The sequence below is a fragment of the Lonchura striata genome, chromosome 1 (assembly GCF_046129695.1).
Source record: "Lonchura striata isolate bLonStr1 chromosome 1, bLonStr1.mat, whole genome shotgun sequence".
Taxonomy (NCBI): Eukaryota; Metazoa; Chordata; class Aves; order Passeriformes; family Estrildidae; genus Lonchura; species Lonchura striata.
Genome location: NC_134603.1, coordinates 2246187 through 2316369, shown reverse-complemented (window position 1 = coordinate 2316369; position 70183 = coordinate 2246187). Strand labels below are relative to the sequence as shown.

At 50.1% G+C, this 70183-nt stretch overlaps 1 protein-coding gene across 2 annotated transcripts; it reads left to right on the top strand.

The window, feature by feature from the left end:
* The first annotated feature begins 13193 nt into the window (after positions 1 to 13193).
* Positions 13194 to 37514, top strand: RHPN1 (rhophilin Rho GTPase binding protein 1). Of its 2 annotated transcripts, none has more exons than XM_031504124.2 (15): positions 13194 to 13916; positions 21435 to 21553; positions 25622 to 25750; positions 27921 to 27996; positions 28266 to 28343; positions 29136 to 29260; positions 29648 to 29814; positions 30279 to 30466; positions 30585 to 30741; positions 32572 to 32691; positions 34489 to 34683; positions 34897 to 34973; positions 35694 to 35840; positions 36736 to 36894; positions 36986 to 37514. In XM_031504124.2, the coding sequence occupies exons 1-15, from the start codon at positions 13827 to 13829 to the stop codon at positions 37181 to 37183; spliced, it is 2025 nt and encodes a 674-aa protein (XP_031359984.2). In that variant the 5' UTR covers positions 13194 to 13826; the 3' UTR covers positions 37184 to 37514. The 2 variants fall into 2 exon arrangements, with proteins under 2 accessions (XP_031359984.2, XP_077637919.1); XM_077781793.1 differs by having other exon boundaries at positions 13197 to 13916; positions 21438 to 21553.
* The last annotated feature ends 32669 nt before the right edge of the window (positions 37515 to 70183 follow it).

The window sequence follows — 70183 nt, the reverse complement described above, 5'->3', positions numbered from 1 at the left end:
TCCTGCTCGAACCACTGGTTTTTGGGATTTTTAGACGGATGGGAATTGAGCCCTGGAGCAGCCCCTTGACAACCCCCAAACACCAGTTCCTCCGTGGGCTCTTCCTACTTGGGGTTGTTACCTGTCCACTCTTTTCCACCCAGGAACTGTGACATTTTTTAGGAAAAAAAAAAGTCAACATCAAAGATCCTAAAGTCCAAAGCCACAGCTCAGATCCACAACACCTCAAAGGTCCCAGAGACCGTCCAAACCCTGTCAAGGCTCCTCCCCATGGAGCCAAAATCCCTGAGAGCCCCATGGATACCCCAGCAGTGCTGCCAGGCACCTCCTGGTCCCAAAGTGGCCTTTTTTTTCCTACGGCACAAAAAAGCACGGGAAGCCCCAGGGAAGTGAGGAGCACCAAGGGAATGTGATTGCTTTCCATCTCCACCATCCCTCAGCTGACCCTCAATGTCCTTATTTCCCTTTGGTCCACCAGAAATGAGTTCAGGGATGAACTGAGAGCAGGGAATGGCAGGAAACCCAGTGGGAATGCCAGGAAAACACGGAGGCAGCAAAGGCCTGGATCTGTCCTGCCAGTGACACCCTGAGTTGCTCTAAGGTGATGTGAGGTGACCCTGGGGACATCAGGAGCTTGGAGCAGCCCAGGCAAATCCTTGGATGTGTCAGTCACTGAGGTCATGGATCAGTAAAATCCCCTTTTTCCAGCTCGTGGGAAAGCACGGATGAGCTGACAAAAGCTCAAAACCAAAATGCAGCTTAATGAGAAAAATCAGCAAAAATCAGAAAAACCAAAAACCCCCATAATTCCAACCAGGTGTAAGATCCTCCAGCTTGATCCCATGGCTTTTCCAATGGGATACTCGTCTTCCCTAAGGAAAGGGCACCACCCCAAGACCTAGGTGCCATCCCAGCTGTACCATCGTAATAAAACTGCACGTCCTTGGGCAGGGGCTCGTAGGGGGGCACAAAGTAGGGCCCTCGGTGCTCCAGCTGCATCCATTTGACTCCATCTTCCTTCTTCTCCTCTTCCCACCTGGAACGAGACACACAGGAGTCCATGAGAATATCCCAAAACCTGGCATCTCCTCCCAAGGTCACACGGGGAGAATGCTCAGAGCAGTGACAGCTGGCACAAACTCCAGGTGAAATCCCGTCTTCTCTGCTGCTGCCTCAGTTTCCCTGTTCTTTAAAACAAGGAAAAACTGGAATGGAATCCATGAAATTCAGATGCGGTGACATGGAGGAATTCGAAACTCTGAGGGGAGTGAAGAGATCCTAAAAGCCATGTCATTCCAACCCCTTTCCATGGGCAGAGACACCTTCCACTAATCCAGGTTGCTCCAAAGCCCATCCAATCCAAGGAATATTTCCAGGGATGGAGCAGCCAGGGCTTCTCTGGGAAACCTATGCCTCATAAATATTTATAACTTTGATTTTAACACAAATAAGACCTTAAGGAATCTTTCCCCCTGCCAGAGCAAATGGGATTTTAAAGCCACTACAAGTTTTAACTGCGAGGATTTAAAAAACAGCAACAAAAAAAACCCAATAAAAATAAATTTAAAAATTATAAAAATAGTCATTTCAAAAAATCCAACCAGAAAAGCAGGAGCAGGACTCTAAAAAGAGGGATAAAACCACAGGTTAGGGTCAGAGGAAGAGCGCTGGTGACAGCAGGGGACAGGCAGGGATCTGTCCCCCATAGCCAGGCTGGCACTGTCCCTTTAATCCCAGCATCTCCAGGAAAAGAAAAGCCAAGGATTTCCAGGATTTCCAAGGATTTTCTTCACAGAGAAAGCAAAACTCCTGTTTCTCACTCAGCATGGCCCAGGAAGTTAATTGTGATTTTTTTTTTTTTTCTTCCCCATGGGAAGCAGAGTGGAATAAATCCATGGTATCCAAAAGTGCAAATAGTCGAGAAAAACCAACAAACTCCAGGAATTTGGGCTGAAAGCATCAGAGAAAGGCTTCCCAAAATTCTGGGATCCCAAATCCCTTCAGAACATCACCCATGCTCACCTTGCACAGCCCCCCCGAGCCCATCCAGAGGCCAGGGAGGGTGACACTTGGGAATTTCCTCATGGGAAATGTAGCTGTGGATAATTTTTTGGGATTGAATTCCCACGTACCAGCCTCCGTGCTGGGATCCAGCCATTCCAAACAAGGCATCGATTAGGAAAAAATAATCTATAAAATCCCACTTTTCACATCACCCTGGATCCTTCAAGTGCCACCTCAAAGCTCCAGGTATCCATGGATATCCGTGTCTGGGATAACGGCTCCTCCCAGATCAGGGTTTGCCATAGGTTCCCAAAAAGCATCCCAAAAATCCTCCTGCTCTGTCCCAGATCTTGGGGAGATCTGGGAGAGAGTGACACCAAGTGGTTAAAGTCTCACTTCCAAAAAATAATCCAGCATCCAGCGGCCACATTCCACATCCTTTCCTACAAAATACCTGCCTGGATCATCCCAAATCTGCTGGAGAAGGAAGTGGGGAAGGAATTCAACCCCTCTACAGCTCCCTGATAAAGGTTGTTTTATTATTATTATTATTATTATTATTATTATTATTATTATTTATTTAATATTTATTCCTATTTAAAATTATTATTTAATAATAACTATTATTATTATTATAATTCCCTTCCAATAATTATGAGCTTCTCCATTCCCAGGACAGGAAAATCATTGGAGGAGAAAAAAATATTGCAAATAAATTTTTAAATAAAAATGAAAATAATGACAATACAAATCCTGCTGTGCATTCAGGATCTCATTCCCTGATCCCTCACCCATTTCCAAGAGTGGCAAGTTCAAGGCTCAGGGCAATATAGGAAAATAGCCAAAAAATAGGGATTTTCACTGTTTTGTCCCACAAAATAAAATAAATCCCAGTCCCAGGGTTAGGCCTGCCAAAGGCACACCGGAATTTACCATTTCCATTTGTTTTCCACTTCTTTTTCTTCTTCCTTCTGTTTTTTAGTCTTTTTATTGTTCTTTTCTTCCTCTTTTGTTTCTTCTCCTCCTTCCTTCTGTTTTTTAGTCTTTTTATTGTTCTTTTCTTCCTCTTTTGTTTCTTCTCCTCCTTCCTTCTGTTTTTTAGTCTTTTTATTGTTCTTTTCTTCCTCTTTTGTTTCTTCTCCTCCTTCCTTCTGTTTTTTAGTCTTTTTATTGTTCTCTTCTTCCTCTTTTGTTTCTTCTCCTCCTTCCTTAGATTTCCTTTTCCCGGTTTTCCCTGGGGTTTCCTCCTCTTCACTCATTGTCTCTTTTGTTTCCCCCTTTGGCATTTTCTTCCTGTTTTTCCTCTTTTTCCCTGGAATATCTCCCTTCCCTTTATCCTTGTCCACCTTCACCTCCTGCCCCATCCCTGCACTCCCAGTCTCTCCCAATCCTTCCTCCCCTTTCTCAACCACCTCTTCCTCCTTCTCTATTCCTTTTCCATCTCCACTTCCTTTTCCCACTTTCTCCTCCTCTTCACCTCCCACCCTTTTCTCTCCCTCCTCGTCTTTCTCCCTCTCTTGCTCCTCTTCCAGCAATTTTTCCTTCTTCATTTTCCTCTTCCCCACCTTTTCCACCCTCTTCACTTTCCCCATCCTGTGCTTCTTTGCTTTCCCCTTCTCCTGCTTTTTCTTCCCATCATCCCATCCCTGGCTGCTGTTGCTTCTCTGTCTTTTGGCTCTTCCCTGTTCCCCTTCCCAATTCCTGCCTTCATCCCCCTCTTCCTCCTCAATGCCATCCAACAAATCCTCAAATTTATCCTTCCTCCCTCTTTTTCTCTTCAATCCCATTTTCTGCTTATTTTCCTCCCATTTCTTCCCTCCTTTTCTCTTCAATCTCTTTCTGTGCTTGCTTTCCTCCTGTTTTTTCCCTCTTTTTCTCTTCAATCCATTTTTCTGCTTGTTTTCCTCTTGTTTCTTCCCTCTTTTTCTTTTTGGGGCTTGGGAATCCTCTTCCTGCTGTGGGATAGGGGGATCCAGCTCCTTCTCCTCACTCTCCCTCACATCTGGGAGCCCCACATCCCTCTCCAAGGGATCTCCAGAGGGGGATGCAACCCCACCAGCAACACCTTCGCTTGGGACCTGTGGGAAGCAGGAATATGGGAAGAGATTTTGGGAAAGCAGAGAGGTCATCCCAAATCCCAAGCAAATGGTGGAGAGGCAGCATTAGGTCCAGGGGGTGACATTCCCCCCGGTTTTCCTACCCCAATTCCATTCTGGATCTCCAAGAGCTGCTCTCCCACTGCAGGTCCCGTTCTCTGGGATTTCTCCTGAGACCTACAACGTCATCACAGCCTATTCTTACCACCAGCATTCCCCTCTTCCATCCCAAATTAGGGAATTGCTCCCTCATTTCCCTCCAATCGTGGCGGCACCACAGATGGAGATGTCCCAAGGCAGCGGGGAATGACCTCAAACTGGATTTTGTGGGATGAGGAAGCCCAAAGGAGCAGAACCACAAGGTCACGAGACAGAACAGGGGAGGTCCCAAGGAAATATTCCCAGAGAAAGCTCAGGAGAAAAGGTCTGGCAGCACAAAGGAAGGCATCAGGCCAATCATGGAAAAGGAGACAGATGGGACACAATTCCTGGGACTGTGGGGATGATTCCAGTGGGGAATGGGCATGGAAGGAGCCTCATCAACAAAACAGGACAAGGAGTGTCCGGATCCATGATCTCCACCATCCATACGGATGAGGAATCCAGGTGTGTTCCCCTGCTCAGCAGAGAGCTCAGGTGAATCTTTGGGAATTCTGTGGGATTTGCAATCATTATAAAGCACCAACCTGCCCCTATAATTTCTCCCGAGGCTTCTTCGAGCCAGGCAGGGAGTTCTTCAAGGTGTTCATATTCCAGAAAAATCCAGAAAAATAAGAATGAGGAAACAGCAGCACAGCCTAAACCAAGCTTATGTCTCCTAGGCTGAGCCTAAAACTCCAAAGGGTGGATTTAGGTGGGGTATTAAGAGAAAATTCCTCACTGAAAGGGTGGTCAAGCACTGGAAGAGGCTGTCCAGGTGGGATCACCTTCCCTGGAAGTGTTCCAAAACCCTATGGATGGTGTGCTCTGGGACGTGGTTTAGTGGTGACCTTGGATAATTTTTCCAACCATAAGAATTCCATGAGTTCAATGTTGAGGTGATGGTGTCCCTTTCCCACAGGGAAACCTGGGGCTTTTCCTTCTGCGTCATTGTCACCTCCCAGCCAAATCCTCTGGTCCATCCTAGCTAAGCCTGGAGTTAAGCTCAAGCCACAAATCAGATCCGTTCCCTGCTTTTCTCAGCTCCTGGATCCTGCAGCAGGAAACCCTTTGGAAGTACATCCAGCTTCCCTGATCCTTCCCAAAAAAATGAGTTGTAAATCCAGTTTCCACCTCCCAAACAGGATAATGATTGCTCTTCCTGGACTTCCAAATAGAGAAGAGCCAAAATTCCTGCTTTTAGCCAAAATACGGCAAAATTTCTGCAACAGAAAGCGTGAATTTTGGCCCCTTTCCATAAATAAATCTAGGCAGATAATTAATTACAGGCTGTGGGACATCAAAGCAAGGAAAATCTTTGAGCTGGCTTGGGATGAAAACAAGTTCCAAAAAAAAAAAATAAAACCAGGAGCTGGATGCTTTTTCCTCACTGTTACACAATCCCACTAAACTCCTTAGGGAAAATTATCCTGCAAAACACGCTCAGTCCCTCCAATCCCATTGTCAGGAGCAGAAGGCAAAATCCCAGCACCTTTTGGGATCAGCTCCTTCCTCCAAAGGTTTTATTAGAGGCCTCTCACTGGGAATTTTTAAGAGGCAGAGAGGATTAACCAGCTTCAGGAATTCTGGTTCCTATCTCTGCCAGGATCTAGAGGGAAAAAACAGCCTTTTCCCAGGATTTGGGAGGCTGGTTGTTCCCACCAGGACTTTCCCAAATTTATGTAGGAATGTGCACCTGAGCAATCATACCCTGCTGACTGGGGAGGGTGGATGGGGCTGGAACTTCCCTCTCCACCCTCAAATCCCAGGATTGAGCCTCAAATTCCACTTGGGATCAGTTTTGGAAAGCTTTAAAGTCATCAGAAACACCAGGATGTGGAGAAGATGCTCCAGGAAGGCACCAGCGATCCAGGAGGGAAAATCAGGATTGTGCAGCTCCACAGGGAGGAGAAGAAAAAGGACAAAATTCCAGTTCTCTGGATGAAAAACAATCCAAAAAATGACTCGACTCACCTGGAAGAACCTTCCAGCCCCACTGCTGGCCCTTGAGGGGAGGTTGCTTTGGTCTCCTCCTAGAAAATATCAAGGATTTGGGAAAGGTTCCCTGGCACAGGTACCCCAAACCAGCACTTTTCCCTCCCTCAGCCCCCTTGGCTGGAATCCAGCCAACCAGGAACTCAAAATACCAGGTTTTTCCCAAGTTTTGAGGTTTTACGGGGTTAGGAAATCCCTGGTTTCCTTCCAACAGCACAATAAAGGAATTTTTATGGATAAATATAGGAAAACTCCCAGCCCTCCTCTACCACCTGCTCATTGGAAGCACTGCTGGGAGAGGAACCCAGGGAACAGAAGGTATGGGAGGGCTCCAAAATAAAGATGGATCAAATTCCAGGTGCTTGGAAGATGAAATCACCCTTGCAGCAGATGGCAAGAGGGAAGGAGAAGTGGGGAGCAAAGCCACAGGGTGGGAAATACAATAGGGATGAGTAGAAAGCAAGGAAAAGGAAAAAATACAGAAATCAGGGATAGGAGCTAAAAGAAAATAAGCTCAGAGGGGACGCAAAACAGATCCTCAAAATCTGACTCTTGGAGGACAGAAAGGACAGATTTTTTTTTCCTAAAGAAAGGGGAAAAAATCAAAATATATGGGAAATGGGGATAAGAAGCTAAAAGACACAAAGAGATGCTTAAAATCTGACCCATGGATGCCACCAGAAACTCTGGAGAAAGGTAAAAAACATGAAAATATAGGGAAAATGAGGACCTGAAAGAAAATGAGCTCTGAGGGGTCATAGAGCCCTCAAATGTGACCATGGAGGCCATGTGAAACCCTGGAAAATGGAAAAAAAAAAAAAATCAAACTATAGGGAAAACAGGGGACCTGATAGAAACCAAGCTTGGAGAGGACACAGAGCCCTAAATTCTGTCCCTTGGAGGCCATCAGAATTCCCATCCCACTGTTTTTAGACTTGTTTTCCAAGCTGGAACCATCTTCTCCTGCTCCTGACCACACAAGGCATCCCAAAACTCATCCAGGGCTTGCCAAGCACCAAGATTCTCACTCTAAATCCCGACTTCCCCAAGTTTCTCTTCCCAAGGCTTTCAAGGGAAGCCAAAACCACGCAGGGATCTCTCCTGAAAGCTGCTGGGAGAACTCATTAAGGGGAAAATAAAACCCTGAGTTAATTACAGGTTGGTTTTGTCCACATAAACTTTCATTCCCTGGGAACACGCCTGCTCTTGGATTCACAATCCTTCAGAAACCCTGTTGGGAAATTCAGGAAGAGTCACGACCTTCCAAAGTCATTCCTGCCTGCAAGTGCCTGATGGTTGTACTGGGAACGCCAGGACCACAGGCACCCTTGGGGGGTTTCAAAGCTGCTCCTTGAATTTGATCCAGCCAGGAGACTTTGGGGACATTTGGGATCCTGTTTGTGAGAGGGATGCAAAGAGGGGAAAAAGGAAAAGCAACTCGGCTGGATTTGCACACCAAGAGGACAAATTAACACAGGAAAAGCAAAATACAGCAGGGATTTGCTGGGATTTGTGCTCTCCAGCACCGGGAGAGGATCATGGAATGGTTTGGGTTGGAAAGGATCTTAAGGAATCTCATTTCACCCTCACCTTCCACTATCCCAGGTTGCTCCAAGCCCCATCCAACCTGGCCTTGGACACTTCCAGGGGGGCATGAACAAGGAAGTGAAAACCAAATTGCTGAGGAAGGGATTCCCAATCCCAACCTTCTGCTTAGGAAGTGAGAGTCACCTGTATCCTGGTGCTCCCCACTGATGCCACCAAATTGTGATGTACTCAACCCCAAAACCAGGAAACTTACTCCTTAATTTAATTCCAGATGCTCAAAAGCTCCTTCCAGGGGCTTGCGCCAAACTACAAGCCAGAACCCTCCCAATTCCCTTGGGAAGAAGCCACGGGAATGCTCCCCAGTCCTTCAGCAGAGCCACCATCACGTACCGACCCGGGCGCAGCTCCCTCCTCGGCTTGGATCCCATTCCAGAGGCTGGAGTCAAGGCCTTTCCCATCTGCAGCCTCCTGCTTCAGGGAGCTTCTTGGCCAGAAACGGGACAGAGAAAGGAGACACATATTTTAGGATCATGGTTTGGGTTGGGAGGGATCGTGTTGTTGCTCCAAGCTGCTTCCATGGGAAGGAGCACCTTCTGCCATTCCAGGTTTTTCCATGCTCCATCTAACCTGGCTTCGGACACTTCCAGGGATGGGGCAGGCATGGCTTCTTTGGGAAACACCTGCCAGGGGCTCACCACCCTCCCAGGGAAGAATTCCTTCCTGATATCCAATCTAAACCTTCCATCCTTCAGCTTCAGGTGATTCCCCTTTTCCCATCACCCCATTCCCTTTGTTTTTCCCCTATTATTTTTCCTATCAAACTCATTTTGATAACCAAAGCAACACGAGGAAAGCAGAGCTGAGTATGGCATTCCCATACACTGGGAATAACCCAGATGGAAAAGCCCAGCCCTGCAGATCCCATCTCCATCCCAATCCAAGGGCTGACCTGCTGATGACATTCTCCTGCAGTGGCTTTTCCTTGACTTTTGATGGTTTCTTCTTCTTCTTCCCTTTTACCGTGGAAGGCTTCGCAGCCAGACGGAGCAGGATAAAGGAAAAGGAAGTTCATGCCGTGGGTTTGATTCCCACCGAATTTTTGGGATAATTACAAGGGTCTCCCCAAAGCACAGAGGGGGGTGTGGTACCTTCACTGTGTATTCCAGCTCCTTCACCAGGAGCGCTTCTGGCCTGTCCTTTCCCTTTTCCAAGTCATTCTTTCGCTTCCTGGGATGAGGAAGAATTGATCCCACTGAGACCAGCCCCTTGGTGGTAGCCATAAACCATGGCATGATGTCATGCTTCCTAACCCTGATGCCCAGCAGCACTAAAGATTGCTTCCCAAAGGAATTCTGAAGGAATTTCTCTTTTTGAGCGTGAAATTCCCAGGAAAAACAGGGTGGCAGCAAAGCTGGAGCCCCCCCCAAAATCCCCTGCCACGCTCCATGGTACCCACCTGCTGCTGCTCTTCACTTCACTGGTTTTTGACACCCCCATGGCTCCGTCATCCACAATTTCCCGGGAGTGCCAAGGCAGAGAATCCAAGGATGGTCACTGGAATGAGATGGAAACAGCACAGGGTTGGTGCCACCCCAGTTTTCCTCTCCGAGGAAACCCCAACAGCTCAGTCCCAAAGTTTGGAGCCCACAGGGTCAAGCTCAGCTTTAATGAGGACCCATGTTGAAAAAATTTAAGCTCAGTCCCTGAACTTCTGTTGGAGGTGGCAAAATAAAAGGCAACAACATGAAAAAAGAGGAAATCCCCTAAAACAGTTCAGGAATTTTCACACCTTCCACCACCACAATTAATAATAATTAAGCACAGTAGAGGAATGGGGTAAACTGAGATGTTGAGTCTCCACCAGCACCTCTCCCCTCTCCTCTTCTCATGGAGCAGCCAGACTCTCCAAGTCCCTGTTTTCCCTAGAAACTCAAGAGGATGCAAGGAATATTCCTGGTTCCCGTCCATGAAAAACCCCCACACTGAGGGGGAAAAAAAAAAAAAAAAAAAAAAATCAGGATTTCTCAAGGAGGTAAGCAAAAACCAGTCTGAAACATCCTGAAAGTTTTTCTGGGAGTAGAAAACACTTGGAAAAACTCCATATTTTACCAGGCTTTGCTGCACCAAGAGCACTTGGAGCTGTAGTGGGGATGAAGCTCAGTTGGTACAGGAGAACATTCCCAATCCCAGCCAGCCTGGAGAAGACCTCACTCCTCACCCAGCTGCTTCCCTAAGGGAAGTCCCCCCTCTCCCAGGAAGCTCCTTTAAAGTCTCCCTCCAATCAGCTTGATTGGAGCCTCCCAGCCCAAGATGCACCCTGGGAAATGAAGTTTTAGCCCAAAAGCTGAATTTTGGGAATATCCCTCAACCAGCAACTCCTCAGCATGTAGCCTTGGGAAGCAGTGAAATATCTTGGACCACTCAGGTGGAGAACAGGGCCAAAAATACGGATTTAAAAATAATCAGGAAAAACTTGCTTGGCAGGAGATGCTTCCTCTTCAATTACATCCTTAAATTAATCCCCAAATCCATCTTTTCCCAGCTGCCTCTCATCCATCAGAGCTCCATGGTTGGATGTAGAGGGGTCTGGGCACAAAGCCCCTAACCCTCATCCTGAAACCCATCCCAATCCTCTCCAGCCCTTTTCACGGGATGAGTCCTTTGCTTCCAACCTGCCCCTGATGTCATCAAGAACCTCATCCCAGCTGAGCCTCCCTAATGTGCTCATCCATCCCAAAACAGGTGTAGGCAGCACACCTGGGAATGGGATGGGCAATAGGGATAACAGGCAAAAGCTTTCCCCAATTTAGGGGAGAAAAGAAGGATCCAGGGAGAGCTCAGAGCCCCTTCCAGTGCCTGAAGGGGCTCCAGGGGAGCTGGAGAGGGAATTTGGATAAGGGATGCAGGGACAGGACACAGGGAATGGCTTTAAACTGGAACAGGGCCAGATTAGATGGGATATTGGGAAGGAATTCTTGGCTATGAGGGTGGTGAGGGGCTGGAATGGAATTCCCAGAGCAGCTGTGGCTGCCCCATCCCTGGAAATGTCCAAGGCCTTGGATCAACCTGTTCTACTGGAAGGTGTCCCTGCTGTCTGTACTGGATGACCTTGCAAGCCCATTCCAACCCAAACCATCCCATAACTCCAGGAAAACTCCGAGGTTTTGGGTCAGCAAAGGGCGCTACTCCACGCGGAATCCCCAGCCAGGATGAGGAGCGGGGACCCCACATTCCCTTGGGAAGGTCCCGCCCGGTTGGCGGCCTGGAGCGGAAACCCCCGGAGGAAGGGCTGGATCTGGGAAAGCCTCTTTGATCCCTGTTGCGCCATCCCGGGAAAAACACATCCAAGCCACCTTTCTGGCTGGATGAGTAGAGGCTGTCCAGGGGTGGGAGCCAGCCCGGGGGAAGGGAGCAGGGAAGGACAACTTCAAGCCGGGGCTTGTTCGCCCTTGTCCGCCTCCTTCCAAGGACAGCTTGGGATTGAATGTCTCCCGTTTTTCCCTGGATTCCATAAGATTTACTCAGCTTTCTCCTAAGTTTTCTGTGTCCACAACAGGAAAAGATGGGTTTTTCAGGGATGTGAGCTGGGAAAAAAACCTGTCCTAGCCTGGAGCAGCTCCAGTTTGCTCCCCGATCCCACCCAAGCAGAACCTGGGATAAATCCCTTTAAAATTAAGCTGAGTTTTTGCGTATTTTTATGGATTTTTCCCTTCGCAGATGCTCTTTGCAATGGGGGGAATTGGAATGTCAGCTCTGCTTGGGAAAAGTGGAGCACAATTGGGTTTGGCTCATCCTTAGGAAAAACCAGAGTGGAATGGGATCCCTGCACTGTTTGGTGACACCACAGCAGCTATATCCATGAAATATTCCAGATTAATCAGTAATTCCACTTTTCTATTACAGCTGTTCCTTTTGGATTGGAAAATCCTGGAGAAGCCCTTGCCTGGGATCGCACAGCCCTTGAAGCTCTGATGAGAAAAAATAACTGGGAAAGGTGGAACGGGCTTAATAAATACAGTTATAAAACAAATCCACACCCTATGAAACATTTAGTGTATCCTGGGCTAACATTTTCCACCCAAGAAGCAGCTGGATCAGCATGGACTTCCCCGTGTCCCACTGATATTAATTGGATTTATCACTCACTAATTTCATTGTGGCCCACTTAAAGACTCAGGGACCTTCTTGTGGTCAGTGACAAAGGTTCGGAGCAGGAATACGGGGTAGGATTTGCCTGCAAAAAGGAATAAAATGGGTTTGAGCTTACTTCTTCATTATTTTTTCATTATATTTTGTATTCAACTATGGTTTATAGAGGACCAGCCACCAACAGGGCAAGGGCACAGCAGCCCAGATGTTGAGGCGAGGAGGAGGGGAGCCGTGGGGGAGGAGGGTGCAGGGGTTGCAGGGGCAGAATGAGGGAGGGACAGCCCAGATGTGGCCAGGGGGGCGAGCGAGTAGCCCAGATGTAGCTGGGATGGGGGCGGGGGCTCCTTGCGGTAGGCGGGGATCGCCCAGATGTGGCCGGGGTAGGAACCTACGAGCGCCCAGATGTGAGGCAGGGAGCGGGGACAGGCCCAGATGCGGCTGGAACGGGGGGCGGGGTCGCCTGGCCGGAGCCAGGGGTCGCCCAAATGTGGCCGGGATGGCGAAGGCGCCCCTTGTTTTAGCCGGGATCATCCAGATGTTTCCGGAGCCCCCCCCCCTCCAGATGCGGAGCCGGGAGGGGCGGCCCGCGCGTGTGGGCGGGGCTTATAGCCACGCCCCCCGTGACGTCACGCGCGTTCTAATTCCCACCGTTGCCACGGGCAACGGCCCCTCCGCTCCTCCCCCCCGCCACCTCTCCCAACGCCGCGCGTCTATTGGGCGGCGCCGCCGCCCATCAACGCTGTGCCGCGTTCTCATTGGTCGTTAGGCGGTTAAGCCCCGCCTCCCCGCCCTGCTTATGCCCCGCGCTCGGCGGAGCCGCCGCGATCGCGGCGGGGCCCGAGGGGGCACCGGGGGTGAGCGGGGCACGGCCGGAGGGTCCCGGGGCACCCCGGGCTGGGGAAGGGCGGTGGAGTTGTAGCTCCGAGGGGTTTGGCCCGGGAGCGAGGTTTTTGGGGGGTCCCCCGTTGGCTGGAGCATCTTTGGGAGGGGGATTTTGGGAGGGTCCCCCTTGGCTGGAGCATCTTTGGGAGGGGGATTTTGGGGGCGCTTACGCTGCGAGGGGAGGGGGGGTTTGAGCTCTCGCCCCATTTGGGGTCGCTGTACAAGAGGGGTTTTGTGGGCGTTTAAACTTCCCCACCCGTTTAGGATAGCTCTAAAAAGGAGTTTGGGGGCGTTCCATCCCCATTTGGGGTAGCCCTGTAAAGGGTTTTTCAGAGGGTTTGGTGTGTTTAGGGTAGTTCTAAAAAGGGGTTTGGGGGATGTTTAAACTTCCCCCACCCATTTAGGATAGCTCTAAAAGGGAGTTTGGGGGGTTCCCTCCCTCCCCCATTTGGGGTGGCCCTATAAAGGGGTTTTCAGAGGGTCTGGCTCCCTCCCCACTCCGGGTCTCTCCATTTAAACCTTCCCCATCCCTGGGAAGTTATTCCCAAGAGTGGAATAACTCTTATAGGGGGAGTTTGTAGGGGTTTAAACACCCCCCCCCCTCCCCAATTTCGGGCAGCTCTGCCAGGGGAGTTTGTGGGGGTTAAACTCCCTCTTTCCCTTATCCAGAGCAGCTCTTCCCAGCGGGTTTTGGGGGGGTTTATACATCCCCCATTTAGGGTCTGGTGGGATTTAACATCCCCCGACCTGGGGTAGCTTCACAAAGGGGGTTTGCGTCCCCTCTTTATTTCGGCTAGGAGGGAAGCTCACATCTGGCCAGATGTTGAGTGCAGGGGGCTTTGCAACAGAACAGAGCAGGGGTTAGGAGGGGTTTAAACCCCCACTTAGGACAGACCCGGGATCTGGACCCCGCTGGGTCGCCGAGCCCCCAAAACCCCGCTGTGAGCTCAAGCAGGAGCCCCCCCAGCTCCAGCCCCCCACCATTCCCAGCCTGTGGATGTTGCATCCCTGGAGATGATGCCCCCCGAGGAGGAGAGCCCGGATGGGGACAGGGACGGTGGCCTTGTCCTCCTGCACGGCCCGAAGAGCGGCAGCGCACGGAAGGTGAGGATGGCGTGGGCTGTCCCCGTATCCCTGTCCCCGTATCCCTGTCCCATCCCTAGGGATGGCTGTCCCCATGGATGGGGGCACAGGAACAGCCAGCCCTGCTAGGGGTGGAAATGTTGTTGCTGCCCCATAAACAGCCCTAAAAAACTCCTTCCCAGCTCCTCATCCTTAAAACCCCACTCCTGAATCCCATCTTTTCTGCTGGCTCCCTCCCAGCCTCCTCATCCCTAAAACCTCGCTGCTGAATCCCATCTTTTCTGCTGGCTCCATCCCCAAGCTTCCCAGCGCCTGCTTTTTGCCTCATTCCTCGAGATTTTGGTTTTTTTTTTCCCTCCTCCTTGCCCATGGGAAGCTGATCCAGCCAGGTGCTCCCAGGGAAAGTTGGGATGTGCGGGAGAGATGGGGCTGATTGCTCTTCTGGTGTTGTTTAATTACCAAAATTGGGATGGAGTCAGTGGGAATTGCCCTCAGGCTGCCACCAGCCCCTGATTTATTGGGGTCAGAGAGATTTTAGGGAGCAAGAAAACATGGAAAACATTTATTTTTGGGTCTATTTAAACATTTTTCCCAAGTTAGTCTCACCCCCTGAGATCCAACAGGACAAACCAGCAGTGAGTTCGCTCCATAAGCTGAGCTTTTCTTGCAAGAAGTCCCAAAAGTTAAAACACCCCTAAAAAAAAAAAAATTCCAAATAACCAAGAATCCAAACTTAGCCAAACTCTGGAAGGGATTTTTATTTTTATTTCCCCCTGGATCAATCTGATCTGGAGTCACTTGAGCCTGGGCTGCAGCTCAAGAGGTTGCAACCTTAAACCAGGTTGGGGTTTAAGTCAGGGCCTTGCCTGAAGAGCAGGTGCTGCTTGTGAGGGAAGATTAACAGGAGGGATTTGGGACTTTTTTCCCCAATTTATTCTCTTTGGGTCTGGAATACAAAGGAAAATATTGCCAAGCTTTGGAGGGAGAACTGGGCAAGGCATCAGCAGCCTCTGTCATCAAATTATTATTTTTTAATTAAAGCAGCAGAACACCTGATCAGCTCTATGACTTTATTTTTGTTATTTAAAAGAAATTATCAATACAACCTTTTCCTGCTGTTTCTTATCACCCTGACAACATCAGGAGCATGGGTCCATATTTTCTGCCTTGCAGGGGATCCTGAATGCTGCTGAAAAAGTGATTTTTTTTTTTAATAGTTTGTTTTTTTTTTTTGCCAAGTTTTCTGTCCCAGGAGTGAAGACTTAATCCACCTGTTTCCTGCTGGCACCGTGCCCTGACTCTGTGCCTCCCCCACCTCCTCAGAGCACTTTCACCCTCCTAAAATTCAATTTTTAACTGCAGTTTGTGCTGTTTAAAAACCCCCAGTCCCCCAGATTTTTATTCCCACCCCTGGGTTTATTTTTTCCTTCCTCTTGCTGACTGCATGAACCACCAGTGAGGCCACTTGGGAAATTTAAAACCTTAATCCTCCCCTCATTTGTTCAAAGGCTCTGTGATGTAACCATATTCTCAATAAAAGGTTTTAGAGGTTTTAGCTGATCCTGTCTCCCACAGAAACCCAGCTTGGAGCCAGGGTGCTCCATGAGATTAATTCCATGACCAGGAATTTCCTATCTAAATAGATGTTCAGGGAGTGAAAACCCACTTGTTGTCACTTCCTGCTTGTCTTATAACAGCTCTTATTAATTTCTTAAATGCTTCTAGCTGGGAAAAAAAAAAAAAAAAAAAGGAAGGAAATGCTGGATAATCCTGGGGAAAAAAAGGAGAATTTCCAAGCTTGTTTTTGTGTGTGGAGTGCTTCCCTGGCTTTTGTTTTCCTCTCTGTCCCACAGGATAATGTGGCTAAAGCAGGGTCACTTGGCCACTTCTCCTGTGCTGGCCTGGCTCAAAAATTTGTGGATTCCAAAGAGGAATAAAAATTCCAGCTGACAGCTCTGGCTCTGTGAAAATGCTCTAAAGACAGTTGTGGTTCTGGAATTTAAACAGGTGCTCAGAGTTATCCTATTCCAGCCTGGAACCATCTGTGCACTTGAGAACTTCCCGTTTGGAGGAAAAACTCTGTGTTAGGAAATGCTGCTGCTGAGAGGGCATGGAAATAAATCCCTGATTTATTTATTTTTTTGGAGTGGGATGTAGATGTTTAGAGGGAGAAAATTATGGGGTTGAGGTTGGAGCCACAAACCATGGGACCAATGGATGGGGTTGGGATCATGGATCGTGGTCCAGCATTGGGCTCCAACAGCAGAAGGAGCTGGAGCTGCTGGAGCAGGTCCAGAGGAAACCATGGAGATTCTCCAAGGTTTGGAGCCAGCCTGGGAGAGCTGGGAAAGTCCACCCTGGAGAAGGGAAGGCTCCAGGGAGAGCTCAGAGCCCCTTCCAGTGCCTGAAGGGGCTCCAGGAGAGCTGGAGAGAGACTGGGGACAAGGGATGGAGGGACAGGACACAGGGAATGGCTTTAAACTGGAATAGGGTCAGATTAGGTGGGATTTTGGGAAGGAATTCTTCCTTGTGAGGGTGGTGAGGGGCTGGAATGGAATTCCCAGAGAAGCTTTGGCTGCCCCGTGCCTGGAGGTGTCCAAGGCCAGGTTGGAAGGGGCTTGGAGCAACCTGGGATAGAGGAAGGTGTCCCTGCCCATGGCAGGGGGTGGAGTTCCATGATTGTGAAGGTCTCTTCCAACCCAAACCATTCCATGATTCTGTCATTCCCTCAATGTCCCTTTTCCTGGCACGAAAGGGTCCCTGTGTGTTTGCCCACGGCAGCGATCCAGACTGGCTGGAGTCCTGCTTTCCTTCATTCCCCGTCCTTGGGAACGGGAAGGTGTGGAGCTGGATGTGGAGCTGAGCTCAGCACCAGCTGATGACTCCTCTTCCCACATTATGGATGTCTCGAGTCTCCACTCAAATTAAACTTCCTCAGTTTCTCTCTGGGCATTCCCCAGCTTCCCTAACTGGGAGGAATCCTGGTGGTGACTCCTTTGTGGCCAAAACTGGGCTTGGGCTTGGTCCAGTCTTGGGCAGCTGTGGAGCAGCTTCTGGGATCCAGCCAGGTTCTCCCAGTATCTCCAGGAGCTTTTCCTGCAATTCCTGCTGGGCTGTAACTCCCAGTTACCAACCCCTTCCTCATTTCTGTGGAGAGATCCGTGCCTGGGTTTTACCAACCCATTCCTGATCTGTGCCAGTTCTTCAGGAACTGGATCTTCACCTCCTTTCTCTCTTCCTTGAAACTTTAACAGCACTTCCAAAGATCCCATTTTCCCCTTCCCACATTTCACTTAATATCCTTCAGTTTCGCTTCTCCTCTGTTGCTTCCAGCTACAAAGGAGCAGCAACAATCCCTTTATCATGGAATTACCCTTTGCAATTACTGGCTTCCACATCTTCCTCCAGGTGATTCAGTTTGTAGAAAACTGTGGAGGCTTCGGCCTTGCCTTTGTCACTGAGGTCACAAATCTCTCTCAGGGTGTGGCTGCCACCCAGGAGTCACCCAGGGCTTCATCTCCTGGGGGTGGGAAGTTCAAAGTCCACCCTGAGTAAACATTCCCTAAGGACTCTTTAATTGCCACCCTGGATGGGTCCTCTCGAGCTGGGAGAGGTGGCTGGAAGTGACAAAGGCCCTTGAGTCATTCCAAACATTCCCTGTAAAGATAAGGCTGGAGAATCCTTGCTCCCCCTCAATGGGAGCTTGATTTCCTCTGGAAAGGGTCTTAGGGAATATTTTTTCCCTCTCCGGGAGAGCCTGGATGAGGATTTTTGGTTCCATTGTCACTTCCATGTGAGGGTGGAACGCAGAGGGATTTCCCCTGTTTTTTTCTGGGCCTGAAGAGCCTTATTCCAATAAAATGATTAGATAGGGGCTGGAATGGACTCCTTGGGATCACAGAGTCCAGTTCCTGACCCCTGTCCTCCTTTGTCACTGGTGATAAATGTCAGGGCTGGCCACACCTCACTCATTTTCATGGATTTCTGTTCCATCATTCCCTGCATGCAAGCAAGAGCTGCTGTTCCATGGCTCCTCCACAGTTTATGGAAGAGTTCTGTGCTTGTTCTTCCTTTAAAACCTTTAAACCAGGAAGGAAAAGTCTGATCATCTCGGGAGCCACTTCTTAAACACCCAAATTCCCTTTTCCAGGTGTCCCCAGGTGCACCCCAAAGCCTGGATGAAAGAGCCTCTCTTTCTTCTGACCTTACAGGGGTGACCTCGAGAGCTTGAGCAAAGAATTTAGTGAGGAAAATCCCTTTTGGAGCCCAACAGTGGGATTTTGGTGGGATTTTTTTTTTTCCCCTTTATGTAAGTCATGTTTAAATCCCTGGAAACTCATTCAGTGGTTTTTAGTTTTCAGTTGGAACTCTGACAGGAAAAGCTTTGGGATCCTTTAAACTGTTGGAAGGTGGAATGCTCTTCCCTTGACTCCTTATTTTCCTTATTTATATTTGGATTTAAAGATGGCCTTTTATCCTTTCCAGATTTCCTCCTTGCTCCAAGATTTGTGGAATTACAGCATGACCGGAGCTCCTGCAGATGGGGCTTGGTTGTTCCTCATGGAATGATGTTTCTGTTGATCCATGCAAGCCAGGGATGATTTTTTGGGATCAAGGCAGAGCCTCTTGAGGGAAGATGCACAGAATTCTCATATTCCCAAGCTCTGCCAGCCTCATAAATATTGAGGAAAAACAAAATGTGTGGAGATCACGAGAAATCCTTGAATTCCTGACTAAACCTCACAAGGCTTTGGGTTTATATCCGGGGCTTCTGGTTTTCCAGCACTTTTTTGCTGCTGGCTTAGAAGCCTGGATAGGGATTGAGAACTCATCCCATTAAATCTGAAGGAGAAGCCAGGGAAAAAACCCTCATCTCCACGAACAGCTTTAGTGCTTCCCAGCAGGAGAGGTCGAATCAATTTGCTAAATCCTTTCATGGCTCCTGCAGGGAAGAGGTTTTAACCCTCTTGGAATATCTTGTGGAGCCATCCCAGCATTTTCTGCATCCTGTTCCTTTCTTTCCTTCATTCCCAGTGTTTTCCCTCCAGACAACAATCTTCATTTTGGGTTTGGATAATCCTTCTACTTGTGCCTTTTCCATCATCCCACCTGCACTTCCCAGGCCTTTTCCCAGGTGTTTTTTTGTTTCTTTTCCCCAAAAAAATTCCCTTAAAATCTTCTGGCTGCTTCCAAACAAATTTTTGCCAGAGGTGAAAAGGACTGCAGGGTGCTGGAATTTGCAGGAAGAGATGGAGTCAGGGAAGAGAAACTTCCCACCTGTTGAGCTTTGTGTGGATTTCTGTGGCTCTGGAGGCACAGAGAAGGAACCCGGAACTGCCTCATTTGCATATATTTGGGTATGAGTGCATATGTTTTGGATCTGTCAAGCTCTCAAGAGATCGCATATTGAAATTTGAAATTAAACCTTGACATTTTAATGAGCACCTTCTCTTTATATCTTGGCATGATTTCCTGATCCTTTCTCCTTTTTCCTCTGATTCCTAGATTTTTTCCTCCTTAGGGAGCCAACAGGATGGGTGGATTCCCCCCAGGACAGATCCACAAGTGACAATTCTGGATCAAACTTTCCTCTATTTGCTCCTGAGTGTTTCAGACACGATATTTATGCAGCTATGGGGGTGTTTTCCTCAAATCCCACTGCTTTTCCAGAATAATTGGGATCTTTTGCTTCCAGCTTGTTCCTTTCATCAAATTCATGGATCACTGTAAAGCCTTAATCCCACAGATTTATGGACCAGCTGGAGTTGCTCTGATTCCTCGCTCTCCAAGGGACCAATTAGGAGCTCCACTCTTTCCCTTAAATGAAAATCCTGCTGTTAATCCCAGACCTTTTTCCAAAGGAAGCAGCACTCGGTGGACTTCAAATATGAGGAATTAATTTTAAAGAAACTGAAGTCCATGGAAATGCAAAATTTTCCGTTTCCTTCTTGCCGTGTTCCACCTGAGAGGTGATCAAGCATTCCTTGGAATTGTGGAATGTTTTTTGTTGGAAGGGGCATTAAAAATCTTCTCATTCCAGGGGCACGGACACCTCTCACTATCCCAGGTTGCTCCAAGCCCCATCCAGCCTGGCCTGGAACACTTCCAGGGGCATCCACAACTTCTCTGGGAATCCTGTGCCAAGGCAGGGGTTGGAATGAGATGAGATCTCTTCCAACCCAAACCATTCCATGATTTTGGGATCTTCCCATGATTTGCAGACTCACAACTTTCCTCGCTCTTAAACTTCCCAGCTTTGTGCCTTCCCAGGGAATTTTTTTATCCAGGGTTCTTCCAGAGGCTCATTCCATGCCTCTGAATCTTCAGTGGGAATCATCCTCGCTTGGGCAGAGCTTTTAGAGCCCTGGATTTGGGGACATTCCTTGTGGCAGCCCCATTCCCTGAGGCATCCCATAAAAACCCTGTGAGCCAGAGGGAAATTAGGAGGCTGCTATTTCCTGAAGTCGGGAATTCAGCGCGTTTTCCCCGTCTGCAGAAATTCCGAGGCGGAGCCGTGGAAAGAATGGAATCAATTTAACGCCGTGCGCCCCTCATTCCTGCATCCCCGTGAACTCCTGACTCCCTGGGCTCCACACCTGGAAATGGCCTTGGGATCACATTCCTTCCCGAGCTTTGGGGTCGTTTTCAGCGCATCTCCAGCCCCCCTGGATCTTGGCTCATGTCCAGAGCCTGAGAAGGGGATATGGAATTCCAGTTCAGAGCTGTCAGGAAGAGCTCAGGGAAAGAAATCCCTGTTGGCGACATGTGGGATTGGGGAATAAATCGGTTATTCCAAGGGCAGGGGAAGGTCTGAGGGGTGAGAAATTCAATGTGACCCGGCCATGTGTGCTCACATCCCAGAAATTCCCAGTGTCCTGGGCTCATCCCACAGTGTGGGCAGCAGGAAAAGGGGAATTCTGCCCCTCTGCCCTGCTCAGGTGAGATCCCACCTGGAATTCTGCATCCAGCTCTGGGCTCCAACATCAGGAGGATGTGGAGCTGCTGGAGCAATTCCAGAGGAGGCCACGGAGACGCTCCAAGGGCTGGAGCCCCTCTGCTCTGGAACCAGGCTGAGGGAGATGGGAATGTCCAGCCTGGAGAAGAAAAGGATCCAAGGAGATCTCAGAGTCCCTTCCAGTGCCTGAAGGTGCTCCAGGAGAGCTGGAGAGGGATTTGGGATGAGGGATGGAGGGACAGGACACAGGGAATGGCTTTTAAATGGAACAGAGTGAGATTAGATGGATATTGAGAAGAAATTCTTCCTTGTGAGGGGGGTGAGGCCATGGAATGGAATTCCCAGAGAAGCTGTGGCTGCCTCATCCCTGCAAGTGTCCAAGGTAAGGTTGGAACAACCTGGGATAGAGGAAGGTGTCCCTGCCATGGCAAGGGGTGGAATTCCATGATCTTTAAACTCCCTTCCAACCTAAACTGTTCCCTGACTCTCTGGGCTCTGAAAGTGCACAATTTACAGAATTGATGGAATTTTTTGGAATGCCAAAACGTTTGGATTTGGGATGAGAACCTGCCCTTCTCTCTCAGCAGGGCTGTGACCCCTTTGCTCAGACCCAGCGCAGCAAACTCCAGCACCGCCGGGCCCGGATCAACCAGCAGATCAACAAGGAAATGAGGATGAGAGCGGGAGCAGAAAACCTCTTCCGGTGAGTCCTGATCCCCTGAGCTTCCCCCTGGCTCTGGAATTTTGGTTGGAGGCAGGAATAGATTCTTCAAGATTCAGCTGGTGGAAGATTGTTAAAAGTCAGAGCCGATGGGACAACGGGAATGAATTTGTGGCTGAGGTTGGGCTTGGAATGCAGAGCTCCGGTCTGAAATCCAGCACGTGGATCCAAGGGATGTGGAGCTCCTGGAGAGAGTCCAGGTGTTCCAAGGGTTGGAGCACCTCTGCTCTGGAGGCAGGATGGGAGCTGGGAATGTCCAGCCTGGAGAAGGCTCCAGGGAAACCTCGGAGCGCCTTCCAGTGCCTGAAGGGGCTCCAGGAGAGCTGGAGAGGGATTTTGGACAAAGGATGGAGGGACGGGACACAGGGGATGGCTTCCCACAGCCAGAGGGCAGGGATCGATGGGATTTTGGGAAGGAATTCTTGGCTGTGAGGATGGTGAGGGGCTGGAATAGCATTCCCAGAGAAGCTGTGGCTGCCCCATCCCTGGAATTGTCCAGGTCAGATTGGACAGGGATTGGAGCAACCTGGGATAGGGAAAAGTCCCTGCCCAAGGCAAGGGGTGCTCTGGAGGTTTCTGAAGATCCACCCCAAAGCATTCCATGAAATCCAGCTTTGGGATCATAAATAGGTCATTAAATCCCACCAGGATAGAGTCCAACCACTCCTCCAGCACTGCCAAGGCCACCACTTGTCCCCAGGTGCCACATCCTTGGGGATTTTATCCCAAAGAAAACTTTCTTTGGTATCTTTTGTGTTTATTTAATTTTTCCTTAATATTTGGAGCACGTTCCAGACTGGGCAGGTTGTTAATGTAAAAAATTTCACAAATCTGCCTTAAAATCCTTTTTTTTTTTTGGGAATATTTTACTAACTTGATTGTTCTTATCCAAATAAAATAAAATATAATAAAATTAACTTTCCACTTTGGAACTGGAATGATTTAACATGAATGGAGTGTTCCTGTTGCACCCGGAAGAAAGGGGATAATGGTTGATCCATTAAAAAAATGGTGTTTTCCTGGGGGGATGAGATCCCACTGCTCCATCCACGCTGCTGCGCTTCATTTAATTAAGGGAAAAAAAGCCACAGAATCCCAACTTCTATCTCTGCTGTGTTGTATTTAAAATAAATAAATAAATAAATAAATAGAACACCAAAACAACAGAGGGAAATATGCTGGCTCAGCGGAAATCAGCCTGGTTTCGGTTGGAATTGGAGCTGTGGGAAGTGGGAGTGAGGAAAAACGGGATGCAAAACACATCTTAATTATCAGGGAAATGCACCGAGGGGGCTCTTTTTCTGCTGGCTCAGCGCTCTGGGTGTCCTTTGGAGCAGCCACTTTCCCTCCCTCCCTGCCTCCCACAAATCCAGCTGAGCAATAAAGTTGATTTCTCGGCATTCCGGTGCTCCAAGCTTATGAAACTGCGGAAATCTAGCAGGGGGAGAGAGAAAGAGGAATGCTCAAGCTTGAAATTAAAGGATGATGAGGAGGGGGGATTATGTTGCAAGTCTAAAGGTTATTGCTTCAAAATTAAAGATTTGTGGTGCATGGATAAAATTCCTTTGGATCTTTAGCCTGGTGCTGATGGAAAAAACTGTGGATTGTCCAGCCTGGAGCAGTTTGGAGCTGAATTTGCTGGAATTTTGCCTTTAAATGGTAAAAATATTGCTGTTCAGCCTTTCCGTGTGTTTTCCTGGAAAAGTTGGCAGGAATGGGGTGTTGGAAAAAAAAATCCATGTGGTGTTTGCTCAGTGGATTTGTATGCTGGGTAAATAAATGGCAAGAGCCAGAGGAAACCTTTTCCTTCCTGTTCAAACACTGGGATGGAGTGGAGGAACGGGGGAGATAAAAATGTCCAGGTTTTTGGAAGGAAAGAAAAATAAATCACAAAATAAATCCCAGAATTTCCCTTTGTCCTGGGCTCATCCCACAGTGCGGACAGCAGGGAAAGGAAAATTCTGCCCCTCTGCCCTGCTCAGGTGAAAACCAGCCTGGAATTCTGCACCCAGCTCTGGGTTCCAACTGCAGGAGGACCTGGAGCTGCTGGAGCAGATCCAGAGGAAACCACGGAGATGCTCCAAGGGCTGGAGCCCCTCTGCTCTGGAGCCAGGCTGGGAGAGCTGGGAATGTCCAACCAGGAGAAGAAAAGGATCCAGAGTGATCTCAGAGCCCCTTCCAGTGCCTGAGGGGGCTCCAGGAGAGCTGGAGAGGGATTTGGGACAAGGTTTGGAGTGACAGGACACAGGGAATGGCTTTAAAATGGAACAGAGTGAGATTAGATGGATATTGGGAAGGAATTCTTCCTTGTGAGCGTGGTGAGGCCCTGGAATGGAATTCCCAGAGAAGCTGTGGCTGTCCCATCCCTGCAAGTGTCCAAGGCTAGGTTGGAGCAACCTGGGATAGTGGAAGGTGTTCCTGCCCATAGCAGAGGAGCGGAATTCCATGATTTTTAAGGTCCCCTGCAGCACAACCCATTCCAGGATTATTTGCTGCATGTGGCACTTGCAAGTACACCAGGAAATCCTTTTTCCTATTAACAGATTCCTGGCAGAATCATGGAACAGATCCTCCTGGAAACTGTGCTAAAATACCTGGAAAATAATCAGGCAACAACAGAGAAATGATTGGCAGCTGGGAACAAGGAGGGAAAACTTAATCCATATGGGATGAAAATTGGACTGACCATGTCCTGGAGGTGTTGGGATGTATGGGGGATAAATAGGAATTAAGTCTTGGTTTATAGGGGTTAAATACTGGTTTATATGGAAACATAGGGTGAGGGTGCCTGGGGAATTGTAGGAATGCTGAAGGATTTTCAATGGAAGCAGCCATGGGGATCTTTGGATGTGTTGTGGTTTGGTTTGGTTTGTTTCTAATCAAAAAATTCCTTGCTCTTGGAAAAATCCCAGCAAAGGGGAGGCAGGAGGAGATTGAACCACCAGATTTTCGAAGGAAAACCCTGGAGCTCCTTCTGCTGCCCTGAGCCAGGGCAGGACTCAGAGGGATTCAATCCATACAAAATCCATGTCAAAGGCAATACTTTGGAAAAGCGAGAGGGAAGCAGTTTCCTGGTGGAGCAGAGCTCGTCCGTGTGTTGTTTTCCCTGGATCCCAGCGTGGTTCAGCAGCCAGAGCCCTTTTCAGCTCTGGGTTATCTCTCCCTGCTTTCCTTTGGAGGAGATAAGCAGGGAATAATCAGCCTGGGAGCTCGTCCTGCTGGGAGCAGCTGGAATCAATCCCTGGTGTTTACAGCTCCTGCCGGGAGCAGGGAAGGGAGGGCAGGAGCTCGCAAATCCTTTCTTTTCCACAAGGATTCTTTGCACCTAAAAATGAGTTTTTCACCCTCAAATCCCACTGTTTATTTGGGATGGGGGAGCAGCTGGACTGGTCACAAGCTGAAGCTGCGCTGCAGCTGAAGTGGGAATGGGCAAGGGGAAGGTGGCTCTGGAGCAGGAATTCCTGGATGCAGCAGTGCAATGAGTTTTGCCTGGGCTTCTACCTGGATGTTTGGACTTCCCTAGTCCTGAAATTCTGGGAGAGCTGGAAATGTCCAGCCTGGAGAAGAGAAAACTCCACAGACACCTCAAAGCTCCTTCCAGTGCCTAAAGAGCTTGAGGAGAGCTGGAGAGGGATTTTGGACAAAGGATGGAGGGAACAGGACACAGGGAATGGCTTCCCACTGCCAGAGGGCAGGGATGGATGGGATACTGAGAAGAAATTCTTCCCTGGGAGGGTGGTGAAGCCCTGGAATGGAATTCCCAGAGAAATTGTGCCTGCCTGATCCCTAGAAGTGTCCAAGGCCAGGTTGGATGAGGCTTGGAACAACTTGGGATTCCAACCATGGAAGGTGTCCCGTGGCAGGAGGCAGAATGAGATGATCCTCAGAGGTCCCATCCAAACCTTTCCAGCATCACCTGGAGAGGCACAATCCTGTGGGAAGGCCGGGCTTGGCATGGATTGCGCTGCTGGGGTGGAAAAAATAAATTAATGGATAAAAAGAGGGAAATTTGATCCATGGTTTGTTGTGGCCGCAATGGTTTTTTTGCAGGGCCACCAGCAACCACAAGGTGAAGGAGACGGTGGCTCTGGAGCTGAGCTACGTCAACTCCAACCTTCAGCTCCTGAAGGAAGAGCTGGAAGAGCTCAACAGCAGCGTGGACGTGTACCAGAACGACAGGTGGGTCCGGGAAGAGCAGCCTGTTCCCTTGGGATTTCACTTTTCCCGCTGTTAATGGGATTTTTCTGGCAGTGAGGCTGCTCTCGCCGTGTCCGCCCCGCTCCGTCCCATGGCTGAGGGTTGGGGTGACTTTCAGAGGTTCCCTTCCAACCCAAACCTTTCCATGGTCAGGGACAACGAGGTGATGGCTGGAGGATTTGGGCATGGGCCACAATTCCTGGAGAATTTTCATCGTGGGAATGTCGGTGGTTCCCTTCTAGAGCTGCAAGGAGAAAAAAAATCAGCTTTTCCTGGGGGATACCGGGATGTTTTGGGAGAGATGCAGCATCCCTTGGACACTGATGTCCCAGAGCAGGAGGAATAGGGAAGAAACAACCTTCTTTCCCTGTATTGACCCTCTTTCCTGACAATCCAGATCTTTTCCCAGCAGGATATTTTGGTGATGGGAATCCCCGTGCCTGGAATTGTCCAAGGAATGACTGGATGTGGCACTCAGTGCTCTGGGCTGGGTGGGATCGGTCACAGGTTGGACTCTTGGAGGTCTTTTCCAGCTGAAACAATTCTGGGATGCCGGGATTTATTTTCCTCCTTTTCCCTTCCTGAGGTGGACCGTGTTGGATGGCGACACCATCCACACAATCCAGGTGTTGTGTGGATGATGTGGCTGACAGATGGGGCGGGATGGGATCCAGAGGGACTTGGATAATCTCCAGGTGAACCTCATTAGGTTCAACAAAGCCAAGTGCAATATCCAGCACCTGGGACGGGGCAATTCCAAGCACAAATCCAGGCTGGGGGTGGTGGAGGGATGGAAGCAGCCCTGATGAGAAGGGTTTGGGAGTGTTGGCAGATGAAAAGTTGGAAATTCCTCATCCACGTGTGCTCACATCCCAGAAATCCCCCCTGTCCCAGGTTCATCCCACAGAATGGGCAGCAGGAAAATGGGAATTCTGCCCCTCTGCCCTGCTCAGGTGAAACCCCACCTGGAATTCTGCATCCAGCTCTGGGACCCAACATCAGAAGGATGTGGAGCTGCTGGAGCAGTTCCAGATGAGGCCATGGAGATGCTCCAAGGGCTGGAGCCTCTCTGCCCTGGAGCCAGGCTGGGAGAGCTGGGAATGTCCAGCCTGGAGAAGGGAAGGATCCATGGAGATCTCAAAGCCCCTTCCAGTGCCTGAAGGGACACCAGGAGAGCTGGAGAGGGATTTAGGACAAGGGATGGAGGGACAGGACACAGGGAATGGCTTCCCACTTCCAGAGGTCAGGGATAGATGGGATCTTGGGAAGGAATTCTTTGCTGTGAGGGTGGTGAGGCCCTGGAATGGAATTCCCAGAGAAGCTGTGGCTGCCCCATCCCTGGAAGTGTCCAAGGCCAGGCTGGATGGGGCTTGCAGGAATCTGGTCCTGTGGAAGGTGTCCCTGCCCATGGCAGGGGGTGAGAATGGATGATCCTGAAAGCGCCTTCCAACCCAAACCATTCCACAATCCCACATTTCTCTGTCCATCCACGTGCTTTTCCAAGCACATTCCCAGACAGGGATGCTCACTTTTCCCAATTTGCCACTTGCTTGCCCTGGTTTAGAAAGAAATCGGGAGAAACAACAACAAGCCCAAACCCTGCCCAGGCCAAACAAAAACCCCTTTGTTTATTCCAGACGTTGGATTCCAGCGGAATTCTCGTTAGGGAATGAGCAGTAATGGCTTTCTGCACTAATTATAGCTCCTGGAGCGGTTTGTTCCAAGGAAAACGTGGGTGCAAATTCCCTGCCTTGCTCTCCTGGTTTTCATAACCTCCTTTGCCTGTTTTCCTCCCCAATTAATGATTGATTAATGAGTTACCAGCAATTTGAGGGGATAATGAGAGGTGGCTGCTGTGTTGGTGAGGGCTTGATCCTGCCTTGCCCACCCAACACCCAAGATTCCTCTGGAAAGCAGGAGCTGGAAGAAGAAGAAGATGATTTGGAGTTTGTTTTTTTTTTTTTTTGCACTTCTCTTCTTATGCTGCCATTCCCAAATCCTTTTTTTTGGGAAGAGCATTTTTCCATGTGGAGTCTCTCAAAAGGAGCAGCACCAGCCCAGGGCAAGGAGCTGCTTCCTTTTAATCTCCAGCCCCCAGGATCCATCCAAAATTTTCAGTCCGACCACCAAACAGGTTCTTGTCTTCTTCCAGTGAATCCATCAGCGTTCCCATGATCCCTCTGGGACTCAAGGAGACCAAGGAGCTGGATTTGCTGGTCCCACTCAAGGTGAGCTTTGGTGTTTCATTGATTGATGATGAAGCAGCAGAAATTAATTTTCCCATTTGGAAAAGCAGCCAAAAAAAAAAAATTAATGGAAAGGAACTGGAGTTAAAACATGGGAAAGTGGGAGATGAAGGTCTGGAGATGCTGGAGAGCAGGAAAGGGAGGAGATTATTACTTAGTGGAGGTTTTCTTGTAAATTTATGGTAAAATTGTAAGAAATCTCCTCCCTTTAAATAAAAAAAATAATGATTTTCGTCTGTTTCCCAATCCAGGATTTCATCAGTGAACACTATGGAGAGGAGGGTGTCCTGTTTGACAAGGAAATCAAGGAATTAATGGAGCTGCGGCAGGTTGGTGTCCCTTGGCTTCCAACGTTTGGCTTGTCCAGGGTCACTCCTTGGAGATGCCACATTTCCTTTGAGGGGGGTCCCCTCTTCCTTTCTCCAAATTCCATATTTATCCTTGTATTTCAGGGTGCAGCATTCCCATGCTGGAGCACCTTGGACTTGGTTTACAAGTTCCAAAACATTGCAGATTATTCAGGAATTGTTCATTTTTTTCCTGTCCTCGATGCCCTGCTGACCTACAAATGAGCAGCAACAAAATTTATAGTCCAGTCAATATTTATGACTATTAATTCACCCCTGGCAAGGCTGAACAACTTCTCTCTCTCCAGGTAGTCCTTGGAGAAGAGGAAATTTAAAGCACTCTGGGAAAGGAGGGGAAAAATTCCTGTTTGTTCCCTAGGATTTATAAAATCAGAATTTCCATGAGTTTTTTCCAGCGCAGCTCCCAGGCTGCTGCTTCCACATTTGGGTGTCCCAGCACCCAGACTTTCCCCATGGATGAACCTCAGAATCATGGAATGGCTCTTAAAAATCTTCCAGTTCCATCCCCTTCCATGGGCAGGGGCATCTTCCACTATCCCAGGTTGCTCCAAGCCCCACCCAACCTGGCCTTGGACACTCCCAGGGATGGGACAGCCACAGCTTCTCTGGGAATTCCATTCCAGCCCCTCACCGCCTTCACAGGGAAGAATTCCTTCCCAAAATCCCATCTATCCCTGCCTTCTGGCAGTGGGAAGCCATTCCCTGTGTCCTGTCCCTCTTTTCCCATCCGTGTTTCCTCTCCCATTCCCGCAGGCCATGCGCACCCCGAGCCGCAACGAGGCCGGACTGGAGCTCCTGATGGAATATTACAACCAGCTCTACTTCCTTGACAGCCGGTTCTTCCCTCCCACCAAAACCCTGGGCGTCTTCTTCCACTGGTGGGTGCAGCTTTCCCTGTCCCTACTGGGTGGGCAGTCAGGATCCAAATTTCCACCATGGAGTCTCTGCCAGGGCTGGTGGACACCAGGATCTGGATTTGCTGGTGCTTTGGGTGGGTTAATTTGCGGAGGGAGAGGGGAACACAATTCCCGTGGGATGTACCACGATGGGAATGGCGCCCGCAAGCCCACCTGAGCACTGAAAACCCTCCAGGCTCCTCCTGCATCCGTGGGGATCATGGAGTGGTTTAGGTTGGAAAGGACCTTCAAGGTCATCCAGTTCCAAGCGCCCTTTCCACAAGCGAGGACATTTTGTGTGGACATGCCAGGGACGCTTTGGGGACCATGACCAGGGGATGGGCAGCTGTTGGCTCCTCCCTTCTCCAGGTACGACTCCCTGACGGGGGTCCCATCCCACCAGAGGGCTCTGGCCTTCGAGAAGGGAAGCGTCCTCTTCAACCTCGGAGCGCTGCACACGCAGATCGGAGCGCGGCAGGACCGCGCCTCCCTGCCCGGCCTCAACCAGGCCATCGATGCCTTCCAGAAGGCAGCTGGTAAGTGGATTCCCCTCTTCCTCCTCTTCCCAGGAAGCTTTTCCCAAAGCTGGGAATGATCCACAGGAGCGCAGGAAGGGGTGGGAGCGGTCGTAGGAAGAGGTGTTCCCAAGGGATCACAAACCAGGTTGGTTGTGTGGGTCGGGATGAGGAGTTGGGATGGTCCAACAGCCAAAAAGGATGTCCCCCAAAAAGGATGACATCCAAAAGGATGTCCCAGCTGTGGAGAGGCTGATCCGTCTCCCCAGAGGAAAAAACAGAGCCTGGAACTGGGATCACCCAGGGCTTTGGAGAAGAAATTGAGCACAAAGATGGTTTAGATGGCAAGGGTTGGACCTCAGATCTTCTTACCCACCACTGATGGTGAGAAGTTTGATGTTCATGGAGGGAAACCTGCCTGATCCCAAAGTTTGATTCTCTTACTCACAAGCCTGGTAACTTCCAGGAGCTTCTGTCTCCTCCAGGTGCCTTTAACTACTTGAAGGAAAACTTCTCCAACGCTCCCAGCCTGGACATGAGCGCGGCCTCCCTGACCATGCTGGTGAGGCTGATGGTGGCCCAGGTCCAGGAATGTGTCTTTGAGAAGATGACCTTGCTGCGTGCCCAGAACGACTTCCTGGCCCGCCTGCAGCTGGCTCAGGAGGCAGCGAGGGTGAGGATTTTGGGAAGGAGAAGATTTGGTGGGATTTCGTGGCCGGCAGAACCTTCCAGGAGAGCACAACCCGAGGGACATCCTGCCATCCAATCTCTTCTCCCTTCCCTCTTCCCAGGTGGAAGATGTTTATTGCCTGGTGCACCAGACCATGAGCCAGCCCCACGTCAAGGATTACGTTCCCTTCTCCTGGACCACCATGGTCCACGTCAAGTCAGAGCATTTCAAAGCCCTCTCCCATTATTTCGCTGCCATCGCCCTCTGCGACTGCCCCGGTGAGTGTCCGGCCTGGAGGGAGCTTCCAGCTCATCCAAGTACTAATTCCACTTCATTCCTGGGTTTTGGGGAGGGATTCCAAAAATATTAAAAAAAAAGAGGCTATGGATACAACACCCGAAGTTTCTGGAATGCTCTGAGCTGTGGATCTTCTTTATGAACTCAGCAATTCATCCCCCAAGGCAGATTTTCCCATATTTCTGGTTTCCACAGGGAAGAATCCTAAGAAGGAGAGGAAAATGCTGCTGGAGGGATGTCACCTGTGGAAAAAAGGGAAAGCACCGTTGGGTCACCTTGTTTTAGACCAGCCAAGGGCTTCAAAAATCAAAAATAAATCCAAAAGTACCTTGGATTTAACTTCCAGCCTCATGGATGGACGTCCTGGGAATTTCAGGGTGGTGGCAGCAAGGCACACTTGGTCCCATGGAGTCACTTGGAGCGTGACTTCAAGATGTGAGCCTTGATCTCCATCTGTGCCACCACCGACAATTCTGGGAGCAATTTTGGGATGGAGCAGAGGATCCGGGGTGGGCAGCAGATGCTCCTGGTGACCTTTGGTGTCACCCACCTCTGGTGGGTGGCTGAGAAGCTTTTTGAGGGCCGGCTGCCAAAACCAGTGCTGGGACCAGTGGCTGCCAGACTGTCCTCACACCCGCCCCTGCTCCAGAGCCTGCCCAAAATCTTCCTTGTGCCATGTGGGCGTTGCAGAAAAACTGGATTAAGCAAGGAGATGGGAGAGAGGGGGATAATGTGGAGCTGGAATGGCTTAAAGATTTGAACAGGAGAGGATGATGATGGAGATGGGATTCCATGGAGTACCAAGGGGCAGGGCAAACCTTCCCCCTAAAATTTCTGGTGTCCTCAGGCACTGTGGGAAGCAGAAATCTCCAGGAGATGCCTAATTTAGGAATTTTTTTTGCCTGCTGTTGGGATCTCACGTTCCTGCTCCCACCTCTCCCTTGTCGAAACAACAAATCTTTTGCTTCCATAACCAGCTGGGAATAAATTCCTTACGCTGCAGTTTGTTCCCTCAGGGATGCTGACCTGGCAGGAGCTGGCACAGGGAGAGCCAGCCCTGGAGCTGCCAGTTCCCAACCCTCTGGATCCCTGTGCCCACCAGGTTTTGGGATCCTCTGCTTGGGAGCAACAAAACTCCCTGGAATATTCTGGGTTGGAATGTTCTGGTCTCCAGGGAGATCTTAAAGCCCCTTTTAGTGCTTCAAGGAGCTCCAGGAGAGCTGGAGAGGGATTTTGGATGAGGGATGGAGTGCCAGGACATAGGGAATGACTTCCCACTGCCAGAGGGCAGGGATAGATTCGATATTGAGAAGGAATTCCTCCCTGTGAGGGTGGTGAGGCCCTGGAATTCCCAGAGAAGCTGTGGCTGCCCCATCCCTGGAATTATCCTGGGCCAGGATGGATGGGGCTTGCAGACAAGTGGAAGTGTCCTTCCTCGTGGAAAGGGCTTGGAATTGGATGGTCCAACCCAAACCATTCCATGATTCCCTGATTTTGTTGTCTCTTTTGTCTCCCTGTCAGTGACCTCCCAGGGCTCTCTATTCCCAACCCTGCTTCCACACTGGAGCAAAGGAATGCAGGAAAGAGGAAAAAAAAGCTGTGTTCAGGACAATTCCTGCCCTTAACTTCAGATCCTGGTGCATCCCTGACTGGGATCATCCCTGGGCCCATCCCTGATTCCTTGCAGGCTGTGGTTGGATGACAGGAAGGACACCTGAATGTGGATGTGGCTTCTTTGTCCCCACTGTCACTTCGGGCTGGGTGGCCCTGACCTCTCCCTAATCCCGTCCCCATCCATTTCCTTCCCACAGCTCCCTCGGATGCCGAGCTGCTGGAGCAGGAGAAGGCTTTCCTGCAATTCCATGTCACCATGCCAGAGGGGCCGTCACTTCGTGTCCTGCTGCAGGATCCCGAGGAGAGGAGGAAGCTGGGTGAGCGCAAATTTCTGGAAAAATCGCAATTCCCACAAATGATGAGGTTTTAGGGGGATCTCTCCGTGCAAAGAGGAATTTCCCGGGAGATTTCTTCTCCTGGGAAGCAGGAAAACATCGCAGTCCCCTTGAGGGTGTGAGGACCAACTCGTGGTGCTTGTCCCAACCTGTCCAGCTCTGACAGGAAAAATTCCAGGTGTTCCGAGCCAGGTAACATCACCCAACACCGCAGAGAAATCCATAGGGACACGGAGATCCTGGGAGCTCCTTGTTTTGGGCTGACTTGGCTGGAAAACAAGACACAGCAGATGCTCAGGGGGTGGCTTTTTCAGCTGCTGCGAATTCTTGGGAGACAAGAACTTCTTCCCATGTGGAATTTCAGCTCCAGGGAAAGAACAGACGCTGCTTATTCAGCTCAAGTCGTGGTTTGGCAGCCCCTCCTCAACAGGGCTGCACCAAGAGCAGACTCAGCACTCAGAATTTGGGGTGTTGTCTCCCCTAGGAGCTCTTTTCCCTCCTTGTGGAAGGAGGCAGATCCCATCAGGAATGAGTTTGGCCTCAGCAAAATCCTTCAGGATGCTCAGTCAGATTTCACTGGAAACCTCCAAATAAACCCCAAAATCCAAGTTTTTTATGGTGACAGCTCCCCAACTCCCTCAGATGTGGTTTGCATCAGCTTTTCCAGCTCTGCCTGATTTTCCTGGGGAAAATGGGCTCTGTTCAACATTCCTGGTAAAAAATAGATGTGCAGACACCAAGCTCAGCTTGGATTTGGTTTACAGGAAGGGAAAAACTCGGAGAGGTTGTGGATCTCCATCCCTGGAGGTGTCCAAGATCAGGTCACACAGGGCTGGGAACGGCCTGAGATGGTGGAAGGTATCCCTCCGTTATGGAAGGGGGTTGGAATGAGATGAGCTTTAAGTTCTTTTCCAACCCAAACCATTCCATGATTCTATTCCTATTATTATTCCCCATAATTTCACAATTTATAGATTTGATAAAAATTCTCAGTGGCGGGAGTCTCCTCTCTGTTTTCCATCCACCCCCAAAACATTGCCTGGGTTGTTAAGTCCCTCTGGCTGTGGATTCCAGGAGTCTGGAGCAGACCTCATCTCCCTGGATTCTGTTGCCACCGTGTGTCCTGGACGTGAAATGCCACAGGCACGCGCGTTTCCATGAGACACGGGGAGAGAGCTTTTCTGGGAGTTTAGCCTTGGATACGGCTGCCTTGGTTGCAGTTTCCCACGGAGGAGACGCTTTGCGTTGATATCCGTGGGTCACTGGAATTTCAGCTCCTCTTTCCCAACCGCTTCCATTCCCCGAGGGTGGGAACACGTTGAAGGCAAGTGGAGAGGAGCAAAGAGCAGAGGATGGAGAGCAGAACCTGCAGGGCAAGGGAAAGGCTTAGCCTAGAAAACAGGGACGTGTTGCACCTTCCCAAGGAGGACGGGGCTGGGTTGTTCTCCACATTCCCATTCCCGAGGGATCCGAGGCGATGGAGAGAAGTTAATTTGCTCAGGAGATCGAGGTTAAGCGTGAGGAGGGACGTCGGGGGTGGTTTTTCAGGAACATCTGCCAGCTCCAGCGTCAGGGGAGCGAAGTAGGTCACCCTTCAAGGTCCCTTCCCAGCTCTCCATCGGCTGGGACCGACCCCATTTAGGGCTGGGAACGTGACTGGGCTGTCCCTGAGTCACAGCGGGGTGGTGGCACCGCTCCTGAAATCCGTGGGCAGCCGAGCGGGAACGGCGCGCCGGAGCTGCCGCTCCGTCGGGCTCAGCTCCCTCCGCTCCCTCGCAGGCAAAGCTCACCTCAAAAAAGCCATCATGAAGCACGAGGAGGCCATGAGGATCCATGGATTGTGCAAGATCCTAAGGAAGATGGATATCCTGCAGGAGGTCCTGTCCTTTGCCCACAAACGCTCCCTGAGCAAATATTCCGAGATCGACCACGAGGAGGATTTCTTTGAGACGGGAGAGGCTCCGGACATCCATCGTGAGTGGGGGTTTTTTGGGGTTGTGGGTGGGGAGGGGGTTTGTGGGTGGGAAGACTCCACAGGCTGGATGATCTCTGAGTTCCAATCCAAGCTATTCCAGGATTTTAGGTCCTGGTTCTTACAGGGTCACACTGTCCCTCTCTGGGACGGCAGCAGCTGCCCCAGCTGCCTGAGGTCACGCCCTGTCTGTGCTTTTGTCTCCCTCCCATCAGCCAAAACGCACCAGAAACCCGAAATCAAGTCCCCCAACTTCTCCCAGGTGAAGGTGACCGACCTCTTCCACAGGCTGGTACGTACAGCTCCGGGAACGGGAATATCCCGAGGGAGCAGCCGTCTCCTCCTCCTCCCCTGCATGCTCTGCTTGCCTGGATTCCTTCTTCCCGCAGCCTCTCCAGCAGTTTTGCAAGGAGGAGCAGCGGGAGGAGGGCTGGGATCTGTCTCTGTGACACCTAAATGGGTCACAAAGCTCCTCTGGTGACAGGAATTTTGGGTGGGCTTTTCCAAAGAGACCCTTGGGAAGAAAGGTTTTGGTGGCAGCAGGCACCAGGAAAATCCCACTGGAGTTTTATCCACGCCCTCTTTGGGTTTTTAGGGTCCTGGGGAGGAGGATTGGGATTCAGGACAGTGGTGGGATCTGTGGTGGGGTCATCTCCTGAGTACCCCAGGGAGAGCTTGTGCATCTCAGCCTCAGGGCAGGCAGGAATTTCCTGCTCCTGTGGGAATGGAAAAGCAGGAAAAAGAAGGGAAAATGGGAAAGAACTGGGGAAAAGAGACCCTGAACTGGTGACCTGTCCCACCATCCTGCTCCTGGACCAACCCCTGGTGGCATCCCCGAGATCCAGACAGCCTCAACCCCCATAATTTCTTCTTGGATGATGGGACTGTTTTCCCTGCAAAAGACCGGATTTCTTCCTCTGCCCCCTCCCCATCCCTGGAATGGGATTTTTTACAAGGCTGCACAATTCCAGGGGGTTGAAAAGGTGCTTTCCATGTTTCTGCCTCTTCCCAGGGCCCCCTCTCCGTGTTCTCAGCCAAGAACAAGTGGTATCCAGCTCGGAGAGTCCACCTGATGAGAGGAGAGAACGGCTTTGGATTCACCCTGCGAGGAGACTCCCCCGTCCTCATTGCTGGGGTCATCCCGGGGGGCTGCGCTGCTGTGAGTATCCCAATTTCTTGCTATTCCCATGGGAATGCCGGAAGGGAGCTGCCTGGAGGGATTCCAGGTGTTTTTAGGACTTAAAACGGTTCAGGAGGAGACTCATCCGTGCTGGAGATCAGGCTGAGGTTTGCAGGTGGGCGTCATGAAATGATTAATTTTTAGGAGACGGCTAAGGAGAAAACATGGAATTTTGCTCAGTTTTTAACTGCTGGAAGCCCATTCAGCTCCCTTGTCCTTAGTGTTGGGATGTGACAGTGGCTGGAACAAGATGGCACATCCAAAAAACGGGGGGGGGGGGCAGCTTTGTTTTCCATCAGAAGATGCTGGAGAATCCCGGTGGGATGCCCTAAGGGTCTCCCTGTTCCCTCAGTACCAACCCATCCATCCAGGTCCCAGCATCTCTGGAACAACACCCTCCGTAGCAGCAGGATGACATCCCTCTTTGGAAAAGTCAAATCTCCCCAAAGATTGGGATGTGGTCCATATCTGGAGCAGAGTTGTGTCTTCTCCTCAGCTTGGAGAAGGGAAGGCTCCAGGGAGAGCTTGGATCCCTTCCAGTACTTCAAAGAGCTCCAGGAGAGCTGGAGAGGGATTTTGGACAAGGGTTGGAGGGACAGGACACTGGGAATGGCTTCCCAAAGCCAGAGGGCAGGGTTAGGTCGGTATTGGGAAGAAATTCCTGGGTTCTTGAGAAAATATTCTTCTTGAGGGTGGCGAGGCCCTGGCACAGGTTGCCCAGAGAAGCTGCGGCTGCTCGTCCCTGGAAGTGTCCAAGGAGCAACCTGGGATAGTGGGAAGTGTCCCTGGTGGGATTGGATGATCTTGAAGTTCCCTTCCAAACCATTCCAAGATTCTCTGACGGTCCATGCCCATTTTCCCTCGTTCCCTGCAGGAAGCTGGGCTGAAGGAGGGAGACTACATCATCTCTGTGAATGGCAAGGACTGCAAGTGGTCCAAGCACGCCGAGGTCGTCCAGCTGCTGAAGAGCACCGGGAAGGAGGGGGTGGACATCAGAGTCATCACCCTGCAGGGCTCGGAATGCCCCAAAGCCGTAAGTCACATCCCGCAGGAAACCACGGAATTCCTTGGAGCTCTGTGGGCGCTGCCCTGGCTTCACTGCCCTCTCCACCTTTCCCAACCAGGTGGACAGGAAGGCGGCAGTGATGTCCTCGGGATCTGGGATGCCCAAGAGCAACAAGGAGAACAGCAGGAAGAGCCTGATGAACAGCAAGAGCGCCAGCACGCTGCTGGTGTGGGGCAAGAAGAGCAAGAGGAGCAAGAAGAGCACCTACAGCGGTGTCCCCTTCACCGCCGTGGGGGACAACGAGGCCATGTACTGACCGTGCTCCACCGTGTCCCCTGAGCTCCAGGACTGGCTGCCCGGGAAGATTCCCAAGCCTGGCTGGGCTGTGAGGACTCCCAGACCCGGGAACGCGCCGCTGGTCGGATCCGCGCCGAGAGGTGAGCGAGGCACCTCCACCTCCCAGCTCCTGCGTCCAACAATCCCCTCAGTCCAGGGGAAAACTCGGGTTTATTGTTAATTTTGGGATTTTTTGGGGGTTTTTTGGCTCTCAAAGGGGGTCGGGGGGAGCCGTGCTAAAGCAGGGCCTGGTTTGTGTCTTCTGCTTGGCCAAAGCCAGCCCCAGCCATTAAAGCAAAAGTGTCACCTTCTGTAGCATCTCCTGGGCTTTCTCTGCGAGGTACAAGATGGAGCTGCTCTCCAGGAGCTGCTGGAGGAGCTGAATCCTTCAGCTGAATCCTTCCAGACTCCCTTTTTTTGGGAGAGGGAACGACATGGGCATTGATGACTTGTGGTGATCCCACCACAGGGTCCAACCCAGGCAGAATCTCCCAGGTGGGGCTGTCCCAACAAAGTAGGATGGTTTGACCACTTTTAGTGCTTTTGAGGTGGTTTTTTTGGGGAATGAACCCCCAGCTTGGCTCATAAAATCCAGCCCAGCTGCCCAGACGGATTCTTTGGAAGAAAAGGGAAGGACTTAACGTGCAGTTGTTGTCTGGTTTTTTTAATCAGGAGACATGGATTGCCCTAAATATTCTGTGAGGAGATTAATAGCTAAGAGCATTGGGGGGGGGTTTTATTTTTCCTGGGAGGAGATTAAAATTCCAGGAAGATATCTCCTCCAGATTATTAAACTCCTAAATTTGTGCTACTGTTGGATCTTGCACATGTTGCTAATTCCCTAACACTACTGTCAGCATTCCTGGGCTGGCCTGAAGGATCCAGGCATCTTGGTAATTGTCCTGGAAACGCTGGGAGACTCCGAATCCACAAAACAGATCGGCAAAATTTCCTCCATCCTGTTTCTGCCTGGTGTGTTTGTGGTTTTTTTTTTCAAGGCTGAGGAGCTGTCTGGTCTTCAGTGCTTGGATGATCTTGGGAGGCAGAAAATTCCCTTGGGACAGATGGGATTGTATTTTTGTACTTTCTAAGGAATTTTTTAAGGTTGGTTTAAAGGAGCAGGTGGGATCTTGAGGCCACAGTGTCCCCTGGGATTGTGACTTCCTCTAGTGGCTCCTTGTCCATTTTCCAAGCTCTTAACCCTGATTTTATTTAAGGAAATCTTCCAGGTTGGACGGGGTTGGAGCAGCCTGGGGTGGTGGAAGTTGTCCCACGGCTGGGGCTGGAACAGTTTGGGCCTTAAGATCCCATCCAAGCCAACCCATCCTGGGATTTTACGAGCTCAAGGAGGACTTTTTAGCTCTGCTCTTGGCCAGGAGGCCTCTCCATAGCCGAGAGGCATCTCCACACCGGATTCGGGATCCGCCTTCCAGCACGGAGCCATCTGTAGCAGCCGGGCTTCCCACGTCATCCTCCCGGCTGCTTGGCGTGGGATCGGGAAGGAAAGGAGGGGGTGGGGTCACAGAAAAGGCCACTTTGCCCTTAAAACATCCCGGCAGCATCTTCCCACCATCCTAAAAACGTGGGATGCCACCACGGACGTCTCCGAGCTGGAGAGGGATTCATCTCGGAGAAGCCGTTGCGTTCCGCCCGCATCACCCAACCCCAGCGTTGGCGAAGGGGTTGTGTTTTGTGGGGTCGGGATAATTTCCCTAATTCCAGGGTTTTATGTCGGGTTTTTTGTTGTTGTTTTTTTTTTTTTTAATTTGTACATGGATTCTCACCTTTTATGGATTAAAGAGCACTGATTCAAATCCAGTTTGTAGCACTTTTGTTGGGGATTACCACACGTGACAGGAAGCAAGCCCTGGCTGATCCTCCTAAAAAGTCAATTTTGGGTCATTTTTGCACAAAGCTGGAGCTGTTGAGGTTGGGAGAGATCCTTTGGATCAAGGATGGGCTTGCTCCAAGGAAAACCAAGATCCCAGGCATCCAAATTAAACTTGGTGAGCTGTGGTCTCCGTCTCCAGGGGGGTGGTGGCTTTGTCACGTGAATTCAGGGAAATGAAGGGTGGGGCTCAGGTTGGATCCCTTGGGAGCTTTTCCCCTGAAAAAAAAAAAGAGAATTGGTCAAGAAAGTCATTTTGGCTTCACACAGCAGGTTTTAAACTGCTTTTTTTGTTCCAAAAAGGGTTTATTATCCCTTTTTTTTGGGAGGGTTCATCAATTGGAATTTAGGCTGGAAAGCAGCAAATCCTTGGCATGGGACCCCCTGTTTTCCCTTGGGACCTGGACACCACCTTCCCACCATCCTGGGAGGATGACCAAACCCATGGATTTGGGGCTGGATGATGGGAACACTCATCCCACAGGAGAAAAGTGGGTTTAAACCCCCACAAACGGGAAAAAAAACAAGGCCAGGACTTTCAAAATGGAATTTATTTTTGAAATGTGGTGGGAGCTTTTTTTGTCCTGTCTACCAAGCCAGGGTTAAAACAGCATCCAGCTTTTTTTTTTTTTTTGTGGGGGGTACATAATTTTGGAATTTAAGGCGTTTCCCCTTCCATCAGCCCTCCTGTGCCAGGTTTTGGAAGCCACCCACGGTGGAGTCGTTCTGCTGCAGAAGATCCTTTTCCCACCCACGTTCAGTGGATGTGGGAAACTCGTGACTCCGGAGCTGGCGTCGCCTCCCCCTCTGCTGACGTGTGCTCAGGCAGGATCTGTGCTCCATCAGCAAGAGCCTGGCTTTCCTGAAATCCATGGATCTGGATCTCCGTGCTTGTCTTCTCCAGCTTGACCAGGAAGCAGAGAGGTCCTGTAGGGTAAAACGTGGTCAAAAACCACAAAAAAATCGGGTGAAAATAACTTTACCAAGAAACTGAGATCTCTCTGTCCATGCAGAGAGGAGCTCCAGGGGAATCAGCAAACAAGGAATGTTTGCATAACCTGGACTGGGACCAGGGAGGAGATGAAAAGAGGATTTTGGGGATTTTTTAGATCACTGATGATTTCCAGGGCCTTTGAGTCAGAAAACAGCCTGGAAACCCCATCCTGGAAATCCCATCCTGGAGAGCCCAGCAAAACCACCAGGGTTCACCCAAATTTCCTGATTTCCTCCTCTTGGAGCTTCACCCTCCATAATAAAAATCTCCCAGCCCATGGACCAGCCCTTCCAGCCTGGTGGGAAGGGGATTAGATTCCCTTCTTTGTTAAGGACACAACACAAGAGGAGAAGGTCCCTGCGCTGTCCTTGTCCCTTCACATCCCACTGGCTCTGTGACCCCACAGCGGCTCCTCTGGAGCTGTCACTGGCTCCAAATCCATGCTCCTGCCTTTTCCTGGGGATAACAGAGGGAAAAGAGCAAGAGAGGGTTGATATGGATTGGTGGTGGGACACTGGAGCCAGGCCAGGTGCTCTCACTGCGAATAAATCTAATAAATTTGGAATTTTTTTGAGGGATTGGGGGCTGGAGCTGCCTCCAACCACTCCCAGTCCAGGAGCAGAGCAGGATTTCTCCTGCTCCTGGATTTCTCTGTGGGATCCCTTGCTCCCCACCCCATGGGAAGGGACATCCCCAGCCCCACCTCTGCCTTCCCGAGCATCCGTATGGAATTCCAGCCTCCTCTCCAACCTGAGCCCACTGGAGGGCAGCAGCACCCTGTGCAATGCACCCACTGCCCACAGCCCCCCCAAAATCTGCCCAGCCGGGCACCCCCCACCCACGCTGGCACCCAAGGCCGGGCACGGGTGTCCCTGGGGTGCTTTGGAGTCCAGTGCATCCCAAAAAAAAAAAAAACCGGCATAAACAGCAGTTTTAGTCCCTATATCCTGAAAATTCCTGCTGGGAAAAGTGTGCAAAGCAAAACATTTGCGGTGCAGCTACACCCTGAGCTCGTAGCAAACCCCATCCCGTGAAGGGCTGGAATTTTCCTGGAAGCAGTGGGAGCACCACCCTGCTCCTAAAAGCTGGAGCGTTCATCCCTCGTCTCCCTGTGGGGCTGCAGAGAGGGAATTGCTCCCCTGGGCTGATCCTAAAAGCTTTGCCAAGGTGCTCGCTCCGATTTCCAAGGTCAGCTCTTGGTCCGAGGTCCCCTTTTGGCCCGAGGTCCCCTCCTGGTCCTGTCCCCCCAGCACCTTGGAGGTACAAAAACCCTTCAGTGTCACCTCGGGTGGCAGCAAACACCGAGAAGTTCATCAGGCCACCAAGAGGGGCTTCACCAGGGTTGGGGGTGTGAAGCCACCAGGGCTGGGGAGCTCAGCTGGAGGACTGGGACCTGCAGGGGTGACACCGGCAGGTTCAGGAGTGGCGATGGCACCTGGTGGAGCTGCAGAGGGCAGAGCTGGGACACGCTGGATCCTGCTCTCCCTTCGTCACCCTGAGCCGCCCTGGTCCCAGATTGTCACATGTGGGGCACGGGTGTAGCTCCACATCCTCTGGCCACCCTCGGGTGTCACGTGGGTGGGAGTTCAGGTGCACCCAAGGGTGCTCAGCTCCAAAAATTGTCCAGCTGGGATGAGAGAGGGACAGCAGGGACCTGCCTGTCCCCAAGGCGCCTCATCCTCAGCTGCTTCCTGTGGGGGACAAAAGCTGGGATGGGGATAACCCCTTATCCCATCCCATGTGTGATCCATGGGGAGTGCTTGACCACCTTCTCATGCACGGGAACTTGGGGATAACCTGGGAATAACATCCCATCCCATCCCATCCCGTCCCGTCCCGTCCCGTCCCGTCCCGTCCCGTCCCATCCCATCCCCATCCCATCCCCATCCCATCCCATCCCATCCCATCCCATCCCATCTCCATCCCATCCCCATCCCATCCCATCCCATCCCCATCCCCATCCCCATCCCGTTATCCCATCCCATCCCATCCCCATCCCATCCCATCCCCATCCCGTTATCCCATCCCATCTCCATCCCATCCCCATCCCATCCCCATCCCATCCCATCCCCATCCCGTTATCCCATCCCATCTCCATCCCATCCCCATCCCATCCCCATCCCATCCCCATCCCCATCCCATCCCATCTCATCCCCATCCCATCCCATCTCATCCCCATCCCATCCCATCCCCATCCCATCCCCATCCCCATCCCATCCCCATCCCATCCCATTCCCACGGATGGGAACAAGTGTCTCCCATATGGAAGCAGGTTAGACGTGGCCCAGGTGGAGCTGGCCTGGCAGCAAGACAGGGATGGAGAAGGGAATCTCCTTGGATCCCTGTTTTCCGTAGGATGCTGGTGCTTTCAGAGAGTCTCTGCTCTGTAGTCCAACAGAGGAGGGAGGAATGTCCTGCAATGGAGAAATGGGGGATTGTGATGGGAAGAAGGGAATTTTAGGGACCTGGAAGTCAGTGGGGACCCCGTCATGGCTTGAAAAAAGCCCAGATGGTGTAATCTCACTCTTCATGGCCAGATCACAAAAACATGGAATGGTTTGGGTCGGGATCCATCCCATTCCAACCCCTTCCATGGATACGGACACCTTGCCCTATTCCAGAGTTTCATCCAACCCAGCCTTGAATATTTCCAGGGATGGGGATTCCACAATTTCTCTGGGCAACCTGTGTGGTTGGGCCAGGCAGGGATTTGCCTTAGGATCCTGCCCAACTCCTGGAAACCAGGGAAAACGAAACCCTGCAGCAGCTGGAAAAGCTTCATCGCAACACCCAGCTGCGCTTCGGGATGAAATTCCTGCCTCTCCTCTTCCCTTTTTCTCCATTCCTGCCATGCCCTTAGACTCTCCCAGCAAGCCCATCCTATTTTTTTTTCCCATCTCAGGAGCAATCCTCTTTTTCCCTGCAGTCGCCCTTTCGCCAGGGTCTGGCCTGTAATGGGAAGGACAGAACGGAGGCGTTCGGAAATGGCTCCTGAATCTTTAATAAAGCAAACATTGCCTGGGCCATAAACATGGGATGACAGCTCCAGAGGCTCCCAGGATTCCTTACTTAACTCTGCTGTAATGGCTTTAATGGCCCGGCAGGGAGCTGAGGTGAAAGTCCTATTAAAAAATGGATTCCTGAATTTAATTGAGGCTCCATCTGTGGGGGAAGACGGAGGAGAGGTCGCTCCACAAGAGAGCTGGAAAAAAAAAAACATTCCTGCAGCAATCCCCAGCCCAGCTGGTGGCCCTGGGAATGTGGAACATTCAGTGGTGCCTCTGTGGGATTGTGCTTTGCCTGAGAGGGGACATCCCAGTTTGGATGCTCCCTTTGCAGGGAATGAGGATCCACAAAGCCCCTGGGAAGTGCTGGAAGCGCCTCCATCCATACTGGGAAGTACGTGGCCTCACAGGAGGAATGAGGGACTGTCATCCCACCTGTACCTGTCCAACCTGCACATGGCCTTCCAGTGACCCTTCAGTGTCCAGCTCTTCCCACTGGATTCCTGTTCCCATCCTTATCAGCCTCATCAATCCATTTGCTCCGTCAATCCATCAATCCATTAATTCATCTCTATCTGTTATCTATCCACCAATCCGAGCTTCCTATTTATCCATATATCTATTCATCTGCCCATCCATCCATCCATCCATCCATCCATCCATCCCTCATCCATCCATCTATCCATCCATCCAACATCCAGACATCCATCCATCCATCCATCCCTTTCCCACCAATCCATCCCTCTTCTCATCCATCCATCCATCCATCCATCCATCCATCCATCCATCCATCATCCATCCATCCCTCATCCATCCATCCATCATCCATCCATCCATCCATCCATCCATCCATCCATCTATCCATCATCCATCCATCCATCCATCCCTCATCCATCATCCATCCATCCATCCATCCATCCATCCATCCATCCATCCATCCGTCCATCCATCCGTCCATCCATCCATCCCTTCATCCATCCATCCATCCATCTCTCATCCATCCATCCATCCATCTATCCATCCACCCACCTCCATCCTCCCACTGATCCATCCATTTCTCCATCTATCCCGAGCTTTTCCCCGCTCAGGGAAGATTTTCACACTGAGACCTTTGCGGGTCACCAGCGATGATCACAACATTCCAGCTGGGAGACATCCCAGTGTCCTGGATCATCACGATCTATGGTTTAACACCCAGAGATGGGGTTATTTTCCCCAAAAAAAACCTGTTGGAAGATGGATGGATAAAGGGACAAACAAACAAGAAGCAGGTGGATGGACAGGAGGAAGGAAAGAGGAAATATTTGGGATCAGGCTGGGAGATCAGTGGGAATCAGCCACTAATTAGTGAAGGAGTTGGGAAAGGAGGAATTCACTCCTTCCTCCCCCCATCCCGCTGCTGGCGAGCCCCGCCCTGAGTCAGCAGCTCTGCCGAGGTCGCGCCACCCGCGCTATTAATTGGATTAATAAAGATGTTCGTCATGGAGGTAATTAGCTGCTAATTGGGGATGACAAGGTTGTCAGGCTTTGTCCCTCCAAGGGACAATTTCCCGTTCCAGGCCCTCCCCTTTCCCAACACGCTCAAGTCAGTGGCATTAATTAAAAATCACGGAGTCCTTAACCTTGTGCCGTGGAGTCCTGGGGAAATTCCCACCTCCGGAGCCCGGGAGACAGGTCAGGGTGGTGGCATTGTCACCTCCAGCCACACCTCAGCCGAGTATCCCAACCTTTTGAAGGAAAACCAAACTGCAACCCCCATAGCACGCAGGAATCCTTTTTCTCCCAGACAAGGAAAAGCTCTTTGGAAAATGTTTTGTTAAAAGAAAATTCCCTGAGGAAAGACCTCAGCGTAATGATATCTCAGGGATGAGACATTCCCGTTCTCCCCAAACTTTCCCTGCCCTTTCCCTGGAGTGAATCCCTGTCAGTCACCAGCTGCGGATCGTCTCTGCCTCTCCCAGTCCTTTTCTGTGGGAATGTCCGACATACATCCAAAATAATTCCAAACATGTTGCCTCATACGGCCAGAATGCCCCGGGATAATCCTGAACAGCTGGATGCGGAATCCTGCTGGGCCTGGATGCTCTGCACAGCTGGATGCTGAGCTGGGCATGGATCCTGCACAGGGGTGAGGAGCCTGGCACAGCTGGACACGGCTCCGGCACAGCTGGATGCTGAGCTCCGCACATCTGGATGATGGGGGGCGCTGATCCAGAACTGTGCATGGGCTGGTGCCGGGTCTCGCGTGGGATTGAGGAGCCTGGCACAGCTGGAAAGTGAATCCAGAACATCTGGATGCTGAGCTCCACGTGGGAATCCAGAGCCTGCCACAGCTGGATGCCGAATCCAGCCCAGCACATCTGGATGCGGCCCAGCCCTGCAGGAAATCAGGTGCAGCCTCAACACCTCCGCAGCCTGGAAGTGCTGAATTTTCGGGATCAAATAACAAATCCAGGCTTAACTGGGAGAACAGAGCTATTCCCACAGTGTGGGATGTGAGGAAAACCAGGGAGTCACCACCCGGCAAAGCTCAAAAATTTCCAGCATGTGGGACAGGGAGAGTTGGGAATTCAGTGCCCATTCCCACAGTGGGAACTGGTTGGGGTGGGAGGTGACTCAAAGCTTGAAGAAAACAGGGAATGTTCTGTGGCATGCAGGGATTTAGGTGCAGGTGGATTCAGGTCAGCCTTGCCAGAAAATTTGACTTTTCCTCTGCCTGGTTGGCTTGGAGCTCCTAAATCCCTTGGTTTTGCTCCATAGGGATGGGAAACTGAGGCACATAGGGGCAGCTTGGCTGCTCCACTTATCTTTTATCTTCCCTAATCACGAGGCTGAGGGATGGGAGTTGTTCCCTCAGCTTTTTATGGGATACAATCCCATTATTTAATCCTTGCTGAGCCCAAATCTGCCTCCCTGCCCTGGCTCTCTGTGCTGGAAAACATGGATATATTAAAGTGGATATTAAATTGCTGGAACAGCCATTAAAAATTGCCATCCATGTGGAATACTGCTCGGATAATGATCCTACAGAGACTTAGATTTCTTAATTACCCATTTTAGGATGTGTTGACTTTATCCTGATTTTTTTAATATATTTTTTTTATCTTTCCTTTAAATCAGGCTGAGGCAAACACGAATGTTTCTATGGTTTTGGCATCCCAAAATAGCCTTTTCCCTTCCCTATCCACAGGGAAACGCTGCAGGTGTTGTGTCATCCTGATGGTTTTTTCCCAGCAAAATTCAGCTGAAAAGAATGGGAAAAAAACTGGGAAAGTGGGAAATTCATCCCGTTGGATTTCTATCCTGATATCAGGACAGGTAGAACAGGAAAGAAGAGTTTTGATCCCTGAACCTGTCTGTTCCAAGAGGTTCGGGGTCTGTTTTCCATGTTTTTCTCCACAGAAAGGAAGGAAAAGGATGAAAACATGGTTGGAGAAAAGAGGTCAGACTCAGGAACGCTTCCAGGCTCATTCCCAACGGATGAAAGGTGAAAAGGAAAATGGGGAAGAACCAGCAATGTTTCCCAAATTCCTCTGGGAACACCTGCAGTGGTGGAGAGGCTAGAGGGATGTCACAAGGTCTGGAATGCCCTTGTTCCCTGTTTTTTTAAGCCAAGACCAGCTTTGGGAAAGCTCTGGAATGAGAAGGGCAGGAATCTCCAAGGAAAATCACGGCCAGAGCAATAAATCCTTGGAGTGGGGCTGATGACATAATAATGGTGCTATGATGTCATCCCAGTCCTTCCCATTGATTTTTCCTTCCTTTTTTCCCACTTTCCCTCTCACTGAAGAGACTTTTTCCATCCATTACCCCACCCAAGCCCACACAGACTCCGCTCCTGTGGCTCGTTAGATCCGGAGGTATCGACTGATCCCAACGCTGGGAGAGGGTGGAAAAGAGGGATCTGCGTGTGGATGCAGGATCCTGGGAGTCCCCACTCCATGGAGACCCTTCCTGAGGCACCAGGATGCTTCTGGGAGCCGGGAAGACCAATTGGGCTCTTCAGCCTCATCCAGAGGGAACAGGAGCTCAGAGTCGGGCTGGAATTTTGTGCAATTCCTGTTCCATGAGTTCAGGATGGTTTTGGGGAGGGCCTTTAAAGGTCATCCAGTCCAATTCCCTGCAATAATCAGGGATACCTTCACTAGATCTGACTGTTCAGCATCTCATCCCACCCTTTCCACATTTTTCCTCATAATGAAGAAAGAATTTTCCCTCTTCCCCCTCCAAATCCGGGTCAGCATCCACATTGCACCGGCATCCAGAGCTGCTCTTCCATGCCGTGAGGAAGCCAAGCTGGAGCCCCAGCTCCTTCCCCCTCACCTTGCAAGGATTTTCCCTGTCCCAGCATTCTGGCTCCAGCAGGAAAAGTACCAGGCGAGCTGGCTCCTCCGGAGCAGACAGAATTCCGTTGGAATTGCAAGGACAAGCACTAATCCTGAGGCTCCGGCTTGCCAAGGAGCAGGGAGCAGCTTCCCAGCAGGATCCCTTCTCCAGCCCCTCTGTCCCTCTCCATTGCTTTTTTCCAGCCTCAAGGATGGAGGGAAAAGCAGGAACACCCCCTCATATTCTGTTTTCCAAGGAAGAATAACCCATCCTACAACAGGAGTGTGGCCCTGAAGAGTTTCCCATCCAAAATCTGGGAATAAATACATGGATGTGAAGATGATTCCTGGCAGGTTTGGAAGTGTTGAAACCACGTCAAGCCCCGGGGAGCTTGAATCCCACCAGGATGTCCCAGTTTCCTGGGAACAGCTCCTCCTTTCCTTGAACCATTCCCAGGCCTTTCCGAGCTTTGAGGAAAGGTCAAGGATGCCAAGCTCAGCTGGGAAAGGGAAAAATGGGGAGCAAGGAGCAGCTGATGGATCATCTGAGCTGCTGCCAGCAATTTCCTGCTGGGAAAATCCATCCATCAGCCTGGCACGAGGAGAGGAGCCACCGGCAGCTGGAGCCACCAGCTGTGGAGCACATCTGGCAGCAGGGCAGGGGGGATATCCCTGTCCAAGAAAACCCCTGCCATTATCCTAATTTCCAGGAAAAAAAAGCACCTGTTTGGGGAATGGAGCTGCAGCGAAGGTTTGCAGCTGGAGCAAGGATCCCACCTCGGGATGGGAATTGGGATGAGATGGGATTTTTCACCCTGGATGTAATCCAGGGGTGAGGAGGGACAGGGATGTCACACACTGGGATTCTCTGGTGGCTCAGGGAATCCTGGATTGCCCGCAGGGTTTGGGAATGGTGTTCCCAATGCAGCAGCCAGGGCTGAGCGAGGCCTTTTGAGCCTTGTCTATCCCTATGGATCATGTCCCCATGGACATATTCCTGGGGACATGGAAACTCCATCCTGGGGCATCTCCTCATCCTGGCTGTGGTTTCCCAGCTCCTTTTTTCCCTGAAGCTCACCCGATCCTACTGAAGAATCCCACAGAGTTCTGGGATTCCTCTTCTCACCCCTTCTTTGTAGTTATTTCCTTTTCCCTCACTTCCTGACACGGCAGTGGGATCCCACTTCCACATCTCCCTGGATAACCTCCAAGGGACACGTTCAGAGCTGGATGGGCTTGGAATGAGCGCTTTGGAATTTCCACCCAGGCAGCATTTGAGGAAAACCCCTCCAATTCCTTGTGTGTGCTCAGTCCTCGCTTCCACGGATGAGCTTTTCCTGCAGGAGTGGGTCTGGATCCGACTCCGAGCGCACCAATTCCCTGGAAAAGTGCTGTGCATGCAAATCCATGTGCAGATGGTCCCTGCAGCTGGCTGGTGCCTCATGGAGGGTTTTTAGGGATGCATGGATGCCCCACGGAGGGATGCAGGGGGTTGTGGAATGTTCTCCTTTAAGAGGGAGCGGGGATTTTGTGGAGTTCCTGCGTGGAATGTTAAGGCCTCAGTGGGAATTGCTCCCTGATATTGAACAGGTAAATAAAGCTTGGAAAAACCTCTGGAAATGGGCTGAGGATGAGGGAGAATTCCCGGGAGTGTCCTCAACTCCCACCCCCAGCCCCACAGCGGGAGCCCTGAGCAGCTCCCGGTCCTCTTAACCCTTTCCTCATCCTTCAGAATCCAGGAAAAATAAAATTCCTGTGCAGGACTCAGATCAGGACACACAGCACCAGTGAGGTCCAGCTCAGAAAGGTGGGAACAGTCAGGAATAATCCTGGGGATCTGCACACTCCCAAAATTCCCTGTTTGCCCATGGAGCTGCTTTGTTTTGGGAGCAGCTTTAGAGGGAGAAAATCCAGGATTTTGGAGACTGGGGGGGGGGGGGTGGGGCTGTCTGTGTCCTGTAGCAAATTCCAGAAGTCTGAAATCATTCCTGCAACTCGGGCACAAAGCAGGAATAAATCCCATATTTCCAGAGCCTCCAGCTGCAGGAGAAAGTCTTCTTCCAGTATGGGAAACAAATCCCACAACCCTGCCCTCTTCCCAAATCATTCCCACTTCACCTCATCCCTCATCTGACCCCTCCCCATGGGATATTTTCCATGTGCCCATCCCTGAAAGTCTCACTGGTGATAACCAGGAGGGATTTTTGTGGCCTGAGCAGATTTTCATGGATTTCACCTGGAAAAGTCTGGATGATGCTCTCCATATGAGCACCAATGCTCCTGTTCCTACAATCCCAAAAATCCACAGCTGGAAAAGTCCCAGCCACATTCCCTAGTCTTGCATTTATGGAGAGGCAATGAGCTCATGATCCCACTCTTTCTCCACGATCCCACCTGGATGTTGAACATTCCAACTCCACTGAAAGGGACTCCCAGCCAATATTTTGTCAGGATTTTCACCTCCCCTTGGAAATCCACTTGTGGAATTCTTGCCGGATTGTCCCCACACACCTGGTAGCCCTCAGCTATGGAATTTGGGTGGATTCAAGGTGGTCAGGAATATCCAATGAAAATATTACATTTTTTTTAATGGGATAAAAAGGAAAAGACAAATTAAAATAAAAGTGAAAACCCTCCAGAACTTGAATAAGAAAGAGTTGGGATTTTTAATTTTTATTTAAACAAAATTCCCAGAAAAAGTGGTGTTTGCATGGACTTTAAAAGCCCAAATTCCACAGATATTCCAATGATATTATGATTCCATAATATTATTTCTGTGTCCTTGTTGAAAACCACCGGGTTTCCTCTGGTGACTTGATAGGAACTGTTTTCATTTAGGAAAAACTTGGGAATTGAGGCATTTTCATTTTCTCATGGAAAACACAGAGAATTTCAGGAACAATAAAGATGAATGAGAGAAAATCCCACCTGAGGTAAATCCACAGATTTTTGTGCCCTTATTAATGGATTTTTAACAAATTCATGAGTTGGCCTGATCCAACCTGGAATCTAGTGGGATTAAAATCCACAGCAATATTTCCTCACGGCAGAAGGAATTTTTTTTTGTGTGGATCCATTCTGGGTTTTTCCATCTTAAACCCAAGGGAAGAAATGTCCAGAGGAAAAATTTCCCTCTGCTCATGTGATCCTGCTGCCAACTCACACCTGGAATTCCAACCAGCTCAGCAGAACAGACACAAAATCCCTGGAGTCGATGGTGGTGGATTGGGATTGGAGACACTTTAGGGGGTGATGCCTCCACTTGTTCCCAAAAATGCAAGAGATCCATCCCAGGAACGTCCTCATGAGTGATGGAAAAGCAAGCCATGAGTTCATGGAAAACCTCAGGAAAGGTGGGAATCCTTGGGATTGGAGCAATAGGCATCTTCTCTGGGATGGAAAGGCCAGGTTTCCAGTGGGTTCTCCATTTGGAGAATTTGCTGCTGTTTGCCATCTCTCCATCACCCAAATTCCTGACCCAATTCCTGCTGATCTTCAGGGGAATCAAAATATCCAGATTTGGAAAGATCCATAAGGATCATCAAGTCTAACTCCTGGCCCTGTTCAGGACAGCTCCAATAATTCCACCATGAGGACATTTTCCACATTTTTCCTGAGCTCTGGAAGCCTCGGAGCTGTGACCATTCCCTGGGGATCCTGTTCCAAGGAGGGGATGCCTACACAGATTTTTCCTCCAGGGTTGCATCATCACTCCAAAGTGCCTGGCCTGGCTCTAACCTGGCAGGACACGCTGCATTCCCACCATTTCCCAGTTTTTCCAAAGGCTTTGGAAGCAGGGCTGTGTCTATTTTTGATCATTCCACCATAGCTGGAGGCTTCCCACACTGATCCCCTCAGCTGTGACATGGGCACATCCCAAAAAACCTGATGGTGACAAAACTCCTCCAACTCCACCATATCCCATGGGAAGCTCCTGGTCTCAATCCTTCCCTGAATTCTCTCCCAGCTGCTCCAGCCCCTCATTTGCAGGCCAGGATTACACACGAATTTCATCCCAATATTTCTCAGCAGCTCTGCTGGGAATCCTCTTCCCCAGACACCACTTCTTCCTTTTCCTGACCTCCATTCCAGGGGTTTTTGAAGAAACCTGAGCAGCTCCTGAGGACACCACAAAACCTGGATCTGTTTTGTCCAGGAGATGAATCCCAAAATATTTCCTGTCTGGATGTTTCAACCCTTTTCTGAAACCACCAGACTCTGGAATGCGAAGTGTCAATGGTAAAGAGCCACAGGAGAGGACCTGGATCTTCCATCTCCAAGCGAGGAGCACAATTTAGGGAATGGCTGATTCCAAGGTCTCCCTCCTGAAAGTCCCATCTGGGAGACCACTTGGATCAGGGATTCTGCCCCAGAATTCCTGCTTTAGGGATGTAGGAATGTCCTGAACCTCTCAATCCCAAGGTGCTTCTCAGCAGGATCCTGATGGACAAATGTCCCCAAGACACTTCCAGAGGGGACACTCTCCCAGTGCCACCTATCCCAAATTCGCTCTTATACAAATTCAGGGATGGTTCCAACCAAAATTCCTTGCAATTCTCTCTTTCCCGCCACCCCACCCATACCACCCCGGTCACACCACGCTGTGTGTGACATCCTGGTGTCCCCAGCCCTGTGTGGCCTCTGCGGGAACATTTGTCCTTGAGACGTTCCCCAGATCCTGCTGAGGAACCAATTCCAGAGCTGCTGACTCGGCTGTGCCGAGGAATTTTGGGAGCAGCTTTCCCACCTGGGCCCTGGAGCTGAAATCCAACACCAGGCTGACCCTTGGGATGATGCTGAATGTCCTGTCACTGCCAGGATGCTGCTCCCAAATCCCATGGTGGGATCAGGCCAAGCTTTCAAACAGTCTCACTCCTTTTTCAGACCCACTTGGACCCAGGAAAAGCAGGAAGACCCTTCCTTGGAAAAAAATTCCTTGGATTTTGATGCAGTTTAACACTGCCCTCAGTGCTGCTGCCAAGAGCATCCCTGGCTCCTTGTCCAAGCCCTGGAATGAGACGATCCACAGGGTCCAGTTTTCCTGGATTTTGGCCAAGATGTTTCATGCCAGGGCTGAGAACGCTGCTCTCATTCCATGGACCACATTCCCAAACCCTGCCTCATATCCAGGGGCAGCCTGGGAATGCTGTGCAGGGAGGGAAGAGGCCCTGCCATGCCAAGGGGGATGTTGGAATGTTTTATCCAGGATTAAAACTCCCACGTGCTCCTCCCTGAGAGGTGTTCCTGCAGCGTGTCCAGACTCCGGAGTGGGAAGAGAAAGAGAGACCCCTCAAGAGATGGGGAATTCCTGGGAATCCGGCCATGCTCCCTCTCCCAGTGCCTATCCCAGGCAGGAAAAGCTGGATCAAAAACCCAGATTCATCTCTCCATCCCTCTCCAACTTCCCAGGAGGAAAAATTCCCTGGAAAATGCTAAAAATTCTCAACCCCATGTTGGTGACCGTTAGATCAGAGTCATTCCTTGATTTTCCTTGTTCCTCCTGCTCTCTACATCCACTTCCTTTCCCTTGGAATTGTGTTCCCAATGGGAGCTGGCGCTGTAGGGACATTCTGGGAATTCTCTGGCACACCATGAGCCTGTTTTTTCCTTAATTAATCCCTAATTTACAGAACAGGGGTAATAATTATATTTTCTTCTCCTTCATGGAGACATTTCCTGCCTATGCTGGTGGATTTTCCTCTCTGAAGAGGAAAAATGGAGGTGGAAATGGATCAGGTCCCATCCCACCATCCTGCTCCACATCTGCAGGAAGATTTATTTTTTATGGAAAAATTTAAATTCCTTTGTCATAGAGACACGGGAACCTTTGGAGGGAAGCATGGAGGAAACGTTTCCAGCTCTTTCCAGAGGTTTGGAAAACCTCCTGAAAAGAAGGGATTTGCCAGAGGATCTTCATTTTGGTCAGCGAGAGGATTTGAATGGTGAAGTCATGGAATCAGGGAATGGTTTGGGGTGGAAGAGACCATCAAGATCACGGAATTCTGTCGGAATCTGAGGTATTGATGATTCTGAGATTGTAAAAAGTCTCTGTCTGTCAGCCCCGCAGCCAAAGCAGAAGCCATAATTGGTGTGTGCTGGTTTCCAGGTTGTTTATTCTGTTTATCTCTCACATGTTCTGCTGCCCTGCCCAGCTCTGTCCTGCAGGGCAGCGTGTGGGGCTCTGCCCTCAGTGGGATGTGACAAACATTAAATACCAGAAACTCCCTGGGCTGCATTTACAATAACGTGCCAATATCTGTCACCTACGTTGGACAGTGTGTCCCCAGCCTGAACCAACAGAAAAATGCCAACACCACAGTGAGACATGGGGGGCATGAAGAAGGAGAAAAAGGACAAGACACACCCAATTTCCTCCAGCTTGTCCCCTTTGAACCCCTAATCTAGAAACTTAAAATTTTAATTTTGCACCCATTCCACACTTAATTATTACTTATATCAAACACTCAGAGCTTTTAATTCATCCTGTAAGATTGAAAACTCTTTCCCATGGGCAGAGATCACAGCCAGTGTCTCTGGGGGCTCTGTCCAGGGGGGTTCCTGACCCCTGCCAGGGTCCCAAACCTTCCAGGGCAGCCAGAGGGAAGCTCTGGATTCCCACAGAATTCCACTCCTTTCTATAGGCAGGGACACTTCCACTATCCCAGGTTGCTCCAAGGCCCATCCAACCTGGGCTTCAACACTTCCAGGGATGGGCAGCCACAGCTGCTCTGGGCAACCTGGTCCAGTGTCTCACCACCCTCTGAGTAAGGAATTTCTTCCTAATTTTAAGGTTTCCCAAAAAAAAAAAGGGAAAACCAGGGCCACCAGAACACCTCCGAGACACAGGACAGGATGGTTTTCCACTGATTTGTTTGGAAACAGGAGAAATCAGTTGCCTTAACCCACAGCTGGGTCAGGACAAGCAGGGAAAAAGCAGGAAAAATGAATCCCCAGGAGCTGCCTCAATAATTTCACTCCTTAAACAGCCATAAAAAAGGGCCCCCACCTTCCAGGCTCCTTCCCCACTTCCCTGCATGGAAATAATTCCTTTGCACTTCTAAAAGGTCAAAGTTTAGTCCCTCCAAAACTAAAAAAAAAAGTCAAAATAATTCCAGGTGGGAAAAAAAAATCCTTGCTGTGCTTTGCTGGCAGAAAACAGCGAGGGGTGAGGGGTGAGGGAAAAAAATCAATTTGAGCTTGGGTCAGCGGCGTGTGCCAGAGAGACCTTTGGAGCAATGGAGATTAATTTAGTGGGAGAGGGAAGGCAGAGTGGAAAAACAAGGAAGGGGGAGAGGAGAGAGCCCAGCCCCACTCTGGGGGAGCCAGGGCCAGGTTTGGGATGTGCTGGCTCCTTTAGGAGGATCCCAGTGATAATTAATCACTGCTTCGTTAGGACACAGATGCAAAAGTGCCACGTCAGGTGCTGCACTAAAGGAAAAATCCTTGGAGCTGCTGTGTCCTAAAGACACCTTCCCCAGGTAAAAGGGCCTGGATATGATCCCTCCTGTTTGTCCCTGCTGGGAACTCTGTTCCAAAATCTTTTGGGTTGTTTTCTTTTTTATCCTAGCTGAAGGTGAGGATCCAGCAGCATCAAGGACCTCACCTGGAGCAGAGCTGGGATCCCTGTGGAAAACAGGAAGTCTGGACAGCGCCGGAGCCTCTGGAAGCGCCTTAATGTCAGGAGGGATGGATCCATCCCTCATCTCCACCTGTCAAAAGCATCATCCCTGGATTAGGCGTTGCTATAACTGGGGAGGGATAATAACCCCTAATCCAACGTCTGTCCCAGCCTTGGAGCATCCCGGTGGGAGATGAGCTCCCGAAAATCTGTCCTGCTCACCTCGGCCATGCCAGCCGTGGCTGCGGTGACGTGGGCATGGCCCCGAGCTGCTTAAGGGCTTATGGAGCCCAGCTGGCTCCTTAGAGGCACCTTCCAGGGCTTGGGATGGGAAATAGGAATGTTTGAAGGGAAGGGGTGCGGGTGGAACTGGGGTGAAGCAAGGAAAAGGCAAAATTCATTTATCCCAAAAAGTCACCCCACAATGGGATGCAGGGAGCCCGGCCTATGTCAGTTGGGAATGAGTCATCCATGGACTGATTGATTTTATCCATAATAAACCCTGGAAATTATTCCAGGGTGGATTCTGACCGGGTTGACCCGGCCATCCAAGGTAGTATCGACAAGGATGACAATTGCTCTGGACAGGACTGGGATGATGGGGGGAAAGAGGAGAAAGATCAAACTTTGCTTTTCCTAAAGATGATCCAAAACTGCCAGGAATGCAAGGAACAATCCCAGGTGGGAAAGAGGAAGCAAAGGGGGACTCACAGCATCTTCCCACCACTTGGAAAGTGCTCCAAGACTGATCCCAGGAGGGAGATGAAGGAGCAGCCTGGTCACCTGGATGGATTGGCTGAGATTTGGGAAGATTTCGTCTTCCTTTCCAAGCCAGGAGATGTTTGGCTGGTTCTGAGAGCATCCCAGTGTGTGTCCTGCCTTCTGCCATCCATGGGGAATGTCCCGTGTGGAGGAGACAGCTGGGAAGGAAAACCAGAGCAGCTGAAAATCCCATTTTATGGGGCCAGTTAAACCAGCAAGGGGAAGAGTCGTAGAATCATGGAATAGTTCAGCTTGGAAAGAACTTCCAGCCCACCTCATTCCACCTCCTTCCATGGGCAGGGACACTTCCCACTATCCCAGATTGCTCCAGCCGTGGATGACAAGAGAAGAACACCCTCAGCAAGGAGAAATTTCTGTCTCTATCCCTTGTGCCTCACAAGAGATAAAGATAAACCCAGTTTAGAGCTGTTAGGATGATTTTAAGCTTTGCTGCTCCAGCCTAGGCCCAAAGCTGGGTCTGATTCCTCCAGGCTCCTGGGAATAGTGGGATCTCACCCAGCTGGAGAGGGAAATATTGCCAACAAAGCTCCTGTCCAGCAGGATTAATGACTCCTGGAATGACCCCAGGCTTTCCTTGTCCTCACTCCGCCAACCCCGCAGCGGAAATGAGGAAAGACTTTTTTAGTGGCGTTTAAAAAGCTTTTAGGGGGGAAAAAAACACCTCCCAAAACACCCAGCAACTCCCCCAAATCCTTTTAATTGAGTCTGGAAAGGATTTAAATGCTTGAGTGGTCGGGAATTGCTTAGAAATTACCTCAGGAGCCACAGGGACTTCCCAGCGTGGGCTCAGCATCATCGAGCAGTTCTGCCTCGTGACATTCCTGAGGTTTGTTCCTTGTCTCTGGAGGATGCTCATCCTCCAGGAGACCAGGATCCATCCCCAAGAGGTGCCAAGCCAAGAGCTGAGCAATCAGGGTCGCTGGGAATGTGGGCAGACTGGCCGTGCCTCAGTTTCCCCCATGTCTAAAGTGGGTTAAATTGGGAATGAGGCAGATGGGAGAGGGAGCTCAGCTTAAATATTAATATTTTAAGCCAAAGCAAAGCCCTGGCTTAAGTCTGCTTTGCACATATACCCGTATCTGTATCTATAAATTTATCTATGTCTCTTTGAATTTCCTCCTCAGATTTTAGCTCAGTATGAAAGCAGCCAAGGAAGAGCTCCATCTGCTCACAAGACCTTTGTTCCCCACTTCCCTTAGGAAGAGCACCAAGATCCATAATATCCAAAAGGGAAAATCTTCCTTGAAGAAGAAAAAAAAAAAAAAAGAAAGAAAAAGAAAGGAAGAAAAATACCTGACTCGATTTTACTTTCATAAGACACCAGTTAAATTTTTCTTTTCCTCAAGATTTCCCACAAAATGGCCTAAAAATGTTTAAAATTAGATTCAGGGAATTATTTTATATGGATAGGGAAAAGGCTGTTTGATACCACAACTGAGAAATGAGAAACTTTTCAGCTTCCCAAACACCTTAGAAAGATACTTTGACTTTTTCCCTTTTTCTCTTGTCAAATGCCCCACTTATGGATTTAAAGAAAAATTAGAAGGTGTTTTCAGGCGTGGCTAAGCCCAAGGTAGAGATTTGGTTTAAAATAAAAAAGCTGGACTGGGTTTTGGTTTTTTTTCTGTCGTGAGACAACAGAAGAGAAATATAAAATCACTCTCATCATTATACCACTCCCAGTATTCCCTGTTCACCCCTCCCTCCCAGCAATCAGGGAATCCTTGTGATCAAAACGATCAGGACAGACAAAGAAACGACCTTAAAATACGGAGAGTCGTGGGTTTGAGCTATAAAATCCAGGGAAAAGGGAGAGAGATCTGGAGATCTTCCCTGAAGGTGTTGAAGCCTTGATGATCCCACCTGGAGCATCCAGCTCTGGGAGCTCCAATGCCAAAAAGACGTGGAGCTGCTGGAAAAGGTCCAGAGGAGGCCACGGAGATGCTCCAAGGGTTGGAGTCCCTCTGCTCTGGAGTCAGGCTGGGAGAGCTGGGAATGTCCAGCCTGGAGAAGAGAAGGATCCAGTGCCTGAAGGGGCTCCAGGAGAGCTGGAGAGGGACTTGGGACAAGGGATGGAGGGACAGGACACAGGGAATGGCTTTAAAGTGGAATAGAGTGAAATTAGATGGGATATTGGGAAGGAATTCTTCCCTTGGAAAGTGGCGAAGCCCTGGAATGGAATTCCCAGAGAAGCTGTGGCTGCCCCATCCCTGGAATTGCTCCAGGCCAAGTTGGATGAGGCTTGGAGCAACTTGGGATAGTGGAAGGTGTCCCTGCTCATGGTTGGGGTTTGGAATTCCATGATCTTAAAGGTCCTTTCCAACTCAAACCATTCCATGATTCTCCTTCCACCCTTGTGAGTGGCACATCAAGGTTTGGGCTGCAACATTTGTACCTCTCCAGGATCTGCCTGGGCTTGAGGAAGTGGGGAAGAGTTAAATGTTTGGAATGGTGGAAAATGTCTGCACTCAGGGAGAGGAAACTTTCCCAGTGGGAGAACAGATCCTCAGGCTCCTGTTGGGATTTTCATCACCCTGCAAGCCCCTGAAAGCGTCTTAGGCTCACGTGGGGCTGTGGAAGAGGTGATGTCACCACGTGGAGCTGCAAATGTGGGGCAGCTCAGCCAGCTTGGGGACAAAACGTCACCACAGATCCGCTGCACGTAGCCCTGCAGGTGACAAATCTCCTGCCAGCCCCTCAGGTCACTGTCACCAGGCACAGGACGGGTCACAAGGGCAGGACACGGGGTTTGGGCAACTTAAGGCACAGCTCGGGGCTGATTTCAGTCCACGAGGAAAGATTGGGAAGAAATTTTGGGGCCAGAAAGATCCACTCGAGTCTTTCTGAGATGGTGATGGCACCAGCTGGGTGAGGGTGACACAGAATGACCAGAATGACCAGAAATTCCCATCAACTCAGCTCCCTCATGCTGGCAAGGGATCAATCCCACCCATTCCAAGACCTCTTGGAGAAGGAAGAAAGTGAGAGTTTCCTCTTCTGGTTTTGATTTCGTTTCTGTGTTCAAAACTCCCAGAGGATTAAGATCCACAGGATCTGGATCTAAGCTCCTTATCAGTCAGCGTTTCTAAATAAAATCCTGATCCACGTCCTCCTGCCGCCCGTGGAATTGTTCCGCAGGTGGTCACGGATGTGCTCCACGTGATGGGTCCCATGAAAGAACCTGGAAAAGTCCCAGCAGGGCGGGAGGAGGGAGAATCCAACCTGTGCCCAGGAGGAAGGTCAGACCTTCAGGCTGCAGCTGGGACCACCTGGAGGTGTCACTGTCACCTCCTGGAAAAGTCTATGCCTGTATTCACATTCCCAAATTCAGGATCATTTAGGGCAGGTTCAGGTTGGACATCAGGAGGAATTTCGTCATGGAAAAGGCAGTTAGGGGCTGTCCAGGGAGGCGGTGGAGTCCCCATTCCTGAAGGTATCCAAGGAATTCCTGGATGTGGCACTCAGTGCTCTGGGCTGGTGACAAGGTGGGGATTGGTTCCAGGTTGGACTCGATGATCTTGGAGGTGTTTTCCAACCAAGTAATTCCAGGATTCTGCATCTTGAGGGAAAGAGCAAGACAAACAGAAGGATCAAAGCCCTGGATATTTGGAGAGAAGATCTAGGACTGTTTGGACTAATCCCATGGGATACAAACATGGAAGGCAGAGGGGTCTGTGACAGCTGATTGCTTTACAAGCTGAAGAGCGGTCACAGAATCCTGGAATGGTTTGGGTTGGAAGGAACCTTCAAGATCATCTCATTCCAAACCCCTGCCATGAGCAGGGACACCTTCCACGATCCCAGGCTTCTCCAAGCCCTGTCCAACCTGGCCTTGGACACTTCCAGCGATGGGTGAACATCCCAAAGCTCAGACAGATCAACAAAAGTCAAACTGGAAGTGTGGCTTGCGGGAAAAAAATAATTTAGCAAATCTGGAATCTTCCTACTCCAAGTCATCTCCAGAAAAAAAATCCATTCCCAACTCAGTGGAAAGCTCTGCCCAGAACCTGCTCCCTCGTCTCTTTCCCAGCTCCTCGTCCCACCCTCCTGCTCTGTGCCCATCCTAGAAATCCACACAAGCTCAACACAAACATTGGGAAGCAGGCCCAAAATCCCCTGGAAAAACTCCCTGGAACTGGGAAACCACAGCAGCAAAGATGACCAGGTAATAGAGCCACTGTCCTGGAGACCTCTGTTAGATCCCAAGGAAACTGGGGAAGCCAGGGAAGCGTGGTGCTCTGCCTGTCGTGTCATATTAATGGCCGAGATCATTTAAGCTTGGATAAAACCCACAACTTAATTTTTTTTCCCGTTTTTTTTGGCGCTGGGGTTGTCGCCGCTGCCTTTTCCGGATGATGAATGGTCCTGTTGGAGGCCGCTCCGCTTGTTTGAGCACCGTGGAGTTTTCCAGCCCTCATGCAAAAGAGGAGCCCTGGCCATTTTTCACTCAGAGAGATGAGCGACACAGGAATAAATTTTCCTGCTTAAAATTTGCTGGGCCCAGGGTTTCTCGGGGAGGCAGCTTTGACAGGCTGTCACTTTGTTGGATGTTTGGTGCTCCCGGGATTCTGGGGCCTTTTATTGCTTTTTAAAAGATTCCAAGGAAACAAAAGCCTGGTGCATTATGACATTTAGCAGGGTCGAAGTGTGGATCTGACTCTATCCAGGCATTACATCCCAATGTGCCAGGTCCTGATCCCTCCTTTCCTGAGCCCAGCGTAAATCAGGAAGGAATCTGTGGCAGTGCAGGAATCCCAGGGATTGGGAAAGCTGTAAAGCAAAGGGAAGGGAGATCAGAGCAGCTCCAAAAGCACAACTCAGCTCTGGCTCCTGGATAAGACTGAACGGTCTGCACTTTTCCATGAGGAGGAGATTTTTCCAGGCCTGATAAAGAACAGGAACATCCAGTGCAGGATGCTGGAGCTGCATGAGTTTGATCCGATGATCTCCAAGGATCCTCCTAGTGAGCAACAACTGAGACTCCCTTCAGGGGAAATATTTTTTGTTTTAAAGTTTTAAATTCAGTCTCTGTTTTTTGACTTCACCAAACACTTGGACTTTGCTTCCGTTTCCTGGGAAAAGCAGAATTCCCATCCACTCCAGTGCATGATCAGGACGTGGGAAAGGTCCATCCTACCCCCCTCATGCTGAGCAGTGCCTTAGACAAGTTTTCTCCTTGGAATATCAGGCACTTTACAGGATAAAAATGTGTTCTATTCCATCTCTGGGGCTCAGCATCCTAAAGATACCAGGACACACCACAGTGGGATGTAATTCCCACCATAAGGCCTCTCCAGAAGACTGGACCACGGCATGGAGAATCAGCAATGGAGGAGGAATGGCATGAATTGGTTTTTTTGAGGTTTTCACTGTTGTTCCAGTTCATCTCCACATTCCCAGGAAAAAGCTTTTTCCCAATATTTAAACTAAACCTACTCTCAGCTTGAACCCATCCCCCTTTTCCTGTCATTCCTTGCTCTTGGGAATAGTTTGGCCCCATCTTCCCTGTAAATTCCCCTCAGGAACTAGAAGGCCACAATTTGGTCACCCCAAAGCTTCTCTTTTCCAGGCTGAACTATCCCAATTCAGCCTGAGAAAGCTGGGAAATGGGGAAGCACCAGCACTGATTCCCAGTTTCCTGTAGCCATTCCCACTCTCCACAGCCGGATGAGGCTGGGCAGGGAGCAGGATCAGTCCCAGGCTGTGCAGGGAGGAGATTAGGCCAAGCTCTACTCTAAGACCTGGAAAGTGGAGAGGAGACACCCCCCAGCTCAGGTCAGATCCTGGGAGAGCAGTTTGGGATGAAAGCCGGACTTTAGGGAAAGCTGGAAACCATCAGCTGAAGGAACGGAGCCATCCCAGCCCTGCCTCAGCAGGGATTGTCCCGGGGAGGGGGAGAAAAGGGATCAGAGGATCAATTCCTCCAGGCTGGCCCCGGAGATGGGCACTGGGGGAATGTGGGCTTATAAATTCTTCATGGAATCCTGCAGGGACAGGGATTGGTGTCACTTTAAAAAGTAAACATCGGCAGCCTAATGAATGAGTTATATCCCAGGCGCTCCATTCCAGGAGAGGTATTTAACAGGAACTATTGGATTCTCCGCTATCTCTCTATCTGGAACCAGTGCATTATGACCATTAATGGATTTTTGAGGCTGGATTGATTTTTCATTAATTTGGTAAAAATCTTTTCCCTCTCCCATATAATTCTGTCTTAAAACGCCGGCCCTGACAGAGCGATAAGTCACTCACCTCATAATGCAAGGCTGGCTCATAAATCCCGGGATCTGAGGGCTGTGGGGGAGCAGACGGAGCTGAGGGAAGGAGGGGGAAAGGGGGAACCTCCGTGGGACTGGATGGACCCTGCCAGGCAGCTTCCATTACATGAGGAACAGGAAAGATCCCTCAGCAACGGAGCGAGCAGGGATGTGGATGTGATGTTTGTGAGGGCTGATGTTCATCCAAGACTGCATTCCAGAGGCAACCTCATCTTCCCAAGCCTTGGGTTTGTAGGACAGTGCTGGGACACACTGGGATCCGCTCGGTGACCCCGGGTGAGACTGATCCATGTGGTCCCAAAACTGGCAGAGGGGTGGGTATTCTTGGCACTATGTGGTACTTATCCCGGAGATTCCTGGCATGGATTTTGACTTTTCTCTGTGTGGTTTCACCTCTTTGCAGAGGGGCAGCCCTGATCCAAGGTTTTTTACTTCCCAAAGTTGTGTCCAATCCCTGTGGAAGGCAGCCAAGCAGAGGAGAAGAGGCAGCTCAGGACCTGTTTTCCTGAGGGCGTCTGGGATACTCTGGGACTCTGAGATCTTGGATCAAAATTCCAAAGAGCCCCAAACTGAGGTCAGGGTGGGTTTCTCTCTATCCCGGTGCATTCAGAAGGAGATTTTCCCTAAAAATTACTCCCACCCTCCCTTGAGTGACCCATGGAACAAATCGCTGAGGGATTTTCAACCCTCCAAGCAGATGCTCTGGGCACAGAGGGAGCTGCCAGGGGAATCCAGGACATCTTGGAAAGAGGTGAAGTGGTTTCTGCACTCTTCGGAATCTGCTGCCCCCAGCACGATCCCCACAAATTCCCCAGGCTGCAGGAAAGTGGGAGAGCCCCACTTTAATTCCCACTATTGGATTTCCTGCCACGTCACCGGTGCATTATCACCGTTAATGGATTTTTGAGGCCGGATTGATTTTCCATTAATTTGGCCCCCAAGAAAATGAGGAATCTTTCTTTTTCCCCCACCCCTTCATCATTCTGCCTTTAAAATCACGCCCCGTGCAGCAAGGCAAGGCAAGGCAGGGTTTCCCATTGGGAAGGAAAGGGTGGAAAAACCAAAGACTCCAGAAAAACCAAGATTCCAGAAATCTTTTCCTCTTCCAGGTGGGAAACCAAGCTTGGAAAGGTTCTGATGAGAGGCCTTAGACACCTCCACACCTGCACAGGTCCTCCCTGGAAGCCTCACCTGGGCAAAGTCTCATTCCCCAGACTGACCTGTTTCTGATCCAAAAAAAAATTCCCTCAAGATCCTATAAAATATCTGGCAGCCTCAGGAGGGTGTCCCGGATTCCACAAAGATCTCACACTGATATTTCTGTACCGAGCCCACACCGGAATCCTGGGGGAAAAAGGAGAAAGAGGTGCCTTGGGGAGGAAAAACAGAGGCAGGAGCTGTGTTCACCATCCCAAATCCCATCCAGCATCCTCACTGCCTCCCTGTCCCATGGATTCAGGGATGCTGGTCCTGTCCCACCATCTGGGGACCAAGGAAGACACAGAAAAGCAGCTCCTTTCTTCTCCCAGGGTGGAGATTTCTCTGCACCCACAACATTCCTGGGACAAAGGGCACTGGTATTCCCTCAATACTGGAGCAGATTTTGTGGACACAGGAATCGGTGATTTCTGGTCACATCCCACCTGGAAAACCCAGAGCAGAATTTTCTGAGAGGCTGCAAACTCTGCAATTTAGGTCCCATCTTAAGGATGCTTTCCTGATTTGGGCACATTTTGGATGACACCACAAAGCAGAAACAAGTTGGGATCATAAAAATCCCAGGAAATCAAATCCAAGATCCAGCTTTCTCCCCAGAAGATCTGCAAATGAACATCATTTTTTCTGGGATGTCCTATCTGGAGGTGAGAAATATCTCCCAAGAAAAACTTCTGCTGGCTCCTGGATTATCTCCCAATGGTTGATTAAAACCCATCCTTAATGAAGACTAACGAGCAAATAATCAATACCCACCAGGTCACCCAGGAATAGATAAGCCTCAATAAGCCCTTGGGGAATCAGGGTCTTTATTAAGCAGACAATTAAGAGGATAATGATTATTTGGGCAATTTAAAATTAATAAGATGGGATCGCATCCCATGGAAATGGAAACTGATGAACGGAATCACACGTGGCATTGGGAAGGAGTTTTGGGAACAGGTTTTAACCCCAGAGATCAGAGGGAAGGACCAGCACTCAAAATCCTCATTAATCTCACAGTTTAAAGCCAATTTAGAATTTTCCAGTTTTTTGTCTAAATTGTAGAATCCAAAGATATTTGGAAGGAACCTCTGGCAACCTCCTGTCCAAAGCTCTGCTTAATGCCCCTCAACTTTGAGGATTAACTCACTTTTAGATTTAGAACAGGATGCTCAGAGTTGGCCTCTTATCCCAGAGAATAAGGAACAGGAGAAGACGAAACAGCCTCAAACTTCTCCAGGAAAGGTTCAGGCTGGACATGGGGGGAATTTCTTCATGGAAAGGGTGATCAGGCATTGGAAGGGGCTGCCCAGGGAGGTGGTGGAGTCCTGGAGGTGTCCAAGGAATGACTGGATATGGCACTTCTGGTCTGGGGGACAAGTTTGGGTCACAGGTCGGACTCAACAATCTTGGAGGTCTTTTCCAACCTCAATGATCCTGTGATTTTCCAGCTGAGATCTGGATGCCTCCAGGGAGGAAGATCCCACAGTTTCTCCAAATCCCTGGTCGAACATCTGATCACCTTCACCAGCAAATGCTTCTGGTGTATTCCAGGGGGAATTCCGTGTGGCATATCCTGAGTTTTTGGGAGTGGTGTCTCTCCTGGATTTCATGGAAGAAATTACCTCCACTCCCAGCCGTATCTCTAGCCTTCTTGGATGGAGATGGAGCAGGGATTCTGTATCCAGAGCTGGAAAATATCCATGGATGTGTGCGGGTAGAAGGGGATACAACTTTCGCATGGAATGTTTGCCACATTTGGGAAGAGATCCAGACAGGGAGAATGGGACAAGCAGAGAAGCTCCTTTTTAGTAGGTCTGTTTTAATTGGATGCCATGGATGACATCCCTGGTTTTTGGGCATTCCCGCCTGCTCTGAACAAAGCTGGATGGATCACAAGAAGACCACCTCGTGGGGGATTCTTGCTGCATGAATCCTCTGCCGGTGCAGCTTTCCATGATTTCTCTTTCCATAGGGTGGCACCGGTCGCTGTCACTCATCAAAGCCTGATAATGATGAGGGATAAAAAACACAAATCCCAAACAAGCTGAGCATCCCTGTGGAACATTCCCTGGCGAGAGGCCATCAAAGGAGGCATCGGTGACAAGTTTATGTCACCTCAGGATGGCAAAGCACCTTCCTGCCTCCCTTTCCTCTTCCCAGACAGCTCATTAGAGTTGGAAGCACTGAGGAGGGATCAGTGCTGGAGTCCGGAAGCTCCATCAGCCCTCTGAGCCTGACTTTGATCAGCAGAAACCAAAGGTGTGACTGCAGAAAGGCTGTTCTCTAGTTGGGTTTTGGTTATGTGGGGAAAAAGAGCCTGGAAAAAAACCTGGAAAAGAGGGTGGAATAATCTCTAAAGGGTCATGGAGAGGGTTGGAATATCTCTGCTCTGGATCCAGAGTGGGATGAGCAGGGGGTGTTCAAACTGGAGGCTCTGGGAAGAGCTCAGAGCTCCTACCAGTGCCTGAAGGGGCTCCAGGAGAGTTGGAGAGGGACTGGGGACAAGGGATGGAGGGACAGGACACAGGGAATGGCTTTAAACTGCCAGAGGTCAGGGATAGATGGATGTTGGGAAGGAATTCCTGCCTGGGAGGGTGGTGAGGGGCTGGAATGGAATTCTCAGAGTAGCTGTGACTACCGCATCCCTGGAAGCATTCCAGGAGAGCTTGGGCAGGACTTGGAGCCCCCTGGGACAATAGACAGTGTCCCTGTCCTTGGAACAGGATGGTCCTGAAGGTCCCTCCCAACCCAAACCACTCCATGAGTCCACGGAATCATTCCCTCTCCTCAGGGTAGGAGTAGCAGGATCCATGTTGCTCCTCCCAGGTTCTGCCTGACCTGGTCCCGAACTCTCCCAGTGTTTGGAGATCCTTCTCCTTCCAAGACATTCCTTCACTCATTCCATTTGGGAACGTTTGCCTAATATCCAACCCAAATCTTTCCTGCTGTGTCAGCTTCTAAACCTTCCCACCAAACCCTTCCCTCCCTCTGCCTGATTTGTTTATTGGATTCAAAGGCTGGATTTCTCCTCTCAGCCAGAAACAACCCGAATTCCTGCAGGATTTCCCTGAAGTTCCTGCTCTGTCACTCCCTGATTCCGACTATTTGTTTTGGAATCCATCCCCTTTGACCCAAAATGGATTCTCCACCATTTCTGCTCCCTGTACTTTTCTCACCCCCGGTGCTCCATCCAGCAAATTCCACCTATCCAACAACATACCCTGATTAGTGGCTTTCCTTGGAATATGACATGGATCTGTTGGATCTTGAACTCCTGCTGGAAGAGAATTTTCTTCTACCCTGCTGTCCACAGATGGATTTCAACCCGGCTGCACGAAAAACAGGGAAAACAAAAGCTTGGAAGAGAGGGAGGAGGTGTTTGTCTCACTTGCTGACTTCCCTGCAGCCGGGAAACCCACCCCATTTCTTGGAGGTGAAGTCACTGGAATTCAAGCATGGAAGAAGAAAGCCAAGAGCTGATCCTTTGGGAAATGAGCATTTCTTGAACAACAATAAAAAACCCAAACCACATTTGGGAAAGCAGCTGTGATCTGAGTCATCTCCTCATTCCATTTGGGGAGTGAGTGATGCAAATGCTGCTCCAGAACAAATGGAAATCGATAAAAATGTCAGGTCTCATCTCGGAGAGGGATGGGAGAAATTCCTTCCAAAACCACTCTCTGTCCTTCTTTACACCTGCCCACCTCAGCTGGGCTCTGGAATCAGCAGCGTTTGCATTGTGAGCCACAGGAACTCTGCTGGATGCACTGTCAGGAGTTATCCTGACTCCCAAGCCAAACCTTTAGAGATCCTAAGCCTCACTCGGCTGGATTTATTGGGATATGGGGACAAGGACTGTGTCCAGACCACCTTTCCAGCTGCTCCAACTGGATTTTGATAGGAGAGCAAATTCAGACTTTTTAACGCTCAGCAATTAACTTGTTAATTTTCATTTTGTCTCCCCGCTGTTCCTAAATCCCAGCTCTTTAATCCTGGGAGGCAATGGAATACAGCCCTAAAAACCTGACCAGGCTCTCCATGACTTTCCAAGTCCTTTTATCCAACTGTTTGGAGTAAAATCCCAGTAGCCAGATGGAAATAAATATGAAGCCTCACTCCACGCCAAGCTGGGATCAGCAAAACCGTGCCTATCCCTGCTTCAGTCATTAATACTCAACTGCGGACTCTGGGGCAGGAAAAAATAATCATAAAACTAAACTGTTATCCAGTGAAAATGCATTCCCTCTCTCCAGAAACGCCTGGAAGCTCGGGCTTTCCGCATCCAGTGGTGGGATTATAACTCACGGCTCTCCTGGCAGCTGGAGCTGTAGCTCCCCATTCATTTTATGGCTGCGAGCATTAACATTTCTGCAGAACATCGGGGTAATTTTCTGCAAAGAATGATCATTTTTTTAGTGACTCGCAACAATTAATTATCTGCCTCGTAACAATTTCCCAGGATGAGTGATCACCAGGGAGAGGCCCTTGGGCACTCAGGGAAGCTCGGAGTGTAATGGCTCAAGTGGCAAGAGGTGAAGGAAGAATATTCGGCAGTTTGGGTGAGAGGCTGCATTGGAATTTGGGGTCGTGATGTGCTTGGAAAACCACCCAGGTCACACCTGAGTGTCCTTGGAAAACCACCCAGGTCACACCTGAGTGTTCTTGGAAAACCACCCAGGTGACACATGAATGTGCTTGAAAACCACCCAGGTCACACCTGAGTGTCCTTGGAAAACCACCCAGGTCACACCTGAGTGTCCTTGGAAAAACCACCCAGGTCACATTCAAATGTGCTTGGAAAACCACCCAGGTCACATTCAAATGTGCTTGGAAAACCACCCAGGTCACACTTAAATGTGCTTGGAAAACCACCCAGGTCACACCTGAGCAGGTGCAAGATCAGGAATCTTCTTGGAGGTGTCAGCCAGGATCTAAGGAGATCCATGACCTTCTCCCCACTGGGTTGGGAGCAGCTTCCCAGGATGATTCGCAAAATTATTTGGTTTATTTTCAGCTGGTGCCAGGAATCTAAGGGAAAAGATGGATGGAGCTTTTCCATCCTGTCTTGGATGTAACTGAGGGAATCCTGTAAGGGTTTGGGTTGGAAGGGATCTTAAAGATCATCCAGTTCCACAGGCAGGGACATCTCCCACTATCCCACTATTGCTGCAAGCCCTGTCCAACCTGGCCTTGGGCTTTTTCAGGGATGGAGCAGCCACAGATTCTCTGGGAATTTCATTCCAGGGCCTCACCACTCTCACAGGGAAGAATTCCTTCCCAATATCCCATCTCTCCCTGCCCTCTGCCAGTGGGAAGCCATTCACCCATTTTCCAGTCACTCCAGGCCCTAGTAAATCATTTATATATATCCATATAAACCTTTCCTACTGGATCCCTTCAGAAACATTTCATGGCATTCACATCATTCCCTAAGAAAGGCCGGACCAGCTCGGCCTGGGAGCTCATCTCCCACCAGGACCTCTAAAACACAAGATCATCTTAATGAAAGCTCCCAAAAATACCATCCCCATTTTCCAAACTGTCCAGTTTGCAACTCCAGAGCCAGAGGCAGTCTCATATTTCGCAGCCCTTCACAGATTTTTCCCGGCTTCATCCATCCAGTTTGTCTTTTCCCTGTTTTTTAACCCTTGTGAAGCACCCACAATCATCCAGCATTAACTAAGTATTCCCTGAAGCTCCACCTCATTTTTTTCTGTTCTTTTTCAACCCTTTTCTCTCCCAGTTTCCAGTTTCTCCACTGGAAGAGCCCATGGATAGTTCCACCTCTAAGGGGGGGTTAATCTTGAGCTTTCCAGACTGAAGAGAGAATTTTCCTGTGACTTTCTTTTTCACGTTTCTGCTGCCTCAACACAAATATCTGCACCCTATCCATGCCACAAACAGGGAACATCTCCCAGTTTGGCACCACAAAACCTCAGCTTCACCCACCAGCAGTGACCAGAAGGTTATCCCAGCTCTGAAAAGCTCTCCCTCCAAATTCCGTGTGGGATTCATGTCCCTTAAGTGCCTCCAAAAAAAAGGGAACATCCATCCATGCCATTGCCAAGTCCTTGGGGCTCAGGTCATCATTCATCCAAGTGGGACAAATGTTCTTTGGGATGACAAAATCTCCACGGAATCGCTGCCCTTTGACTACTGAGCGCTCCCAGAGTGAGGTCACACATCCATAACTCCATGAGGATGTGCATTAACCCTGTTCTTTACCCTCTCTGGGTGGGAATAAAGCGCTCACACCCCACACGGGCCAACCCCACGGGAAAAGTGGCCTTCCATGATTTCCATCCCCCGAAAAGAGAGAGCGGGGACTCCCGGGATGGCTGTCGGGGGGAGCTGGAGCCCAGCCCCGCTTGCAGCCTCAATCTGCTGCAGGCAGCACATTCCTGCAGCCTAAGCAAGTTTCCCAATAAAACCCTCTCCTAATCGAGGGAAGAGAGAGAGAGGGAGAGAGCAACTGGGCCACGCTGTCCGTGTGGAATAAGCACTGGAGATTTAAGTGGGAGAGAATTACCTTAAATATGTATCTAAAGAGGGAGAGAATCTATAGGTAAGCTTAAAAAAAAAAAAAAATATTAAAAAGCACCACGGAAGAGGAGTAGAACCAATTTCCCAATTCCAATCTCCGGCACGCTGGGATTCAGCTCCTCAGATGTTTCCTGCTCTGCGAAATTGGTTGGGCTGGTGCTGATTTGGGCTCATTGTGGCACATTTATGAGGGGCTGTCACACGCCTGGGACACGGTGATGGATTGACCGGACTCCCCGGAGCTCCGGGAAGGTGGGGAGGGAGGGGGAAAAGGTGATGGGAGTGAGGAGAGAGGGTGGGAGATGGGGGCAGAGGGAAGAGGAGGAGGGGGGGAAACCATCCCAAA

Bases quoted from the DNA above. Each gene is read 5' to 3' on its own strand.
- RHPN1 (XM_031504124.2), top strand. From the start codon at position 13,827: ATGATGCCCCCCGAGGAGGAGAGCCCGGATGGGGACAGGGACGGTGGC. The intron at 21,554-25,621 runs GTGAGTCCTGAT...GTTTTTTTGCAG, and splicing joins GGAGCAGAAAACCTCTTCCG to GGCCACCAGCAACCACAAGG. The intron at 27,997-28,265 runs GTGAGCTTTGGT...TTCCCAATCCAG, and splicing joins ATTTGCTGGTCCCACTCAAG to GATTTCATCAGTGAACACTA.